Raw genomic sequence first — 72,089 nt, forward strand, 5'->3', positions numbered from 1 at the left:
GATGATAAACAAATTACTATTAGTTTTAGTGTCCCGCCATTTCTGCATACAAAAGACGCCTATAAATGTACAGCACACGAAAAGTTATAAGAGACTTTGTAGTGCAGAGATCCATTATGTACTCTTTTTTTTATTGTTGATGAGTGATGATGGAAATCGTAATAATTACTACCTTGTAGTAGGCCTTGTACATGAAGCATTCCCTCACATGCATACAGATGTTAAAGCAAGCTTTAAGCCCTCTCTAAATTCCATCGTGGCTTGCTTTCGTTACAACTCAAAAGGGAGCACAATAAGACGGGGACGAGAAAGGAAGAAACAAGCACTCACTACCAACTAGTTTATTCAGAAAAAAAGTCTTCCCTTCCTTTCGTCCCTGCCTTAATGTACTCTTTTCTTTCATTGCAGCCACGAAGCACCTTGCCCAGCAAAGAATTTTATAATGCTTTCTTTGACTGTACTAGACACTCTCAGTAGATAAGCCCCAGTCTTGCCTAGCAACTAGGTTATGCAGGGTGCTGCAGAACAGGTTCAGCTAGACTTGGTATCCTCCCCTCTTTCCTCAGTAGGGACCGTGCCCCTTGTGCTTCAACTGCTCTCAGTGCACTTACTGATTTATTATTTATGTTCCCTTTGAGCCTTAAATTGATATTATTTTAAAGGAAAAAGCAGACAATAGCAGCAGCAGCCTCCCCCGCCCCTCCACTCTCTATTTCTCTCCATGGGAATATTTTAGGTTCCTCCTGATGGCTAAAATAGTTTTGAATGCAATAGTCTGCATTTTTATGGTGTCCATCTGTAACCTGATACATCATCAGGGTGTCTACCAACCTGAAATTCTCAGGGAAATCGTCAAAAAGTTGGCTTCATCAGGGAAAATGACCACTGAGAGTGGAACGGCGATACGAAACAAAGCTTGATGGTTGCACATTGGCACAACTATGCTGAATAATGTTTCTGAATTATGATCCTTTGACCCAGAAGTGGTCAGGAAGTTTTTATCAAAATAGCCAAGGGAAATTCTAGAAAAGTCGAGAAATTTGAAATCAGTAATTTGGTAGACACCCTGATGCACTAGTTCCACTGTACGAAATGCTTCACAATCAAGTGAAAATTGGGGAAAGCGAAATATAGAAAGGCAGCAATGGGCGTCTGCCTCACTTGCCTTCACTCTGTTGCATGGACTTTCCATCTATGACACTGCGGGCACTTAACATGTCCTCGACAATTTTACTTTGCTCACCTACAACTTCGTCTGACTTCCAGAACTTATTTCTTATCATTGGCTTCTTTTTTCCCAGGACCCACCCAGTAAAGACTTTCGGGAACCCGGCGTTACTTTTCACTGGAAAGCACCCATGGACATCTGGCAGCATGTGCGTTGTCTGCGAGGACCTATCAATCGACATCCTGGACTTTTCAGCAGGAATCTCTCGGGTATTAGCCATGTACTGAGCATAGAAAGGTCAGTATGTGGGGGGAATCGACGAAGCACACTTTTTGTGCTTGAGCACTCTCATCGGTAGAAAAATACAAAGATTTCGCTAAGAGCTGTGAAAGTTGTGACAGCACTTGGAGCACATTCCTAGAACAGGGAAAAAGAATTACCAATATTGGTTACTCTTTTAATGTTTTCCCTATGTATTTGGTGAATATTCCAGCTATAATACAAAGGTTTGTGTGTTCCAATGTGTATCTAAACTTCTGTTAGATTTTTTTTCTTGTGCATCTGTTGATATGAGGATTCAAACCATAGAAGAAGAAACTGCAAAAATAAAAACAAAGCTTTGAAAAAACAGCAAGTAGGCAAACAAAGCTTTTAGGAAACTTCTAATTTTTTTTTAAATTCTAATTTAATCCTCAGCATCAAGCAGGCAAAGCAAGCCTTCACAAAACTTGTCATTGTAATTTATTTTCGTTCTTGTCTAATAGTTATACCAGTTTTGTGTATTAGTATTATTTCTTATGATGTTATTTGTTTAGTGTTTGTGATAAAACCCCTGTAATAAGCCGAAGCAGGCTTTTGAACCAATGTGTATCACATTAATTTCTAATAAAGTAATTGTTTTAAATACTTGTGGCTTGGTTTGCAGTGCCTGCATGGTAGGACTCATGAAGTTGCATTTCCACAAATGGCAGTGATATGAGCTGAGAGAAAACAGCTATCTTTATTGTTAAATTTGAAGATTCCTGCAATTTATTGCCACCCACCTGCCCACTCAAAGCAGGCATAAAGCAACAGAACATGCTCTTTTCACACCAGCTCTTGCCAATAGTATAGACATGTGACAAAAAAGATATACAACCTATTGTAAATGATAAGTATAACCAAACTAATAGAAAGTTAAGCTGCCGATTAAAAAAAAACTTTTACTTTTTTTTGTTGTGTGCAAATTCCAATGTAACAAAACAATGCTGTCCTGAAAGCTTCTGTTGTGTTTCATGATAAATATTAGAGCAGCATTCAGTTCAGCATCGTTAAGACCGTCATCATTCATTTTTTCATGTTTCATTACAGGAAATTGTAATATATCAGTTCTGCATTTCGACGTTTACACTTGCAGACAATTGATGTTACCGCTTCCTTTAGGTTGAATCAAAGTTTCCATTTCAACTTTTATACTTTCCCACAGTTGATGTCACTACCCTTGTTTTAGAGTAATTCAAGTTGAACCTCGCAGGCGGCAAGAAGTCTCCTAGCGATCACAATGCCTCCCTTTGTTCGACAAACTGATACTTGACTAGGGCTGCTATACTCCAGACAAAGTGAGAGTCAGCACTGACTACCTTTCGGAGAGTCGCTCATACACTCCCATGACTCTTTTGCGATAGGAGTCGGGGGACTCTTCATAAAAGGAGGGTCCTCACAACTCTTGTTACAGAGTCACGGGGATTACCAGGAAGGAGTCGTGTGACTCTTTTTCTCCGTTGGATAAGAGTCGTTAAAGAGTCGCAGTTGACTACGTCACCTGGAGTCGCCCATACACTACCGTGACTCTAGTGTGATAAGAGTCGCAGGACTCTTCTTTAAACAAGAGTCAAGTGACTCTACAAACTGGAGTCGTGGAGGAGTCAAATCTGTAGCGCGCAAAGGAGTCGTGGCGACTCTCTTTAAAAAAAGAGTCGAGCGACTCTACAGACTGGAGTCGATTCTGCGGCGTGCCAATACCCCCCAAAGAGAGTCATAGCGACTCTTTTTTTTTTAAGAGTGCAGCAGCTCGGCATCGCGACCACAGTGATCGCGACTTCGCGCCGAGGAAGCGCGCCACAAAAGCGCGCCAAGTGAGGCAGTAAAATCACTGTCGATCGGAATGTCTTAAACCATTCAAAGGGTGCGTAACTAAACAAGTTTTAGAAGTCCAGAGTGCAGTCATTTTTTTATTTTAGTAAAGTACTAAATATCATTTAACACTTTATAGTTGCTCTGTTGAACTCGGAATTTTCCTTGGCGACGACACTCCGCCCGAGCACCCCTAGGCCAGCCTTGAGCCAGAGCGGAGCGTCGTCTGCTGCAATGTTTTCTAAGCCAGAAATGGCGGCGCGTCGGCTGTGGCCAGTCGGAACGCGCGCGGCACGATCAGTCCATGGCGGTACTTGTAGAATCCATTATATCCAGTGCTTTAGTTTGGCTGGCGCTCCCATGTCCCGCAAAAGTTTTCGGCCGAGTGTGCGTATTATCTATGAGATAAGTTTGTTTATAAGATACGATATTGCCGAAAGCTTTTCAAGCCAAGGAAGTAAGAATGATGCGCCACATAAACAGGAAATATACGAAAATGCCAGTGTTCCAAGTCTAAATGGCGCCAGTCACAAGTGTGCAACCCAGCCTTGACTCGAAGAGTTCGTTGTGCAAAAATTAGCGAACGGCCCTGACGCTCTTCTTCCCCAGGATCGTATCCCGCATGTCGACACAAACCTACCTCAACAGCTACCGCCATCTATAGGCGACGGCGGCAAGCACACAACCAGTATGGTATCCGCCGTCGCTCGTAGATGGCGCCAACCTTTCCAGTTATAATAGAAGAATGGATAGTTGGGCGCGTTGGTGGGAATTCATTGTAGGAAACAGCGCGAAAAACAGATGTCGACGAAGAAGAAGCACACAGTGTATCGAGTACAGCTCCGCTGGTCTTCCTTCTTCACGAGAGTGGAAAGGCTGAAGGTTTTTTTTAGCCATGCTCGAATTATTGACGAACATGAATGCGCGGATTGGGTGTCGGACGAGGTTCCAAATTTTGCGGTTCGGATGCGGGTACAATGTATGCTGATGCGGATCGGACGTGGATGCAATAATGTAAGAACATTGCGAATGCGGTTGGGGTGCGGATAAAAGAGTTCGTGAATGTGGATCGGATGCGGGTGATCAAACAAACTGTTATCCGGGCTTGGCTCTACCCTTTTAGAAGCTTGGCACTTGAAACAACATTTCCTCCTCACGTGTTCAAAGGAATACATGAAATGAATGTGAAGCAATAAAATAAAGTATATAGAGATCTGTTTTTATCCACAGCGTGCTGAGCTTGTACGATATTTGAAAACTCATAATTTTTCATAGTTTATTTCTCAATATATAAATTATACTTTGTTTGCAAGACAATGTCACGGGCTGTATGTGGCATCGATTTGGATCTGTCGTACTCTAAAATATCTACTTAGAAAAAAAATAAAGATTGGGGCTGTAATGGCATGTTTGGGAATGTTCACAAACTTTTTGCCTGTAAATACTAAACATTCTTTTATATTTTGTATGGCTATATTATACATAGATTGCTCTAAGAAGTATCGACGATCTGTCGCTAAAAGTTCCGAGGTCGATCGGGAATTAAACATAAGAGTCGACAAACCTCCGTCTTTCTTTCCTTTAGAATTTACTTGCCTCGCGGTCTTTCGTATGGGTTCAATGTTTACGAATAAACCCGAAAAAATAAAAAATAAACTTTCCTGTACATTTTCCGTCGATTCGTATTCATCAGAAAGCTCAAAATTGCGACGTCTCAATAACAAAAAAAAAGAAAAAAAGGCGATGTTTTACAAATAAACTTTATATGATCACTGGCCCTGAGGAGATATCATATAAGCTTCCTCTGAAATATGTAAAGCTAGTCAAAAAACGGGTTTGTTCTCTAAGGTACCATGTCCCATTGTCCTATAGAAAAATTGGTGATGGTTCCCAGACTTAATTTTGTTTTTTTTAATTTTTTTCAATTATAAGAACGCATTTAAATATACTCCGAATTTTAAAAAAAATGGGAATCTGATAAAAATAAACTCTGATAAACCCAGGGGCTCGTGCCCCCCCCCCCCCCCTAATGACATCCGGGAAGGGGGGGGCAGAGGCTCCACCCCCCAGGCCATGATCCTTACCGAAACGCTATTTACGTGCCATGTAACGAGCTTCTAGTAGTCGCATGTAAACAAATTAACGCACACATCGCCGAACATATGGCGATATACACACGCTGGAAAATGTACCCCCTAAAATAAACTACTGATAATTTCCGGTGTGAAAACAAATTGCGCAAAAAAGCACCCCCCCCCCCCGGAGAACTTTTCAGCCTGCCCCCCCCCCCCCCCCTGGGAAAATGGAAAGTGTACGCCGCTGGGAGAGAGTAATTATTGAATCTTGAAGCCCCGCGTTGTCCTTATATTCGATGCGGTGACGAGTGAGATCAGTTTTTAAAGGGGTCCTGCAATCATATTTAAGCGTCTACCTTTTTTTCGGTTTCCACGTCTCTTGGTGTTCGGGCAAGCCAGCGGGCACGGAGACAGTAATTAAATATCAGTGCGTCATATTTTAACGGAACGAGGCTAAAACCGCCTCCACCTACGGGGGCGACACGCGGTGCCGAAAGAGCGCAATGTGTGACGACATCGTGACGTTTTAAGTCCTGGCCTCTCTAGTAGTCGTAGCCGCTAAAAGCTTTTTAGTCAAAATACAAAATATAAGCGACGAGAGCCGTTTCAATTATTTATAAAAGTAGTTTTTGTTCAGTATTTATATAAGAAAAAAAACAAATGCAGTTTATAAGGTACGGAAACACGAAATTACCCGTCGACATACCACCACGAAGCGGTGGAAAAGGCGGCGCATACTAGAAACGTGTAGTGGGATCAGGCACCAACAAACGGCGAGCGTAGAAAGGTCCCGGATGTACGCGCCGGCGCTACAGTCGAGGATCCGACGGGTTCCGAGCGTTCCGAAGGCCTTCGGCGAGCAGCTTTGGCTTGCGGTTTGGCCCTTTGGAGGTATGGCAGCGCGAAGTGTCTCCCGTTCTGAACTGATCTTTACTTTCTTGTTTGCTGCCGTTTGTGGCCAACGAAGTGTCATGCCGAATTAGTGTTTAATCGCGCAGCAAATGCATTGCGAGTCGCCCTGGTTCCCGCTTCATACAGCCTATCCAGAACATGCTTTAGTGGCGCCCTCTCGAGCCGTAGACACGGAGTGCGGCATCCTTTGAGCGCTCGCTGAGCTCACTTCCCCTCCTCTAGTTCCCGGCCACTCACGCAACCAAGGACGTCATGAAGGAGGTTATTTTTTTGCTTGTTTTTGTAATTTTAATTTGCCTATAACTAGGGTTCCGCGTTTTCGGTTTCTATTTTTTTTCAAAATTCGGCGTACTTTTTTCGGTGTTTATTTTAAAATTCAATTTTCGGCTTTTTTCGGCTTATATTTATGCCCACAAAATTTTATCGGCGTTTTCCAGTGTATATACAATAAACACCAACGGTCACCGGATCAGATGATTCTTCTAGCTCTGATATGTTTGATCATTCAAAGAATAAAGGCACAGATACATTGAAAAAGAAATGGACACTTTATTTGGCAAATGTGTGCAAGTGTAGAAGAAACAAGAAGAAAACAGAAGTACAGACAAGTCAGATATAAAGCCTATTTCCCCAAAAAAATGGAACTTTACCGTCTGTACGTCAGGATTACGTGATCTTATTTTAGTACACACGCATGTACATTCCCAAGTTCTCCTCGTTGATCCGCACTCCTTCCTCCCTGTTAATATAACCCTGAGCTTCGAGAATGCCCTCACAACGCTAACACTGTACACTGGCAGGCTGAGGATATGAAGAGCTGCCTGAGCCAAAATTGGCCCATCAACCAATTGTGACCACCAAAAGATACACGGTGCGACGTATTGAAGCACAACATAACATGCAGAGCTTGAATCAAGTCAGTCTTCTTTACAACGAGTTAAAAAACACGCTTGTATATGGGGAGTCAGGGGGCATTTCAGACTTCACGTTCGGATCGATGATGTGGCACATTCAAACCAAAACATGTATTCCATAAATTCGGGCACATTTCGATAGACACTGTCGTTCCATTTTTTCGCCACAGCTCAGCGGTACGACTACAAGGTCAAAGTGAGATTTTCCGGTTAAAACGTAATTTTAGAAAATGAATGCGACGTATTTTTATCGGTTTCAATCGAAAATGTTGAGCCTAAAAACTGACCTTTTTCGGTTAAAACCGAATTTCCGAAAATGGATTCGGCGTACTTTTATCTGTTTTTATTGGTTGAAACCGAAAACGCCGAACCCTAACTATAACCTCTAAAATAAAGCGAAATTCGAGAAAAGAAAAGTTTCATTAAGTTAGTACGTTCAGTACGCTAAGGTTCGGTGCAAATTAAAAACCACTAAAAAAGTCCTTGCAGGGCTCCTTTAACACTCTCACTGCGAAGTGCACTGCTGAGCACTCCGCAGAGCAGGGAGCCTGCTCTGCGAATACATCTTGATCGAACGACGTTTTGTGGATGTTTGGGTGTAGTTACCGAAAACCGGACTGAGCGCTTTCTCCGCTTCGCCGATTGCAGAACGGACTGCCGTTTGCGCCTTTAGCGTGATCGCGTAGCTGCCCGCGCGACATGTTTGCTCTATTTCGACCCGTGTCTATGCAGTTCTAACAGTCTACTCAAGAAATAATTTAAAACAATGTACTTACTCTACGAAGAAAGGTTATCCATGTGGCGTCTATTTCTGTTCTATGTAAAAGTGAAGAGTATATTCAATCGACAAGAACGAACATCAGCTGGCGACGAGCAACTACTTATGACACCGGCCAACTTTACAGCCAGCTTGCACGAAAAAAACATTCCTCGGACACCATAAGCGTCTTCAACGCGGCGACGAGGGGACTGGAAACAAGCTGATCACCAAAATTGGGCCAGGAAACGTTCACTTGGCAAAACTTTCAGCCTTTCTACTTTGGTGAAGAAGGAAGAGCAGCGGAGCAGTAGCTTCTGTTCTCGGCGGTGGCTTTTCCAGGCGAGCGATCTGCTCCTCTTTCTCAAGGGAATATGAAGTGCTCGACGCAGTGGAACGTTAGGCGATAGCGGCCTCGCGGCGGTTACGAAACCATTCGCGCTGCTGCGCACTTCGCCGCTCATTCCGTTCCCGCGTTTAGTAGACCGTAGGGAGTTTTAGTAGACCGTGTTTCCCCCTCCTCTACGAAGAAACCGCCACTGCTCCTGCGCGCCGATGGCCTTGGCTGTAGAGTTCCGGGTAGCAGAGGGGCTTAGCGGAGGGGGAAACACGGTCTACTAAAACTCGCTCGTGTTTCCCCCTCCACTAAACCCCTCCGCTACCCGGAACTCTACAGCCAAGACCATCGGCGCGCAGGCGCAGTGGCGGTTTCTTCGACGGCGGCAACCATTTTCGTGTCGACATTTCTTTGCAGCGGTTGTAAAAAAAGGGTGGCTAAGGGTAAGAGGGATAAGGGGAGAGGGAGGAGGGCGCTTATAGTTCCGCTTTTGTAGAGAAGGGAAGCTCGACGAAGTGTTTGCTTTTGTTATCTTTAAGCGCGCTCAAACAATTTAAAAAAAGAGAGAACTGCCCTTGGTTTACTGCAATATTAGGACGTTCAATTTTGTTCAGTAGCTCCCGTTTTGGGCTGTCTCTACCTATCGAGGAAGGCACCCACTAAAACTGCCTAATGCTAGAACTATAAAACCACACACACACACATGCACATTTATATATTGAACATTTCATGAATTCTTAAAACAGTCGGTAGTGTAGCGCGCGACAACACACGCTCGGAGTTGGTAATAACGTAATCTCGCAAGGGTACGCCGCTGGCGCTGCCGAGTTTAGCCGTCCTAGTGTTGCCTCATTTGCCCACGTTGGCGCTGATTATCAACCGATGGTGGCGCTCTCTGGATGACGACTGCCCCGACTTCGTTGCTGCGCGTCGCGACGTGCTCCGAGTTTCGTTTCGCTTGGCAACTTGCGACCTTTTTTACCTTTTCGGCGAGGATCCAACGATTGATCATTCCTCTACAGAGTTGTCTTGTGTGACTGAAGTGATGTGTGCCCATTTTACCTCGGTCCTTAGGGGAGATATCTGCAATGACTGTACCGTTTATTTTTGGGAATTTTTCTTATCATTCCTAAAAAAAGTTGCTTTCAGAAGATCACACAACCTAATTAGACGTTTCACCTGTAATGGTCTTGAATCACTTAAGCACTTTTCAGAATAAAAAAAAAGATGCACAAGGTTTATAAATGTTTATAAATTAATTTCTTTCGCAGTTCCACACATCAGACTGAACCCTGTAAGAACCCTAAAAACACAGTACGCATGCATGCATTCAAATGAGGACATGAACGAGGAAAATATTGATGGTTTAGAAGCCTGGCAATTCGACCGAACTAAATGGCTCTACGTGACCACTTCATTAAAAGGGAAGAAAATGTTAAAAGCTTGCAATTACGAAGCCCGGTTCTTCGGCAGGAACTTCAAGGTTTCCTTGCAGCTGACTCTTCTTCGCCCAGCTCACGTGACAGAAGCTCTTTATTAGCTGTACGGTCTACACATCTTTAAAAGAAAGCCTCTCGAAGGTACCATCTAGAAAGCTTGTGCGTAGCGTATGGCTCGTGTTTTCCTCGCTTTCTCTGGCGACGCACACGCCCGTGCCGGCCTGTGGAGCAGCACACGCTGGGCTGTTGCTTGGATCGCCTTCATGTGCGCTCTGCTTAGGGTGATGACAACTGACCATTTTGCTCCTGACACTTTTGTTCCTCTTCTGCTCCCGAGCAAGCGCGTCTCCGGTCGCCACGAGCGCTGGGAATTGAGTGCTACGGCGGTAGTTTGTAAGCGGCTATTTGTATTTTTCTCGTGAGCGCGCGTGCTGGCGGCATCGGGTACTACAATCTTTCTATTCGTAGTTCTTGGCTTCCAATAAACGTTTTCTACCTACCTAAAATGTCATCAGTCATCACCCTAAGTAAAGTGCACGCGAAAAAAAGAATCCAGACAGACGATGCGCTACAGAAAGAGGTCCTGCAGTGGCTCCAGCAGCGGCCCAGTTCTTTCTACGCCAAAGGCATCAGGGGGCTGCCGAAACGATGCATGCGGTGCCTGGGCACTCACGGGAAATATTTTGTAAAGCTGACTTAGTTGGATGCGTGTCGAATTTTCCATTTCCTCTGTAGGAATAAAAGATCTGCTTAATGAGAAGCCAGAATTTTTTTTACGTGCTAGAGGTCTTCAAGTAAAGCTTTCTGAAACGCAAATTTTATGTCTATGATTACAAAGACAAATAATCATGGACACACAAAATCTTTGTACACAAAATGTTTATTTGTTCCGTAGTCATCACCAGAAGTAATTCTTACCATGTAAAAAAAAATAATGATTAAACTGTAAGGTTCAACGAAGGACCCAGTTGAGCCAACAGACCAGTGCTAGCGCACAATAGGCTAATAGTAAAGTGGCCCAATTTTTTAATGATATCAAGCGAGCGTCGACCGCGGGACGGCCAGTGCCGCGGAAAAATGCGGCGTCACGGGAGAGATTAATTGCGTACGCATAAAGCCCTTTCCGGTGGGAGCGTCGTCTGCTAGGCTATTCCGGTGACCGCTCACAGCCCCTGCTCCGTATCAGGGCGCTTGCAATGTCGAAGTGCATCGCCGATACGCCCCTGCTCTTGAAATGCATTCAAAATCCTACTGACGTTAGCCTGTGTAATCCCGACTCTTGTTTCTATATCCCTTTGCGTCATGCCGCCCATCGACATTCTCACAACACGTTCCCGTGTTTTTATGGGCCCTTGAGGAGGCATAAAAATGTATGCGCGCGCCCACTGGTCAAAGAAAACTGACTACCGGGCTACACAGGCTAGATGACGACAGCAACAACGCAGTTAATAATACAAAGGATCAAGCCCAAGCGGAGACCCTGTCTATACTCCGTTTCACTTTGTGTTGTACCGCAGCCGACGCTACGAGCCATCTTGTCCAGTCCATCGCTAAAAGTAAGTCACGTGGCCTTCCCGTTGAGTACAACTGCACGGGGAAGCACGATGTGACGTGTCGGGGTCAAAGCACTGGATTGGTTTTGATGCCTCGTATAGCATTGTCTGCGGTATATAGTTTAATGCATCGTTGCATTGTCGCGTCACCGTGTTTTTAATTTTTGTTAGCAAACATAAAATCAACAAAAAGAAAGCAAATTAAACTTGCGATGACACGCGGTTTTTGCCACGGCCACGCCTGAGCACTATCACGAAAGCAAGCGCTGTTCGTGTTCAGATCTTTGCTTAAAGGCGGTTAGCTATGCCGGCAGATAATGAACAGGGGCTGTGTGCGGTCCACGGAATAGCCTAGCAGACGACGGTCGCAACAGAGAGAGCTCTGTGCGCACACACTTCATCTCTCCCGTGACGCCGCATTTTTCTGCGGTACAGCGCTGGCCGTCCCGGCGATCGACGCTCACTTGATATTATTTAAAAATTGGGCCACTGTACATGCACCTCCCTTTTAAAGGGAAGATGGGGTACTTCTGCATTAGAGAAAAAAAAACACTTGTATGGCGTTCGTTTGGCCTTTAGAATAACATATATCACGATTATGTTTCATTGCGACGCGCCGGAGAGCCATAAGAGCAAAAAGAGCAATTTCAAGATAGGGCTGAAGCCCCGCCTCTCTCGCCCGCCTTGGGCAGCCAAAAAATCCGTCGATGACGTCCCGTACAGCGACTGCGTTTCGCGTTTTCTCGCGTGTAACTATACTTGCGCAGCAAATGGTTTGGATATGAGAGTTCACAGGGTAAAAATACATTAGAATTCACTTCTTACTCATTTTTTTTTTCAAAAACCTACATAGCTTCCCTTTAATGATACAAACTCCCTTTTAGAGACAGTCAGATGAAACAACCTCGGTTTCAGTGAAGATAATAAGCACGCTGCATCTCCTATGCCTTGAGAAAAGTCATAGCAGTCAAGCACGGTCACACATGTAATGCAGCCAAAATCTATCAAAAATTATATCTGGCTTAATGGTTACATATCTCACGTGCGCACTAAATAAACACGAATCCAGTCCTCAGCGCGGTTACTTCGCTAACGCTTGCAGTTCTAAGCTCGCAGTGCTGTCTAGATCCGAGCGAGCTCAAGGCAAAACGATAACTTGCTAACAATGTAGCGCTGCGCATCGAAACTTACTACCGAACTCGCTGAAACACCACCACCACCACCACCACCACCACCACTCCGATCTACTCTGATCGCGCCACTCTGTGGATGTCCCCCGAACTATTAAGTGAGAAAAAAACTCATAAATTGAATGAAATATTCAATTTATATGAATAAACTGCCGTGGATCCTTCAAAGCATGCAAAGTAAGCCAAAAGCACGACAGTCCCCCATTCAAAATCCGCGAGAAACCCCTCTCCGTCAGTTTAGCCAGTCGCCCACCGGGAGGAAAGTTCGCGGTGCTCCACATAGATGGCGCCACAGAAAGAAAAAAAGATAGGGATAAAACCGAGGGAGGACGCAATCTGATCGCTTCGCTTATTTGGCTCTTGTTTCCCCACTTGCCTATCTTACACCCTGGTTGTAAGTCACCTCGTAGTAGAGGTGTGCCACGAAATTGAGAAGTTTCAAAATACCAAAATATTTGTTTCGGAATTTTTAAACTATAGCAGATTGAACCTTTCCTATGCGCAGTTTGTTTATCACATATCTAGAGCGGTGTTCCGTGTTCGGGAGACTCCTGCCATTACGAAGCTTTCCCGCAAAGGACAGGACTGCTTTCGAAAGCTGAACATAATCTAATAAATTCTGAAATAAAATATTAAAAAATTGACTAAGCCGATTTTAAAAGGCACGACTTGAGACAAATCACAACCACCAATGCACGCGACTTACCACAGTATCGCGATTTACAATACCATAGCGATTTTTCTTGTAAACTTTTACCACAAGGTTAACGAGAATGTGCAAGCACAGTCCCTCTCTCGAAGGTTGCTTCTTCCCAAGCACGCGGGTGTGCTGCAGCGAAGCGAGATTGTAATGTTTACCGTCGTGGGCGAACTTCCTCCGCACAATTCGAAGCCCAACTGACAAGTTTCGTCAATGTTTTATGCAATGATCGAACCGGATAGTACGGTATTTGAAGCAATATTGAGCTCATCAAGATTTGAACAGGCCTACCACAACATGAAAGGAAGGGGTCTGACAAGGGGTCTAACAAGGTCCTGAACGAGTCATTGGTATTACAATCAGAAAGAAATAAGATTTCTCACATTTTGAAGAATTATGTTAAATAAGCCTCAGCGGGCGTCTGCTTTCTGCTGTAGACGAGAAATTTAGCCAGTGAAGTACCGCTGCCAGCCTGGGATCTTCAATGGGCAACATACTGTGGTGATACACGACCACACGCCGGTGCCAAGCTGATCCAAATAGAAACTGGCAGGGGAGTGGATCGGACCCATGGTCCCCAGGTTCCATAGTGCAAGTTTTGGCCCACATGCTCCGAGCTACATCACGTTTTTGGCGAAATGCAACACAGTGTACGGGGGTAACCACTTGGCAGAGACCTTCGTCCGACAGTTGAGAACCAATTTAACGCAGCAAGCACATGGACAATCCTGAGGCAGAGCAGGTTGGCCGCAAAAAGTGACAAAGACAATGTACGAATGAACAAACATTTAATTGCGAATCTGTGCAGTAAAAGTGAAGAACGACAGTTCCGAGACTGCCGAATAATTTGCGAGGGTCATATACCAGCACGAGACTTATGAAAAAGGCACCCCGAAAAAGTAACACTTTGAACAAAAGCGGGGTCAATGTAGGACGGGGACACGTGAAGGCTGGGCGTTGAGGCACTTTTTTGTTTTTGAGGAGCGCCAACACGTCTTGCGAGACTAAAAATATTGAATACTCTGGGAAACTGATAATATATGAAACTTCATGTAGCGGGTTCATGCACGGTTAAATAGGACTCAACTGCACGCTAGGGTGAGGCATGGCAGTGGACACTGGCACCATAGGTTTAGCTTTCTATTAAAAAATGCTACCCACAGAAAAAATACCAGGAAGCACATTTTGACACGAACGAGTTTGGAAGTAGTGAACACTTTCACTGGGATCCAAGACAAAGGAAAAAATCGCTTGCAGAGGCTACACAACTAAACAAAGACAAACCCAATACAAGAGATGAGCTCTTACTCTACACCTTCGAAGCATGCACTGCAATGATGGATTGCAGTGCATGCTACGAGAAATCCCAGCCAATACAGCACTGGATTTTCTCCGATGGCTCGTAGCAGCTGCTGTGGTCCAGCTCAAGTTGGAAAGGAGAAAAACTGCACATTCCATGTCAAACAGAGAAACTGAATGGGGCTCTACGTCCAACAGTCGAAAAAGGTTTCTGTTGAAGGACTTCGATAGTTACGTTGTATTAAGTAGCTTGTAGAAAAATCTAGCGGGCAAAACATCGAGCAGTTCACACAGAGTGTAACCAGAAACTTTGGCAAAAAAAATTAGGATCTAAACTCACTGCCATGATTGCGGAGGAGGTGAAATGGTATTTGTGTCGGCAGTGCAATTACCTTGGCAATTATTAACATCAACGACTGCGTACAAGTGTGCACACCCGAGAACACTGCAACTGAGAAAATCGCGAGTGGAGGGAAATGATTGAGAAGATCCATATTCCCCTGACAAAGAAAATCTAGAGACTAACCCCAAACAACACGTTAGCCTTGCCTGCGATGTTTTTGATTAACATACATCATTCAACAACCAGTGCAACCACTAAACTGTCCAAACGCAGAAGTTTCAACTGGGCAGCTTACAAACTAAGCATAAATATGGTGCTTCGATGTAACACACAATAAATTCAAACAAAATTGTGAAAAAAGGTAATCTTTTTTTTTTGTTTGCGAGGTCAAACGAACAGACATTTCCCAAGACAACAATCAAAGTCAAGACATCCATAATCAAGTGCTCCAAAACACTGCCCACATTCCAATAAACTGCAGGACAAAGTCGCGTGTGCCGTAGAACAAATTAACCCCCGTGTCGCCCACGTAAAAAAAGCAACCTGCTTTTTTGGTAAAAAGCACTTCACAGGTACAGTTGGCAAACTAAGAAATATGGTTCACAAGGTACTTATGTTGATCTTGGTACGACCTGCGCTTACAATTGCAACACACCGGAGTCGACTTGCCAAAAAACTGGCCAAAAATTCTTAGCGAAACCAGAGCTTCAGAAACTGCTGCCAGAGCTGCTGAATGATGTCCTCCCAAAACCTATCGCAGTGATGTTGCAGCTACACCCTTTTTCTAAAGCGATTAAGGTTTAAAAACTGGAGGTTTTACCTCAAACACAGGAAAAAAGTTTGGAAAAATCATAGCAAACACCACGCAAGGTTTGCTGCAAGTAATGTGGTTCCCCTGTCCACTAAACTAAACGAACGAGCACTACACTACGAAGAAGACAGCACTTTAATATAACATGACGTAGGTTACATGCGTCATGAAACGACAGCAACAAAAGCACGCACACAAAGGGGTTAGAATATGAAGTTAGCAGGTTACAGAAATGCTTTAGACAGGTGATGTGGGGACACGTTAAGCTATTTTTTTTTCTTTCTTTCTTTCTAGAGATAAAACAACGGCAGTCAAATACAGATGGGTAAGAGAGAATTACAGAGAAAGGAAAAAGAAGTATAACCAATAAAATAAATGGCACTAAGGTTCCGCCACTCTGATGACTTTTTCATTTTTTTTCTTTCTTCTTTACATCACGCAGCAGCAGTTGGGGTCGTTGGAATCCTGCAAAGGCCGCAAAAAGCAAACGTCAATGTGTGAAAAGAAAACTCACGTAACCTATTTTTACGACAGACTGCCCTGACTAGAGTTCCTCGGTATTCCTGGGATGGTGGCAGTATATAACCGGAAGCAAAGCGCCGGCAGAACATGGGCCAAAGTAACACCTACCGACAAGAAATGCATGCTCTCATGCATTATAGAGCAATCAAAAAGTTTAAAACATGTTGCTATGCACTATGTCCAACATCGCTGCACCAACACCAACGCGATAGCCACTCGCAGCCCAAGAAATGCAGAATATGGCTTATTCAAAGCTTTCGCAAAAGCAAAATCTTGAAGACGAAAAAAAGAAGCATCTGCTCTAGGTAATGCAGCTAACCCTCGTTTGACAATGAGGCTCAGGTATGACAGGCCCTAGAAAGTTCGTGAATTTCACGGCGTGCAACGAGCCTTCGCAACACCAATGCGTTTTCAGAACAAGGACAACCCTAACCGACCGATCTCTCCAAGTGTTCGGCACATGCGCGACGCCGTCAGAACTTTAGTTGGCGGGAGGCAGACGGCGGTGCAGGGGAGGGCTCGCGCCGTCTCGACGCTGCGCACGGGCAGAGTTCCGGAGAAGCTGTCGTCTGTGCTGACAAAGTTCACTCGATGCAGTGAAGTCGTACTGTCCGGCCAGATCGGTCTATTACAGTAAAAGCTCGTTAATCCGAATTTCGAGGGGGCTGCTGAAACAGTCCGAACGATACAAACTTTCAATTAATAAAAGTCAACGAAGAGAAAAGAGCCCCGTCCGGCGTTCGGGAGACTAGAATGCTCTCAACCGCCAGAGGCGTGTAAGTCCGCTGCTGCGGAGACCGAAATGCCTGTTTAGACAGCACGAACCAAAATAATCAAGGCCTGCCAACAGCCTCCTTGGATTAAGTCCACGCAAAGTTATCGCGCCCGGATAGCGCCCGCTCGGCAACTAGACCCGAGCAATAGCTCGCTGCAACGTCGAAATACTAGAACACGGGCTTTGAACACTATAGGTGGTGTTGCTTTATTCCTCCAAAACTGGGCGTATCAAACATTCTAAACTTGATGAACCCCTATTGGTTCTGGCATTAAAGGGGCGCTAAACCACTTTCTACGGTAGTCTAGGTGCCAATTCAATCTACAAGCAGTAACCTTACTTAAAAATAAATTACATTTATGTGTAGCAGATTAAAAAAAATTAAGATAGGTATCAAAGGCCAATTATCTCAGAACTATCACACGCCAGAGGGCACAGTCGGAAAAAAATAAGCTCCTCTCCGACGGTGGCCTCTGGTGTTCGTAATAGTTCCAGGGTAATCAACCTTTAATACCGATCTCATTAGAGGAATCGCCACGCATGGATGTGATGTTTGGTTTCTTAGCACGCTTAGAGCCCATAGATTGAGGTAGTGGTCATAGACTATCGCGGAACATGATTTAGTGCCCCTGGAATGCGATGAAGCAGTAAACAAGCCTACAATGTAAACAATACATATATAAGCGAGCGTTCACCTCATTGTCACGCGTCAATTAGTTGCTTGGTTCTGCCAAAACAAGTCTTAAAATGGAGAACAACTATCTGGCGCGCTTTCGCGTGCTGTACCAACAAAGGGTATCGTCACGCCCCTGCGGAGAATTGAGGATTAATTTCGATCACTGGGAGAAGCTTTCAAAAAGGAACCACCCCGACCGGAATTCAAACTTGCTGGGGCACTCTCGGCCAACCCTCCCGGAACCCAGTTTTAATATATATATGCTGTTAGAAAAAGTTTCCAATTGTTTTAATTAATTTTTCTTTCCTGCATAAATTAAGAAGCCATGCCCCATTGAAGAAACCGAAGGAAAGAAGAGGTACTCACGTGCTATTGGAAAAAGGGCTCACGCCCCGTCGAATATCCTCCCGCGCCAGACGACCTTTCCGAGAGGCGCCTGAACTGACGCCGCCGATTTTCCCGAAAGGCCACCTGGGGGCGCAACGACAGTGAGCATCAACTCGTCAGCCGTAACATGCCGCAGAAGCGCTAGAGTTCCGGTTACACTGCTAATTCATGATAAAAAATAGACTTTGCAAACAATGCACTGCCTCGTCACGTGGGTCATAGAAAAATCATCTGCAGAAACGTTCGAAGCATGCATATGTGTTAAAGGTGCTTCGAATGTGCCCGAGGCCTGCCTGCAGGTAATTTTCAAAATGTGTGCAGCGGAGTGTGTCATTCGTATCGTGCGCGAGCAACGGGACTGCGGCCGAGAGCTTCAATGCGGCCGAGAGCTTCAATGCGGCCGAGAGCTTCAATGCGGCCGAGAGCTTCAATGCGGCCGAGAGCTTCAATGCGGCCGAGAGCTTCAATGCGGCCGAGAGCTTCAATGCGGCCGAGAGCTTCAATGCGGCCGAGAGCTTCAATGCGGCCTAGAGCTTCAATGCGGCCTAGAGCTTCAATTATGGCCGAGAGCTTCAATTACGGCCGAGAGCTTCAATTACGGCCGAGAGCTTCAATTACGGCCGAGAGCTTCAATTACGGCCGAGAGCTTCAATTACGGCCGAGAGCTTCAATTACGGCCGAGAGCTTCAATTACGGCCGAGAGCTTCAATTACGGCCGAGAGCTTCAATTACGGCCGAGAGCTTCAATTACGGCCGAGAGCTTCAATGCGGCCGAGAGCTTCAATGCTTCCGAGAGCTTCAATGCTTCCGAGAGCTTCAATGCTTCCGAGAGCTTCAATGCTTCCGAGAGCTTCAATGCGGCCGAGAGCTTCAACATGACAACCTAAGAAATTCGAGGGTCATTTCCATAGGGTTACCGCAGCAAAGAAGCCGCTCCGCAAGGTGACCGCCGTATGTGTACGACCGTGAGTACACCTACGAAAGCTCATCCCCTAAATGCAGAATCGCGTGCACAGGTGCTAACATCGAGGTTTTTTTTAGAACCATAGCAGTTTTATTTGCAGCGTTTCACTTTGCTGGAACATAAACTAGGTTTGTACTGCAAGTGCTGGGAAGTATTTAATACAGGGTGTCTAGCAAATTATTTTGAAATTCCTTGACTGTTTCAGGTTTTCCCAGACAAATTTAGGAGAAATTTCCTGACCGCTGTAGAGGCGATTAAATATATAGGAACATTACAACACAAGGTATTGAGCATTGAGCAGTGTGAGGATCATTTTGCATGGGCTTAATCCAACCTTCATATTAAAAAATATTTGGGTTCGTCCTGCCTGGAATAAATGAGCCCTTTCTTGTCGCGGACATCGTCAGTGAAGAGCCCACTTCCAGAAACACGATGAAAACACGATGCTCAACCACACACGCCTTGTTACTAACAGAATGGCAGCACGGCCGCCAAACGGACACTTTTGGATACCTCCGGCTTGGATTATATTGGGGTCTGTGGCTTTCCAATTTGTTACTAAATCGAGTAACTCCAACTGGATTTAGCCTAGTGTCGTGCCCTCAAAATAATCCAACCCAATCCAAGGCTTCGACTGGGTTTGACGGCTGTTCCAATAGGCATCGGGTAGCACATTCTACATCGTGTGAGCAGAGACCATGCTCCGCTCTAAGCAAACTTTATTGCCCACTTTTCTGCACCCAAGTCTTCAAGTCTGCTCAGGGCACTCAATGGCGTTTCCGGCTCGTTTTCCTTGACTGGGCTCGATTTTTTTACAGTATTCCTAACAATTCCCCGAGTTGTCCTGGTAATTAAAATTTCCCTAACGATTCCCGGTTTTCCCAGTCGCTAGACTACATGTGAATATAACTTTACTGTGCAATGCCTGAAATTGTACAAAGAAATTTTTGGGGGGAACAAATTTTTATTAAAACTAAAGTGGCATGACTCTCGATCAATAATGCTACATGCACAATACACCATAGCATGTATGATGTATGATGCAACGACACGATGGTTAGGATTTATGGATGTGTACATTGAATCCATCGGATGGATGGATAAATGAACAGATAGGCTGAACCAAGGAATCTGGCAGCAGCTTGCGCCACCTGGTATATGAAATAGCCAAGGTTGTCGACAGAGTTCACTTTCTGCTAAATTTAGCGCCACCGCGATTTTTTGCAGAGCGTAGCATAGTTAGTCAGTTTCACGCTTTTGGTGCCGCTAGGCGCAGGAAATTTGAATGTATCAAAATGGCACAATTGGTGCAGCTGTCCCGCCCCTGCAAATAGAGCCCAGGGACAACTAGAAAGTTTTAAAGCACTATATGGAGATAGACAGAATCAAAGCAAGTATCAGCCCCTCAGAAGAGCAACCAGACACGGCAATAGAAGTGTCGAGAAGAGCTCATTGTAAAAGCCACTTCTGAACTACATGCCGACTGAAGAAAGACACAGCATGAACACGTGCAAACGGTTATTATTGGTGTCGAATCAAAGATAAATCAAGCAGTGTTCACCAAAAAAGGACACAATACCACAATTCAAAGGGAAAAACAAAGCTTGTACCCTTTAATTTCACACATCGATGATATCTTACATGCAAGTGTCTTATGAATAACTATTTTCCCTTCTGGTACCGTGAAACCCTTTATTTTCGCGGCCCCGAATTTTCGAAAATTGAACTGCGGGGTCATATTCGCGACCATTAAATTTCGCGATTTCTTAAGGCTGGAATTTACCTATAGAAACCACTAAACTAAAATCACTAAAACCAATTTTACAATTCACGTATTTCGCAAAAATTAGAGGCTCCAAAACATTAAGGGTTTAAAAGTATATGAATGAAAAGGCAAAAAGGATCTTAACAGGTTTTCACACCAAATCAAAGTGCGGGCAATACATAGGCTTTTCAAAGGAAGCTCTAGATGACTTGATTTAATTTTAACTTTACTGGACCGTTTTCGAACAGATGGAGGCCTCTCAAAGGTGGTAACTGAACGAGCAACTTCACAAGAAAATTACACCTATAGTGCAGCCCATCTACAATGGCAAAACACTAACCCGAAGGCGCTCACCTCCTCCCCATCAGCGCTGAGCAAGGCTGTGCGCATCGGTTCAACGTGGGGCCACTGCTGGTTGCGCATGACCAGGTCCGACGGAGGGCTGTGTGCTGCACCGGCGTCGGAGCTCCATACCTGCACAGCATTCCAACTTCGGATGAGTAGTGGTCATCTCACCGCAAAGGAGGTATACTAACGCAAGAATGTGGGCAAGCTGGTTGAAAGAGAAGCTAAAAACAGTTCTTTAAGAAAAGAAAAACAAAAAAAATGAATGTTTTAATGTAGGCATTTTAAAAATTATGTCCAAGTTTTCTTTCGGTCTTATTACTAGGAGTGTCAAAATCGCTAATTAAAATTTCGACGTAGCCCTGCCCGTCGTTGCATGCCGAGAGCAGGAGAGCGTGAAGGCGGATAGAAAAAAATTCAAGAAGAACGCGCTGATCCACAGTAGAGTCGCAGCGACAGCCACGAAACGACATGGCGAAGTTGTCGGGCACCGGCGTCGCGTTCACACACCGTTGGGTGCGTGAACAAAAGCGTACAAAACGAAATAGGCATACGATTATTTTGTTTTGAAAAACGCTCGTATCCTTTTTGTTCCGGATAGCGTAAAATCGCTTTCCCCTGCACGAGCTCTTGGCATTGACATTGCTACAACGGTCTTCTGTTATCGTCTATTTTTTTTTCTTTTCCAGAGAGCGCGTGCGGTGGGTGCTACAAAAGCCTCCGGTATAGAGCGGGTTGTTGATGCTGTGGCATCAACAACTCCGCACGGAGCGAACCCGGGTTTGATGCCCGTGGGCGGCGAGCAATCTTTTTTGAAGATTTTGCAACACTGGTGACGGACGTCCTACATTGTCAAAAACAACGGACGTTATTTCAAGTGGTGGCAAGTAACAGTTCTCGCTGCGAGACTAACAAAAGGGACGTCATCGGTCAAACGACTCTGCTCGGCACTGTGCGGGGAGGACGACTATAACGTCGCAATGTCTTCGACGGATAACAGGTGGCGGCAAGGCTCGCCGCATGCCCTTCGGCAATCGCTGCACACACATTTCAAAATATACGAGGTTTACGTTTACTTCAGTCCAAAAGCGCGATGACTGAATTCATGGGACAAAAAGCTATAGTAGAAGACCGCTCCAAACTGTTTTTTAAGGCGCTTCAGCTTTTTTCAGAAGGGCATAATAAATCCTGGTGCGAGGGAAAGGACGGACAAAGGACACACTAAACTCCCAAGTTTTTTTGTTTGTCCTTCGTCCGGTCTTCCTTGGCCAGTCTTCCCCTCGCTCTGGGATTTACGGTGTCTGCCTAGTCTGTTTACTAGGACGAAAAAAATGTTATGGTAGGGTTTCTATTGATACTTCAATTTCCACTACCAGCACTATGGGCTTATGATACAAAGCAAAGTAGCAATTTGCTATAGGAATAGCTACACATACCAAACAGATTTTACTTTTATCGACCCAGGCCAATGTAAAGCAGGCGCACGCATAAAGAATTGGTCAAGCTCAAAGCCAATAGCGGTTTTGGCAGAATAATTTCAAACCGATTATTGGATAGTTTCTTCGAGCCTTTTACTAGTGATGGACCGAATCTGCTCAACTTCAGATTCGGAAAAGTTCGGCAAAGATTCGGCAAAACTTCGGAAAATGTCTGCGCACGCGCGAGAACGCGACGGAGCCTTGGATTGCAAATGGACGCTGTGCAGTCGTGCGGTTACCATCGTGCAGCGTAGTACAACCAGCGGTTACGCCGCGGTGTGGGGTAGGCAACACGGTAACTGCGTTTGTGATCGAGCGTGGTCCTCTTCAATATTTTCTGCCTCAAGAATAGAAGATCGACCAGTAATTTACGCAGTCCACTGCGCAAGTGACGAATGATGCCATGTATTCTGAAACAGACACATTGTCCCACAATTACTTTAAACCACTCCTCGCGATTATAACAATTCTTTTTTCGGCTCAAACAACAAAATATTGCTTCTTCAATTAGTGTTATCTCGCAATTTTCATGTGTCTGCATAAAACTAAACACGGAACTGCAATGCTCGACATTGCACATCTTACATTCACTCTCCCCATCTTCCGAAACGTTCGTGTATTCTTAAACACCAGAAACCGGTATTTTAAAGGTTAAAAACGAGACGTTGTGAATATGGGACGCACACTTTCATGCAAAGCCGACTCCAAGTGACTCAGCAACCGTTGCATTCGTTTTCCCGCACAAAACGGTGGCTCCCAGAGAAAGCAAGAACGCAGCGTTATTGCTTTCATTTTAGCAATGTGCACACACACGCCGGCCTGCGCTGATGATACCTTAAAACCGAAACTCGTAGAGTGATTCGTGACTGCGCCACGCTCGCTTCTACCCAACCTCCCTGTCACGCCACTCCTGCAATGAGTCACTAAAATTGCCAGTAAACACACAAATACAACATATAATGCATATAAGCCCAGTTATTACTAAACAAGATGACATTCTAGAAGATAATTGTATCGGTGTCGTTTTTAGGTTAAGAAAAAAACACTTTTTTTGCCAAGAAAAACTAAATATCAACGCTAAGCCTAATAACAATGTATCGAATCGAAAATTCGGCACCAAACTTTCGATTCGGCAAAAGTTTGGCCCATCACTACCTTTTACTACCGTTTTACCATGCTTAAACGAAAATTCAGCTGAACTCGTGAAGGTTGTGCCCAACCTTCACTTGTCCCCTTCTAAGCTTTGTTAGTTTTAATGTAACTATATCCGTGAACCATGGCCTCAGAAAGTCCAATGCCGACATGGGGGTGGCAAAAGAAAACGACAGATTTGACGCAAAATTAAGCCCAAAGAGACGCCCAGCCATCCTCACCGAGCGAATTTATAAATCAGCTCGATAGACACAAATATTCTTTTTTTATTCTCAATCCTCCACAAAAATAAATAAATAAATAAACACGATTAATAAAAGCAGATTGTCAGGACTGTAATGCCTGCGATCCCCGCCGAACATCCGCGTACAGCGGAAAACCAATGCCCGCGAGCTTCGCAGGTACTGCTTTTCCGCAGCACACGGGTGCTTGGCAAGGAGTGCCCTCAACGGGGCCAGGCCCACTCCCGATGAACGAATGGCACGAATTAAGCGAAAGCTCCACTTGAATTAAGCAGCTTAAAAATGCATCAAAACATAGCGGGAAAAGCAAAATATTTATATTTGTCCGAAATAAAAGTGAGTACGAAAATTTCTAGGTTGAATTATCGCGAGACCACTGTATGCACCGTTTCACTGCGAGTCCTACCACAGCCGACGCGACGATTCGACGAAGACAATCGAGCAAAGCCAAAACCGTGCCGTTACACCGCTCGTCTTTGTGGATACGCCATCACCAACTTAACCAATCGCAAACATAAAAAAAAGTGGGACCTCGTTGCATCCACTGCACGCGATTGGTGTAGCCGACGATGGCAGATGCGCAAAGGCAACAAGTGCAGGGACGACGCGCTTCGGGCGCTGCTCAACCGACACTGAAGGACGGTAGCGCAGCCTGTGGTCGGACTTAAAGAAAAACTGAGTCTTCGAAAAATGTCGCCCATAAAAAAGCAAGCCAGGGGGTATTTACGCCAGTCCCTCTATGAAAGACTAAGTTTGAACTGACGAAAGCCTCGTTCTACTTTTATGAAACAAATGGAACCAGTGCCTTCGACGAAGAAAAACAATTCAAGAACTGCAACGAACCGTGATGGTGGTTCCCGGTTGGATTACGTGGGTCCGGTGGAACCGGAAGGTGAACTCATCGTTGCCGGACCTCCGGTCAATCCGCCAGCCAGCCAATGGAATCTCCTGAAAAAAAAAAATATATATATATATATATCTCGAAGGCGCACCTGCAAGGATCAGCTAACGCGCGGTTGGACCGTCGCTTACGGGGAGTGGAGCCTGTTCCTTGGAGTCTCGAGCCCGAAAAGGAGAGCATCCCAAATATTTCTCGCAAACCGAGTGGCCAGCTGAGCTGGCAATCTTGTACCGCAATTCGAAAAGCAAAGTCGAGCACCAAATTGTTCTCCGGAAACTTGCACAGGTTTTTATTTCACTTAGAGATGTTAAAATGCTGTGGAATGTACCCCGTTTTCGCAGTTAACCGAGAGTGAAGCGTCTGTTTTATTTCCACCACCCATACCAGGCTGCTCCAATTTGTCGAGATTCGAGAAAAAACTTTGCCTTGGTGAAGCTAACTGCGAATGTGTTCAATCGTTGCAGACGTCTGCGAGCAACGCAAACGAAAATAGAAATGGAATTTCAAACACTGAAAGTAAACGACAACACAATCTACAGATAACAATGCCCGTGCTTCTTAGGAGAGGGGCAGGGAAACAGTAGCATAGAGAATGAAAGTACTGCAGCTTGTGCAGCGAAAATTCGTGCCGCAGAGCTCAAGGATCACGTGCTCAATTCACTCTTGTCCGTTCTAATGTGAATGAGCACCATACCGGCGTGCAGCCTTGTGTCACTACTGCGTGATGCACGTTAAAAAACCCCAGGCTGGTGGCCGTACTGCACTGGCTAAATTTCCTGTCTACGGAGCGACTACTTCCCACTGTATAGACATACGAACACGACGATTACTTTAGCTTGGGAAAGAATGCAGAAGAAATCAACTATGTGTTAAACTTTGTTTTACCTGAAGTCCTAATGTCGCTATGCCACGAGCCAATAGGGTATATCAAGCGGCTTCAAGTACATAGCGCGACGATATTCGAGCGCCTATTTTATTGTCGAAATGTCAACCACGTTTGTGCTAGACCAGAGACACCAATTTTTTGCTCTTAAAGCACCAACATATTATTGAAGAAAAATTAAACCGAATGTCGTCACGTCACTCTGAATTAAAAGCAGCGCCGCTCCGCGAAAGTACTGAGGCAAGCTACAAGCGCACAAATCCTGTCAAACTTTGCTGAACCGGATTTTCCTTTACTCTCGCACCTATGCAACTCCTGCGGGGGCAACTAAAAGGATCAGGTTTGTAACGAGCCTCTCTGCGTTAGTGATGTCGCGTTTTTCTTGACGGTGTGTTTGCGAGTTTCGCCACTTGTGGTGGCAACGGATCACAACCTGACCGTTTCAGTTGCCCCGCTCTCCACAGGCGTTGAATAGGCACGGGAGAACAAGGAAACCCGGATCGGTCCTGTTTGACAGGGCTCGCGTCATCGTGCGAGCCCCGTCGTTTTGGCCCTATGTTTTGGCGTCTCTTCGAGCAAACAATTGGCGCCTCCGCGGTGTCGCCATCAAATGTGCTGTGACCTCACACTTCCGAGTATATCCGCTTGAGTTTGTTTCAGCCTTTGGTTCTGTTCCGACTTCCGACAAGACAGTGTTAGGCTCTGTGCAATTCAAACGTGATTTCCCTTTCATGTCACAGGCTTCCAAGCATTGGCCTTACAGCTCCTAGATAACAAGGCTGCAGTTATGAATTCTAAACGCCGCCTAAAGAGGCAACACGGGGCATTGACTGATCAAGTGCCATATCAGCGTCTGACGAAGACTTGTCTTTAATCGACTAGAACTTGACCGTCGGCTAAACGCCGTCGCAGCACTTGGGTCCACCCTATGCCCCCGCGTTTGCCCTTCAGAAGACGTCGAAAATTCGGCACCACGGCCTTACCCAGGAGACGTCTATAGGCTTTAGATGGCAGAAGTGGGCGACGTTTACCAACCTTCGTGCCCTTGTTCTTTACGATGACGTATTTTCCGACTGGGCAGTGGTCCGAGATCTCCAGGTCCCCCTTGGCGGATGCGGAGACCTGGACGTCGAAGTTTGACTGCTCCTCCCGGTGGGAGAAGGTCAGCCTGCGCTTGGCGCCTCGGAGCAGCGGACTGGTGTACATCTCAGCCCCGCTGGTAGATGCGCCTGAGAGGGACAAAATATCGTTCGCATCTCGCACGGTGAATCGCGTGTGTGCGGCACGGTTAACGCGTCGCTCGCCTCCATTGCCCGCCCTTGACTGCGCTACACGACGAGCGAGTCTGACAAAATCCGTCCCTTCGCACGAAAGGGGAGGGGCATAAAAGCGAGGAGTCTCATTGCGCACAAGAAAGGAGGCGCAAAAAAAATGAAAGGCAGCGTCCTTTGTATGGAGTTTGGTTTTGCGCCGTTAATGCGCGCTGAGCAATGTCGTCAGAACCACCACGACAATGCTGCTTTTTCGCAGTTTACTTTTTACGGACGCTAGTGGTCTTTGCGTTTTACAGTTCACGTTGCGTTCCCAAATATGTGCCCCCTACACTAGCAGTTTTGACGGCATCACTTTTGATTCTAAGAAAAAAAAAAAAGGAAAACCGGCGATCGCACGTGTGCGCCTACAATCCCGTGCCGGGATCCTACGTGAAAAGAGCAGACAACGTAATGTGCAAGCCTTGTCTTCTGGGTGGTGGTGGTGCGGTGCCTGGAAAGAGTCTCCGCAAGGGCGATTAAAAAGTGGGAAAAGAAATAGGGCGATAGGTGAGGCGAGTTTCTTTCGCTGCGACGAGTCGGAGTTGCTCCCAAAGGGTCGCCAACATCATTTTTACGCATTGCGTAAAGAGAACCACGACGGGCGAGGTTTCCCTGCTCATTTTGAAGTTCTTTCTGTGTAACAAAGCGACACCAGCAACGTGGCCTTATCGGGACCACCACATTCCAAAGTGGCCGAAATGCATGGAACCCTTTCCTCTAGATCATTTTTAAGAGTTAATATAATTTTCCACGGGGAAACGTCGCATGCATTTGGGCCGGTTTGGAATGGCTGTTCCCCAAGGGCCCAGATCACTGGCAACGCTTTCAGACAAAGAAGCAAAAAAGCATCAGTTGCAAGGTCTGCACCTACTGCAGGTTTGTTTCGTACTTGCACAAAGAAAAACACAGACCTATGACATTCTATACAACAAAAATTTTACAAGCGCCCTAACGATTGTACTAGCAAAAGCCCGGCCAACCTATTGTCTGCTCTCATTTTCCGCCCTTCTGTAGCTTTTTTTTCTCATTTCACTCGGGATTACTTACTCCACCGCTTACGCAATTCGCCGCGTTCTGCTCCCATCGCGAACCCCCACCCCGAGATTCTCACATAAACTCTACGGACTCACTGGGCGTAATGTGCAGCCGGGACTCTTCGCCCTCCAGGAGCTTGCGGTACGCGGCAGTCTCGAGGTCCAGAGCCACCTTGATGTCCAGCAGGTTCTGGTACTCCCGCAGCTGGTCCTCGATCTCCGCCCGCAACCGGGAGACCTCTTCCTCCTTGGCCATCAGGGCCCGGCCGTGCCACTCCCGCTCCTGGTCCAGCAGACGCTCCAGGTCTCGCACACGGGCCGTCAGGGACAGGTTCTGCGGCGGAAGACTCAAGTCACGGTCTCTTCCCAATCTTCCTACCAGGAGTCGTCCTGCGATTCCTGCCCTGGCCTGGGGAGCTTCTCGGTCACAACAGCGTGCAAAGACCACGACATCATGAAATGGTCATTCACTCTCTCCACCTTAACGTGATGGTCAAGCCGATCCACTTCTCCAGACTCCAGACGCTCGAAATGCCGAGAACAAACGAGTGGAAACAAGGCGACTACCAACTAAATTGCATCTCACACCGTCGATACTGCATTAAAAAAATTATTTCCGCAAAAAATTTTTTTTTCACAGGCATGTTATAATTTTACTTAAAGGAGCTCTGCAACAGTTTCAATGCTTTGCTTAAATCATTTGGGACTTCGTGTCTTGACCTATCTGAAGTAAAGAAAAACCGATTTTGCCTGCATGTCCCAGTTTTTATTTTAAAAATGGACAAAGATTCAGGTTTTCGGCACCTCTCAACTCCTTCACCATCTTCCTAGTCACGTGCGCTGTGACGTCAATGGGGTTTACGCGGGGTTCCGGTGAAGCTTCCTCTTTAGAGCCATCAATGGGCAGCGATAACTCATTCGCTCGCGACCGCGTGACCACGTGCTAGCGGGCGCAGCCAGCGCAACGCGAGCAATATGGTGAAAGGATGAAGGTTTCATCCGGGTCCGGCTATCCACTTCCGGTTCTGTCCCCCTCCGGCTTCTGGCGGCTGTTCGCGGTAGCAGATAGAGCTGACGGTTTTGTGGACCTAGGATAGATGGCGCCACTAAAACTTCGTATAACAAAAGATTTGTCGATGATACCAGGTTTTTGACACATTTATATTCATGTTGAAACAACAAGATTTATAAAAAAAAGTGACTTTTTATCGAGCAGGTATTCGCACAACTTGCCATCTTTCTAAAAGACACCCCATTCACGTCATGCAACCTGTTTCCTATGGCCACCGCTCGCGGCTGCAGGTCGCGGGATATTTTAATTTTTACCTCTCGATTACGCGGCGGAATCGCAACATTTCGAAGGAAGGAGGTGTGTTTTCCGTTCTTTGTGACAAGATGAACAATGTGAAAAGCAAAAGATGCCAATTTTTTCAACGTTAAAATCTTTGCATACCTTCTTAGAAATAAAACAACAAAAAACTTTATTTTCAGTTGCTCTTTAAGGTAATTAAATTAAATTTTAACAAAGCATCTCGGCCAGTTGTACACGAGTTCAACTTAAACCAATGAGGTTGGTACTACAAGTGTTGGAAAGAATTGCATTAAACTTTAGTGCGAAATATATCTCAAATCGCTCAGAGAAAGAAATTTATTTTAGAAAAAATGTAATTAAAACCGGAGGGGCAAGACTCGGCAACAAATTTTAGATGCTACATTGTATGCGTACAATATAACTGTACATATACAGTCGGGGACAAAAGTCCCCAGGACGCGCGAGCTGCGACTGTAACGCATCGCTCTGCCATCCGCCGGCGGGTCGCCTGGTTTCGAGATCACACAAAAGCGCATGCGCGTCCTGTGCCTGCAAGCGTGTGTGTTTTGCCGCTTTTCTGCGTCGCGGCGCCTAACTCGGAATCGGGCGCGTGGTACCGCCTCGGAGATAGCGCTCACCGCGCTTACTGACATGGCAACTATGAAGCAGGGCGTCACGGCTGCTCAACTGAGCGATAAGCCCAGCTGGTTATAAAGCAAGATGCGCTGACACGGCGAAATGCAGCACAATGCCGCAGGCGATATCTCCAGTTTTGGAATGTGTAGCAGACGCTCGTCAGCCGCAAGCGCTATCTCCGAAGCGGCACCACGCGCCCGATTCCGAGTTCGGCGCCGCGCCGCAGAAAAGCGGAAAAACACACATGCTTGCAAACTCAGTAGGACGCGCATGCGCTTTTGTGTGATCTGGAAACCAGGCGGTCCGGCGGCAGATGGCAGAGCAATGCGTTTCAGTCGCAGCTCGCGCGTCCTGGGGATTTTTGTCCCCGACTGTACAATGTATGACGCAGCAGTACGATGGCTAGGATGTATGATACACCGAATCCATCGGATGGATGGATTGACAGATATGGCTGAACCAAGGAATCGGGTGGCGGCTTGCAGCACCTGGCAACGAAATAGCCAAGGATGTCGACTGAGGTTTCGCCATCCGCTAAACGTAGCGTCGCCGTAATCTTCGGAGCAGCGCGGCACAATCACGGCCGATTTCTGGCTTTTGGCACCGCCAGGCGCAGGAAATTGTGATTGTATCCAAATGGCGCGGCTGTGCCGCCCCTGGCAAGCTTCCGTGAACTGAAGAACTGAAAATCGACTGCTGCGACACCGCCACGACCGTGGAGGGCGACGAAACTTCTACGAGTCATTGCGTGGAAATTAAGGTCATTTGTTAGGACGTTGTTAAAACACCGGTTGGAGACTTGGTCGAGGCACCGCACCTGAACTGTCTTTGAGTACCGAAAATGTTGGGCATCAACTCTAGACTTAGTAACAAGCTGAAACGACTGAGAAGAAAGGGACAGGACGGTGGGCTTACTGACAACTGTCAGTTTAATAGAGCATGTAGGGAAAAACAAGGTGGAAGTGAAAAAGGAGAAGAGAAAGATAGAAATAAACTCTCAGCTGCCACTAAGAGAGAATATTTAGTTGTAATGACATGGATGCCGAGAGCACCATATCCCATGTCGGCACCCAGAGGAGAAGAAGAAAATGCGCGCTACAGTCCATGCCAGGCGTCATGAGCAGTTTATTCACTGTGCGGCTAGAAAGTCTATCCTGAAGGCAACAGTGAATAAATGCTCATGACGCCTGGCATGGACTGTAGCGCGCCGACATGGGATATGCTACTCTCATTATCCATGCCATTACAACTTTTTTTAAAATATATTCTTTAAAAAAAATGTTTATTTCGATTTTTAAAGCTAAATATTTTGTCTTAATAGCAGCTCAGAGTTTATTTCTAACTTTCTATTGTTTTTCACTTCCACCTTGTCTTTCTCAACACGCTCTATAATATCGACAGTTGTAAGTGAGCACTCTGTCCTGTCCCCTTCCCTTAGTCATTTGCGCTTGTTAACTCAAAGTCTAGATGTTCAGCCAACTAGTCTCCCCCCCCCCATTGATCTTGATCAATTGGGGGGGGGGGGGGGGGGCTAGTTGGACCTGGTTCCCATGTATGCGCACTGTCGACACTCGACCATTTTGGACGAGCATAACCCGTCACCCCGGAGTTGTCCCGCAAACTGTTAAGGACGAGTGCAGCTCATCTGAGGCCAGATTCATAAAAAACCTCTTACCTACGACAACTTAGCTACGAAGTTCGTAAAGTTACGATCATCGTAAGATGAGGCGAGAACTGTACTCACAAACGCATTCTTAAGTGAGAGGAGGAAAGTTACGACCTCTTACGGAGAAGCGATGACTTCCGGTGCTGTTGCTATGGCAACGGCGTCTTCGGCAAAACGAACAACCAATTAGAGAGCTAGGCACAGTTCGGAGCACTTGGATTGTTAATAACAAACACAGGCTAACCACTCGTTGATAGACATCTCTGTGTATGTCCTGTCCTGTTTGTGTGTAAATGTGTAGTGTTCAAGCTGATTCTCATAAACACGGGCGACCTTTCCACCACCGCTTGTCTGGGGTTCGTGTCCGTGCAGTGGTATATCGACGCTAACACGATTTAAACGCTTCGTTGACTGCTACAAACTCGATCGCTACAAAGTGAACACAACTGTCATCGTTGGTAAAAGCCCCGTGCCAGTCGTTTGCAAAGAGACGTAGAAGAAAACAAACCGCCGCGGCGTTTCTCGCGGCCTTGGAATTGCAGGAGCGAGCCGACGTTAAAAAAATACGTTTGAACTACGAGAGTGTCAGCAATACGTTTGATCGAAGTGCCGGATTCAGATTGCGTTTCGGTAAGCGCTTCGGAACCGATCTTCTACGATTGCAACTCGATACTGACATGACAGTCGGAAAAGAAAGGTTGGACCGGCATCGCGTAGCTCCCACAAACGGATATACAGCTCGACAGTTAAAAATGGCATACTAATAAGGAAGTGTACAAACCGTGTTGCGAAGGTAATCCATACGGCGTTTATTTGAGCTCTATAAAACACAAAACAAGGAGATAGAATCGAGGAGTCCCTTTTCGACGACAGCGTTCGTCACCGCTGCCTCGGAAAACAAGGTGATCGAGATGATGAGGGGAATCGGTTGACCTCTGAAATTTAGTTAAGCTATCAAACGGCAGTGTCCACAAGGGCCGCGCGGGCATATTCCATTCAGCAAGCCAGCCGGTCGTGGGCAGACGGTCTTGGCCAAGGACCGTCTGAGCAATGCTGCGCCGGAACGGGTCGGAGTGCCTGCTAGGCCTATATATTCTGCCGAGCTCGCTTGGTCGGTGGGATCGTCGCCTTTGTTGCCTTTTCCGGGTGTCTGTGGATCCCGCGTTCATGTTCGTCGTGGTCGGTTTCAAGTACTTCTTCATTTTTTTCTTGCTGCTTGAAGTCGGGACGCGCAAGAAGAGCAGGCAGAAAAAGAAATGTCCGTTGGGTCGTTGCGAACGAGCAACTGAGTGACGTTGTCGGCCATGTTAATTTGATCATAGAAAGGGCGTAAGACAGCTTCGGAGCTGTCGTAGAATTTTGTCGTAACCTGCGCAAAAGTTACGACAATTTCGTTTCGAGAATACGGATTTTCTCTCAAATTTGTAGTACGCATTTTTTTCGTCGTAAGTTCGCTTTGAGAATCCGGCCTCTGCTTCATCCGCTGATGAAGCTCTCCGCATCTCTACATCGTTGAGTGCAGTACACCTCAGAGCTACAACTATGCAGAGTTTCCAACACAGAATTTGTTTCTGTGTTAGAAACTCTACATGGCTCTAACTCTGAGGTGTAGCGCGCTCAATAAACTCGACGAAAAAAATTCTTGAGCAACTGCTGCGGAGGACTCGCACGCCATTTCCCCGAAAAATTTATGTGAAGAAATTTTCGACTCCCAACATATATTTCTCCTCCAAATTCAGCAGAGAAACTGAGGTCGCACGATTGTCGTGATTTGACCCGACGTCCATCTTCCCGCCAAACATAGTGTGGAAAGTGATGCCGTGTCGTGCCAATTACCTAACTCAATTTAAAGAAGAATTCAATGCAAAGCGATTTCGATTTCTTTGTGCTAGAAGTTTGCGCTGGATGCAATCTGTGACCCCAGGTCTGTTTGCACAATAGAGCCTGCGAAATCTATTCTTAACACCCTAACCCCAACGAATTCTGCACAAAAAGGAAGACGTCCCTGACCTGCGACTCGAGCTCCGAGATCTTGGAGTTGAGTCCCTCGATGCGCGACTTGTACGCTCGCATCTCCTCCATCTTGCTGGAGCTATCGCTGGAGCTCTGCTCGAGCAGTCTCTGCAGGTCACGCATCTTGTTCTCGTAGATGTTCTGCGTTTTCTCCCGGTCGAGCTGCATCTGCGACTCGTACAGTTCTCGCTGTTTCACCAGCGTGTCCGCCAGGCGCAGCTCGTAGCCCTCCCTCAGCCGCCCGTCGATCTCCGTGGTCTCCGTCTGCTTGGCCACGCGCACCTCCTGGAGCTCCTGCATTGAGCAATGGCACCCACGCCAGGGCAAGGAAAGGTTTAGGGGGGGGGGGGGGCGGGGGGGGGGGGGGGGCATGGATGTCGTTTCCTTGAAGGTGTCCTCTGGCATTTTCGTCGTAGTGCCAGATTTGCCTGGAAATTCGTTAAACACGCCAAAAAAGATCACTGAAAAAGTAACCCAAATATTGTGCCAAAATAAAAAAAAAATTCCGCTATTGAACTTACAATTGTCATCCTCACCTTGTCTTTCAAAGCGAGTCTACTGGCCACAATGAAGAGGTGACCTCAGGGGAAGGCAGGGGTTTGCTCTTTGGGCTGTAGACTATTCCCAACAGATTAGTTTCATGGTGTCAAAGGAATGCTTTGGAAGTTGGCTCCAGTCCTTGTCCAGCAGCACAGAACGAACGCTGGGCACAGTCAATTCCTAGACTGCCCGCTCAACCTGCAAGCCTGCCTTTCCCCTAATGTCACGGCATTGAAAAGCGAGGGTATATTTGAATCTTGGTTTTGGAGTCATTTTTATTTGCCGATTTCACAATAGCTATTAGGGGCGAAGCTCCTTGGGGTCTAGCCTTCTCCGTCCGTCCGTCCGGCCGGCGTCTGTGCTCACATAAAAAGAAAACAATGTTTGCGCAGTCGACAGGATTTGAGTCCGTGTGGGGAGACCCCAATGGATTTCTAGTCCATCGCATTAACCACTCGGCCACGACTGCGGGACAAGTAGGGGGCTCTGAGATGTGGTAGTAACACAAGAGCTGGGGTTTGTCATGGATGAAACGTTGCATGTAGCAGCTCAACGTCTATACAGGAGGGCGCTGCTGTCAGATGCGTATATAATCGCGTTAAACTTTGCATGCATTGGCTCAACGTTTATAGACGAGAGGGCGCTGCGGTGAAATGCTCAAATGCGTATATAACTACGTTCCATACCATATATTCTCTTTCTGACATGGACCGTTGACTTAAGCGGTGGAGATCCGTTCCCACGGCTTCTAGCGGATCCAAGCTGATCTGCTAGAAGAATCACTGGCCCCGCATTTCACCGACCACAAAGCAGTAACAATGAAGTCGAAACGCAACCCGCAACTCAACACTAACTATGAGCAATAAAAAAATATTAGTATCATCAGCGCACAGCAGAGCTTTATCCCAATCAATATCATTCACCACGTGGAGATGCGGTCATTTTTTTTTTAATTTCGCGACACTGAATGGCATACCGGAAAGGGTAGAGGCCAGCGATTGCAAAAATAGTTACTTAGGGTAGCTAAAAAAAAAAATTGCCGGAGTACGTTTTTGAAGGGACACTAAACATAGGCAATTTTCTTTTCTACCTGGTTTGGACGGACATGTCTCAAAAAAGATTGTAAAAGAAAATTGTTTTTGTTAATATTTATGTTGATACGAATTTTGACTCACGGGCAAAACCGAAATTGTACCACGGTACGATGATAGTGTTTTCACTGAACTAGTATGCGCTCCGTGATCCAGCAAACTGAGCCCATAAAAGCTGGGTACGAATGAACGGCCGATGGAACGCATTGTTCTATCGCCCGTTTAATTAAGGCATTCTTCGATTAATTTGTGAACCACTCTGGCCGATACATCAAATAGCAAAAAATTCCTTGTGGACGTTCACCCAAAATAGAGACAACTTCTGGAAAGATGGGGTGGGCTATCTTGGGGATGCCACAGCAATTTTATCAAATTAGCGACGAACACCAGGACTAAAAAACATGCTACACGGAAAGCGTCACCACGAATCACGGATGTGGCAAGTTTGCGTTTCACGATGCAATGAAAACGCGAGGATTCGCTACAAACTTTCTGTCACGGGAAAGGATACCGTAGATCAGTGGTTCTCAACCACTGGTGTTTCGCGGACCCCTTGTGGATCGGCGGATATGATGGAGGACCCCATTCGCGGTGAGGGGAAGGAAAAGTTATTGATTAATTATGATAGTGATTTAATAAATGGATGTAACTAAGGGCTAGTGTGAAGTGGATTTCTCTTATTGACGTATACACGAGAAAACTCACCCAAGAAATGGAAGCTTTATTCTTAATCTGAAAAAAGACAACTTTTATCGCCAGGAGGCAGGGCTTCGCGGACCCCAAAGGGTCCGCGGACCCCCATTTGAGAACCACTGCCGTAGATTGTGGATGCAGCAAATTTGAGTTTCATACTGCAATGACCGTGCAGTAGTCTGCTCCAGACTTGCCAGTCACGGAAACCGGTGTCGTGATGAACACTTGTCTTTGTGTTTATCTCTGCATATTGCAGACAAAAAACGAAGAAACGCACTACAAATGCGCTTGCCACGCGTACCAATCCCACGGATCGCGCAGTTGATGAGATTCTTGTCAACGGAAATCGCATCGACCGCGCGATCCGCGTGCGGTCGTTGGAGTTTTTCCACTATGAATATTTAGCTAGAAAAATCGAATGGGCTACCCGTCGGAAGGAGGGTATGTTCACAGGATTTTATGGCATCACATCACTAACATTAGAAAGCAGAACGCTTTTGAAAACACAGTCTTTTGCATACTTTGCCCACTGAATTCACACAGTTGCCGATCAGACTGAAGTTTCTAAATTCACATGCAAAGAAATTTCAAGATCTTTTGCGGGTCCTCCTTCCACATGCTCCCCATTGTCCGGAAATTCTAGAAAGGTCCTAGGGAACCACGCTTACTCTGCGACGTTTCATTCTGATGCTCACCTTCTCGTAGAGGGACTTCCGGAAATCCAGGTCTTTGGAGAGAGTCTTGGCCCTGTTCCGCAGCTCGACGTTCCGCAGAATCTCCGCCTCCAGCTCTTTGCGGAGCTTCTCAAGCTCCTTCGCCATCGCGTCCCGCTCTGCCTCCGCATCCTAAAAAGTGGACCAACAAAACAAAATTAAAGGGCTTTGCATCCGTTCTGGACCGTGGGCCGGGATATGGCACAGACTGTGGTCACCAATCAAGACGAGTGCTGCTGTTGCCACCTGGTCAGCAACTGTACTCTTTCATTTAAAAGTTGCAGTTAGACTTGGCCTTTCTTGAAATGTACAATATCTATGTCTGCACAACCCGGAGTCTAGAAAACTGAAAATTTTTCTACACAGAGCTTTGTAATTTGCAAAGAAGATTCCAGAAAGAGGAATATATACATCCATGCACATACTCTCACATAGCTTACGCTTGAAAACTAAGACCATAAAAAAGATAGCTTGGTTTAGATGCTTTGTTCAAGGCAACGAGCGTGCAATAGCACTAATACACAGTTCCTACCTCAATGAGCAGCCCCACTCTTACACAGTAGAGGTGATAGTGAAGTGGGGATGTTACTACACTACTTACTGCTCTACTCCCTGTTGAGGGAGGGGGATGTTACCAGAGTAATCACTCCTTCCACTCATTGAGGAGGGGTACGGTGTTACACCATTTACTTCCTCCACTCCACACTACTGCATCAAATCAACAGCTGCACTCTGCCCAGACATTTTCTACCACAACGATGCTACCGTGTGACCAATGCCAACACGAGCGACTAAGGTCCGTGCAGGGTTTCCACGCAAGGCTCTCGCTCCAAAATGTTAACTCAAACCAAGGCCAGTCCAGAAGTTTGGTAGACGTAGCGCCAGTTACCTCCCACCACAACGAAAAGTAAGCCGTCAGAAAACTCAGCAAGCCGACCACGCAGACAAACGACGGTTAACGTAAAAACAAGCGTTTGGCCGCTTTCCTTACCTTGAGTTGTGGAAGGGCCTGATTCAGACGTCCCTGGAGGTCGACGTTTTGAGATTGGAGCGACGTGACCTGTTGCTGAGCTGCGGACCACTCGCGTTCTCGTTTGGCGAGTCTGACGGGGTTAAAAAGTTGCAAGCAAATGCACGTCATTGAACGATGTTAGGCAAAAGGCTGCTTTGCACATTTCTGTGTGAAGGCCCGTTCACACACTTGCGCTTGAGTCCGACAAGACCGGTTTTCAAGCCTTTTCCGACGGCTCACGATCGGCTGCATTGCTGCGCATCCGGTCGTAAGCCGTTTCAAGAGGCTTAATTAAAACTCGGCCTTGTCTCAGTCGGTCCAAGTCAAGCGCAAGTGTGTGAACGGGCCTTGAGTGGCAATCAACTGCGTATAACTAGACTGAAGGCTTGAAAGTGTTTGCGTGACCAGACCTACTCCGACATCGAGAAGTGGCTGCTCGCAGGATTGTCGGCATTTTCTCAAACACACGGTTAAAGATGGCTCTGGATAGCGGGCATCACTTCCAAAAAGTATTAATCTGAAATAGGTCATCTTATGCGATAAAAACCGATGGATAGGTGACCACAGTACACAACTCAAAGCAAGTCCAATAAGCACTCAATCGTGTTTGTCTCAGTTTCGCTTCAGATAAATAGGGCTCATTTTAAAAAGAAAAAAAACTGAAAGTGTATTATGTAATCCAATAAAATGCAAGTCATCAGCGAGCCCCGACTGCAAGAAGTGCGTCTACAGTTACACCTGCCGTTACACTTCAATTATAAAGAAAGTTGTCAGGGTGTCTAGCAAATTATATTTTGAAATTCCCCGACTTCTCCAGATTTTCCCTGACAATTTCAGGTGAAATTCCCTGACCAATGTAGAGGCGGGTAAATATAAAAGATAATTACAACACAAGGCATTGAGCATTGAACACTGAGGATCATTTTGCATGGGCTTCACCCAACTTGCATATTCCGAAATATTTGGGCTCGTAAAGTCCAGATTAAACGAGCACTTTCTTGCCGCCGACATCGTCAGTGAAGGGGCCACTTCCGGAAACACGATGAAAGCACGACGCTTAACCACACACATAAATAACCGAACGGCAGCATGACGGCATAGCCGCCAGATGCACACTTTTCCATACTTTCGGCTTAGATTGAATTGGAGTCCGCGGCTTTCCCTTTTGTTACTAAATCTAGTAGCTCTAACTGGATCTAGCCTAGATTCGTGCCCTCAGTTCAATCCAAGCCTTGGACTCAATTTGTCAGCTGTTCCCTTTGCATCGGGTAGCACTCTACAGGGGGTGAGCAGAGCCCGCGCTCCGCTCCAAGCAGAATCCATTGCCTCTTTTTCTTCCCCCAAGTCCTCAAGTCTATGCTCAAGACACTCGATGGCATTTCCGGCACATTTTCTCTGACTGGGCTCGCGTTTTTACAATATCCCTGACGATTCCCCGATTTTTCCTAGTAACTAAAATTTCCCCGACAATTCCCGGTCACTAGACACCCTGAAGTTGTCCAATGAAAGCTGTAGCAATAACCAGTGCAAGCACACCAAGGAAGATGAGGTAAATATACGAGAGGATAAAAACGTTGGGAGGGGGCTGTCCAATATCCCTCATAATTGTTTTTTTTTTATTTTGGGTAATAATTCACTATTGTAATGTTGTGCACGACAAAACTTTTTGGGTGAAATCACAATGTTAATTGGAGAGCCTAGTACGAGTACACTTATATGCTTCATTACAAACAGAACTGGAACACTACAAATGAATTCTGAAAGACCATTGAAACATCAGCCGTTTACTGCATTTGCCACATCTGTCTTTGTTAGGGGCAGATGCAAAGGCAAGGAATCAACAACCCCGTTTGTAAGCTGGTAGAGCGCAGGTGTTCGAAACGTCAGAGCTAGAGTAAAACAAAGGTCAGAAACTCAATAAAAAAAGGACAAATAATTATTGTTGGAACCTCCCAAAACTGGTTTCCATAGATCGAGCAACAGGTTTTGAATTTGTTTTACTTGGTTACGAAAGAGGCTGGCAGACTCGTAGGCCGAGCAGACGATCGAAGACACCAGAACCACTTCACGGCCAGTGTAGTAATAACCTTACCCACGCAGATAACTTATCGCTAACTGCTAACAAAAGGAATGCCTTGTGATATATAGCACAAAGAGAAGTGCCGATGCGGACCTTACACAAGTCCAGATAATAGCTTCTTTTAGTACTCTTCTGTATGCAGTATGCAATGTGTCATGTACAGTCGGGAGCAAAAGTTTGCGGGGCACCGGAGCGCGTGCCGAAATGCATCGCCGCGCCGTCCGACGGCGCGCCGCCGCATTAAGGAGACGTGCTTTGCGCATGCGCGTCTTTCGTGCTCGCAATCATGTCTCTTTCGCTCGTTTCTTTTCGACGCACTCCTGATACCAGGGGTCGGCACCAGGGGCGCGAGTTAGCGGTTCGCTGGTTGTCATGCTGTGTGTCTGCTTCAGCCGCCTCAGCCACCGCGCTTTGTCATGGAAGTCGCGTAGGGGGAAGAGGGGGAGGGGGGTAACCAGGCGCTCAGTCACCCAGCGCGGCTGCTGAGGCAGCTGAAGAGGACGCGAGGCATGACAGCCAGCGAAACATCAACTTGCGCCCCTGGCGCCGACTCAGGTTATCAGGAGTGAGTCGGACAGAAACGAGCGAAAGAGACATGACTGCGATCACGAAGGGCGCGCATGCGCAAAGCGCGGCTTTTTAATGCGGCGGAGCACCGTCTCACGGCGCGGCAATGCATTTCGGCACGCGCTCCCGTGCGCCGCAAACTTTTTCTCCGGACTGTACTATGAGTTTTCCGACAAGTGGGAATTCCACCCACTTCACACGGACATTGCTCCGGAGAAGTTCATCTCAAAACTTCTAGCCAGTCTAGCCATTTCGCAAGCCTGGCTGCTACGTAAGGATGGAAATAAATAAAAATGTAGAAATAAACCTAGAGCTACCACTCTTATGTTCCTTGCGCGCATTGCGAAACGTAGACAAACACACAAGAAAAGAAAACGGAACGTGCTACGCTGAAAAGAGGCGTGGCGGAAATGACACTGACGCCATATCCGGTCGAACCACCGCCACCTATCAGTCAAGGTCGGCAAAACCGTCATTCAACAGCCGGCCGACTGAATCATCAATGAAACCTGCACTTTTAAGTGGAGCTGTTACGCTTCCATTCATTCCGTTTGTAACTGACACTACCCGAGGTGTGTGGGCTACAACGGATTCTTTCCAAGGTAAAAGCTGTCAGGTCACCACAGCATTTGTACTCGGCTCAAAAGCGGCTTCGAAGAAGCAATTACACAGAACCCGCGATGAACCAAAAAAAAAAAAGAAAAGGGGGAGGGGGGCGGGGGGAGAACCCGGCAAGTTGTGACAAATCGTTTATGCCCCGCTCTTCTTTTTTTCTCTAGTTGCTTTAAAGTTTTATCATGTCTAGCTTTAAATAGCTAGCTTATCATGACTCTGCCTCCAAGGCTCACGAAGCCGGTTAAAGATTTGGCGGTCACACAAACCGCCCCGCTTCGAAAAGACAGCTCGAGCGACGGACGCCTAGAAGCCAGACAACGAAAGACCGCGAGCCACAGCCGCTCGCCGAAGTCGCAGGGTTTAGAAATTGCCTCAAGAAAAAGAAATATGGGCTGGCTACTTACTTCGTTCGCAGGGTCTCGGCCTCTGTCTGCCACTTCTTGGCGTCGAGCTGCAGTTTGGCCTTCTCGTTTGCGGTCAGGTCGACGGTGCGGCGTGCGTCGGCAAGCTTACGCTCGTACAGGATTTTAACGCTGGCGACTTCCCGTGTTTGGGTCTCCTGGATCGTCATCTGTTTGGTCAGCTTGCTGTTTTCGGACTCTAGGTGACGAACGCGGTCGATGTACGCAGCCAGCCGGTCGTTCAAGTGGGCCAGCTCGTTCTTCTCCTGAATTCTCGCAACCCTGGACGCCGAGAGCGGCGAGCTCGAGCGTTCCCGGCTCCCGCCGGCGTTGGTGTCCGACGAGCGAGATGTCCGAGGCGAACCCGGGTTCGCCGGGCTGTCCGCGCGGTCTTGCTGCGAAACGTACTGGGACGACGTCGTCGTCGTCGTCGTGGTCGTCACGACTTGTTTGTGGACGCTCCGCGACGTCATTTCGGAGTTTGTGCGGACGTGCGAGATACCAACTGTTCCTGCAGACTTCGTCAGTCGAAGTGCTGTCCCCCGCAATGTGTTCGCCGATGCCTCGGGTAATAGAAATCGAGATGTCGGAGTGCCGCCGAAAAGGGCCACGTGACCTGTTGCGCCAATCAATGGGTTAGTTTGGTATCCGTGTATGCTCCATTTGCTGATTGGCTCTCAATTTTTAGCAGATCATTCTAGGGGTGTGCGGACCGAATCGAATAGCGCTGCGATTCGAACGAGACATGCATCGCATCTGGTATACCAAATAACGCAGTGTCATTCGCAGCTTCAACATGCTGCATGTTAACAGAAACGGTTCTCCTGGTTCTTTTGTCTTGCGCTGTGAAAGCTACGAATGATGCAGCGCTATTCGATTTTATACCAGCGTCTTGCACCGCCACCGCCGCCGCTGACGTGGTGTATCGGTGAGGCAGATTTAAAAATGACCTACTAACCTCAGATCAGAACGCAATTATGCACGTAACTTACGGCTCGAGTTTCAATGCAGCAATGGGCCTTTTCGGCAAATGTTGGGTGCCATTTATCGGCAAGCAGGAGAAACGTTTTTGGTGGCCTGCCTTGCTTCCGCTTCTGCCCGCTCTAAGCTATGTTTGCTGTCTGAACGCGGGCGCTAGACGCGCTCAGCGTTTGTTTTTCCTCTACCCAACGCGATCGACGAGTACACTTTATTTTTTTAAATTAATGTGTTTATTACGGACGACTTCGTACTTTTGTAGATTTTTTTCCGACTGACTTAACAACTCGTGCTCGCGCTCGGGAACAAAACAGAAACAAAAGCGTAGGCACATAGCCAGGATATTGTTTTGGCGGGGGGAGGGGGAAGGGGGGGGGGGCGGAGGTCTTTCCTTTTTTTTCGCACTGCAGATATAAAAACTGTAATGGAACACTACATTAACGTTTTTATAGAGTAGAAACCGATGCTTACTTAAATATGAATCAATTTTTTGTAATCGATATTTATTGAAAACCTGGTAACAGCAGTGCAAGAGGACGTCGTCAATAATCTGGCTGTTGTGACAAAATTGGACACCGCGTAAAACATTATGTCTCGGTATAAACCTAAGCTGATCAGTACTTTGTAGGGAAACCCTTTGCATCGATCACCGGTTGGCACCCACGGTGCATTCGGAATTCAGGAAATTGTCAATGTTGACACAAGGGGTCGGTTGTTCAGCCGTTTTTTAGCCACCAGGGGTTGAAACCCGACCCCTGGTGGCTAAAAAGGTTGCATTATGGTGTACCATATCAAAACAAAATATAATTGGCTATTCATTAGACGTCGAGCAATACTTCTGTAAAAGAAACAAAATATCATATCTTTTTGTTCACTACTGTGTATGGGGAGTAAGATAAGATTGACAAGTGCAACTATAGTAACATTGTGAACGAAGAGGGGTGAGAGCATAGGCGTAGACTACGGGGGGCATCGGGGCTCGTGCCCCCCCCCCCCCTTCCTGTTGACATCCTGGGGGAGGGGGGCACAACCCCCCCATTTTCCCCCGGGTTATGATCCCTACCGAGACGCTGTTTACGTGCCATATAACGAGCTTCTAGTAGTGGCATGTAAACAAAATAACGCACACAGTGACGGACATACGGCGATATACATACGCTCTAAATTTTACCCCTAAAAATAAACTACTGATAGTTGCCGGTGTAAAAAAAATTGCGCGGAAAACCATCCCCTCCCCCCCCCCCCCCTTCCCGGAGAACTTTTCAGCCTCCCCCCCCCCCCCCCCGGAAAAATGGAAAATCTACGCCGCTGGGAGAGAGTGATTTTTGAATCTTGGAGAACGGCGGTGTCTTTAGATTTTATGCGATGACGAGTGAGATCAGTTTTTTAAGGGGGCCCTGCAATCATATTTACGCGTCTACCTTTTTTGCGGTTTCCACGTCGCTTGGGGTTGGGGCAAGCCAGCGGGCGCGGTGAAAGTAACTAAATATCAGTGCGTCATATTTTAACAGGACGACGCGGAAACCTCCTCCACCTACGGGGCGACCTGCGGTGCCGAAAGCGCGCATTATGTGACGACATCGTGATGTTTTAAGTCCTGGCCTTTCTACTGGTCGGAGCCGTTAGAAACTTTTTAGTCAAAATACAAAATATAAGTGGCGAGAGCCGTTTCGATTATTTATGAAAGTAGTTTCTGTTCATGTTCAGTATTTTAGATAAGAAAAAAAAAATGCAGTTTATAAAGTATGGAAACAAGAAATGACCCGTTGACATATCCGCCACCAAGCGGTGGAAAAGCGGCGCATACTAGGAAGGTGTAGTGGGATCAGGCACCGACGAACGGCGAGCGTAGAAAGGTCCCGGATGTGCGCGGCGGCGCTGCAGTCAAAGATTCAACCGGTTCCGAGCGTTCCGAGTTCCGAAGGCCTTCGGCGACCAGCTTTGGCTTGCGGTTTGGCCCTTTGGAGGTATGGCAGCGCGAAGTGGCTCCCGTTCTGAACTGATCCTTACCCCTTGTTTGCTCAGACTTGGACGTAGTTCAATTACTCTACTCAAACTACTGTAGTTTAAGTACTTTTCCGAGTAACTTGGTAACTTTCAATTACAACTTTATTTGGGTAATTAGTGGCTTAACTTAACTACATTTTTTAGGTAACTTGGACTCAAATTACTGACTACTTTCAAAATCTAGTGCTTATTTTGCTCACCACAAAACGTTTGACCGCAGAAATAAATAAGACGCCTGCAGATGAAGTGACGAGCAAAGGGCCTCCCCACATCCCGTTCCCACAGGCGTCCTTGGGCCAAGGTGGCGACAAGTAGCCAAAACATAACACTGGCGCGCACGAACGCAGGAACAGCCTTGGTCGGGTATTGACCTAATCCGGTAATGCACGTAAGCGCCGCGCCTCCAACTGCAACCGTGAAAGTCGGGGACACTCCGAAGGTTGTTGTTGTTTTCATGTTGTCTGCCTTTAGTGAGCTCTGACTCAAGCGGTTTGGGGTTCCACGGGTAGGGGCCACTGGAATGACCTCGCAGCTTGGAGCCTGTTACCATGGTCGCCTCGTCGACAGCGCATACTCCCTTGCCAAAGCCGGACTCCCCTGCCCACAAACGCAGACACGGATAATCCGTTCATGGGAGCGCCTTCCCGCTTCAAGCTACAACTGTACGAGCGACGATGCTTGTTCACTTATCCTTCGCGTCCTTCCGACCTTCTACGCCGGAAAAAACCTCCTCTTTGTTGAAAACGATTTTCTTGTCAGGCGTATCAGGCTACCACAAAAATACAAAAAGAAACTTCGAAAGTAACTTCAAAGTAACTCACTACTTTTTACAGTAGTTAGTAGTTTACTCAATTACTATTACAAATGCGTAATTTCTACTCTACTCAAATTACGTTTGGCGTCCCTACTCAGTAACTTAACTTAACTAGCTTTTTTGAGTAATTTGTACATGTCTGTGTTTGCTGTCGTTTGTGGCCAACAAAGTGTCATGCCGAATTAGTGTTTAATTCCGCAGCAAATGCAATGCGAGCCGCCCTGGCTTCCCGCTTCATACAGCCTATCCAGAACATGCTTCAGTGGCGCCCTCTCGAGCCGTCGACACAGAGTGCGGAAGCCTTTGAGCACTCGCTGAGCTCGCTACCCCTCCTCTAGTTCATGGCCACTCACGCAACCAAGAACGTCATAAAGGTGGTCGTTTTTTTTTTTTTTGCTTGTTTTTGTCATTTTAATTTGCCTATAACTTTTAAAATAAAGCGAAATTCGAGAAAAGAAAAGTTTCATTAAGTTACTACGTTCAGTGCGCTAAGGTTCGGTGCAAATGAAAAACCACTAAAAAAGTCCTTGCAAGGCTCCTTTAACACTCTCACTGCGAAGTGCGCTGCTGCGCACTTCGCAGAGCAGGGAGCTTCCTCTGCGAACATATCTTGATCGAACGACGTTTTCTGAATGTTTGGGAGCAGTTACCGAAAACCGGACTGAGCGCTTTCTCCGCTTCGCCGATTGCAGAACGGACTGCCGTTTACGCCTTTAGCATGATCGCGTAGCTGCCCGCGCGACACGTTTGCTCTATTTCGACCCGTGTCTTTGCGGTTCTAACAGTCTTCTCAAGAAATAATTTTAAAAAAATGTACTTACCCTACGAGAAAAGGTTATCCATGTGGCGTCTATTTCTGTTCTATGTAAAAGTGAAGAACATATTCAATCGACAAAAACGAGCATCAGCTGGCGACGAGCAACTGCGTACGACACCGGTCAAAGTACAGGCAGCTTGCATGAAAAAAAACATTCCTCGGACACCATAATCGTCTTCAACACGGCGACGAGGGGACTGGAAACAAGCTGATCACCAAAATTAGGTCAGGGGAGGGAAGAGAGGAGGTCCCTGCAAAAAGGAAGATTTCGGGGGGGGGGGGTGGGGAGGGGGGGAGCCATTGGGCCCCCCCCCCCCCCCCCCCCCCGGGCTGCCTGCCTGCAAAAACATCAGGAACCAAATGGTCCGATGTCATCACCCTAAGCAAAGCGCACATGAAGGCGTTCCAAGCAACAGCCCAGCGTGTGCTGCTCCACAGCCGGGCAGGCGCGTGTGCGTCGCCAAAGAAAGCGAGGAAAACAAGCGCCATACGCTACGCACAAGCCTTCTAGATGGTACCTTCCAGAGGCTATCTTTTCAAGATATGTAGACCGTACAGCTAATAAAGAGCTTCTGTCAGGTGGGCGAAGAAGAGTCAGCTACAAGGCAACCCCGAAGTTCCTGCCGAAGAACCGGGCTTCGTACTTGCAAGCTTTTAACATTTTCTTCCCTTTTAATGAAGTGGTAACGGTCGGGCCATTTATTCCATCGAATTGCCAGGCTTTTTAACCTTCAATATTTTTCTCCTTCATGGCCACATTTGTTTGCATGCATGCCCACTGTGTTTCTAGGGTTCTTACAGTGTTCACAGTCTTGCGTGTGGAACTGCGAAAGAAAGTTATTTATAAACTTCGTGCATCTTTCTTTTTTCGATTCTGAAAAGTGTGTAATATGATTTAAGACTATTACGGGTAAAACGTCTAATTAGGTTGTGAGATCTTCTGACAGCAGTTTCTTTTTAGGAATGATAAGAAAAATTCACAAAGATAAACGTTACAGCCATTGCAGGTATGTTTCCTGAGGACCAAGGTAAAATGAGCACACGTCACTTCAGTCACTCAAAACAGCTCTCTAGAGGAACGATTATTTATCTTGAGTCTGCTTCCTGGTTTTTTTAATGGGATCATAATGACTGCAAGTATGTCAGCTTGCTCCTTGCTTGATCGTTTGATCTTCGTCGAAAAGGTAAAAAAGGTCGCAAGTCGCGATGCGAAACTAAACTCGGAGTACGCCACGACGCGCAGCAACGAAGTCGGGGCAATCGCCATCCAGAGAGCGTCACCGTGGCCAAATGAGGTAACACTGGGACGGCTAAAATCGGTAGTGCCGCCGGCGTACCTTTGCGAGATTACGTTATTACCAACTCCGAGCGTGTGTGGTCGCGCGCTACACTACCGACTGTTTTAAGAATTTATCATATGTTCAATATATAAATGTGCATGCGTGTGTGGTTTTGTCGTTCTAGCATTAGACAGTTTTAGTAAGTGCCTTCCTCGATAGGTAGAGACAGCTCAAAACGGGAGATGCTGAACAAAATTGAACGTCCTGATATTACGATAAACCAAAGGCAGTTCTCTCTTTTTTTATATAGATTGTTTGCGCGCGCTTTAAAGGGGCACTGACACATCAAAATCGTAATTTATTTTATTATCCGAAACCATTGAAAATGATGCCGGGACATTACCCTCAAAATTCGAAACTTGGGAATTCAGCATTTGTGAATTAAAAAAAACAATTTCCAAATGCCGAATTTGAAGTTCCCGCGCGATCCGCGCCAGTGCAGTGAGTCAAATTTTGCGGTGTCCTGCGACTCGACTTTCTTTCGGACCTCCGCACCACGCTGTGAAGCAAAGCGCCGTTGCTACCGCGACCCGAAGAGAGGGGGAGGTGAGCAGGCGGGATAGAAGGGAGCCGGCGCGGGGAAAAACCGGTTTCTTCCCCGACTCGGCGATAAGCCTCTGCTTGAGCTCCGCCAAGTTTTCCGAGGGAGAACACAAATCCAGGAAGCGACATCACACCGAAATCTGATTTTTGGTATTTCAAAAAGAAAGGCCGTATTGCGTTCGTCATTGCATTAAAAAACATGTTTTACGATTGCCGTTATTAAATGTTATCGAAATGTCGCCTACATAGCTTCTAAATTTCCTGATTTTTGACGTCACCGATCAAAGGAAGCAAGGAGGTGAGCGCGGGAAATATAAACGCCAAAAATAAAAGGCGCGCGCATTCGCGGGGAAATTTTTTTTCGCGATGCGGTATTTTTTGCGTGTCTATGACTACAATTTGCATCGTTTATACAATAAAAAAGAATGCGACCTTCGGGGTGGCTTTAAGATAACAAAAGCAAAAACTTCGTGGAGCTTCCCTCCCCTACAAAAGCGGAACTAAAAGCGTCCCTTCCCTCTTCCCCTTACCCACCCTTTTTTACAGCCCCCGCAAAGAAAAGTCGACCAGTGTTGCGGATTTGCCACTCCGGAGTTGAAATGATTCTGGAATCATTCCAAATTTTCGCGACCCCGGAATGGAATGGGAATGGAACTGCGGCAACGTTGAGGGAAATGGAATGGGAAGGGAATTATATGCCTTTTGCCCGGAATGGAAGGGGAATGGAATGAACCCGGTTCTTCTATTCATATATTTTCAGTGTTTACGGTCAGCGAAATTGAGCCAGTCAGCGAGCCAGTTGCTCAGAAATAAAATGAACTGGCGGGAAAGAGCTAACCCGCGAGGAGCGCTAAGAGACTTATACGCAAAAAGAATGCAATACAGAAAAAAAAAAGCGTCAAAGCCAAAAGCAGAGGGTGGAGGGGGGAGGGGGGCGGGGGGGCGTGGCGGTGGCGCCTTTCGCGCAGGCGATGGTCTTTACAGGCGCCGTTCACACTGTTGCAACCGAGTACGACCGAGAGAGACCGGAGCGGTTTTTAAGCCTCTTGCGACCTCTTAGGACCAGCCCCGCTGCAGCGCATCCGGTCCTAAGAGGTCGCAAGAGGCTTAAAAACCGGTCTGGTCTCTCTCGGTCGTACTCGGTTGCAAGAGAGTGAACGGACCTTTAATGCCCGTTCACACTCTTGCGACTGACTACGACCGAGAGAGACCACATCGGTTTATTTTTTTTTTTTTTTATTTATTTGGTACCTACATCGCTTGATGGGCATTACACTAGGGGGGGACGAAAGAAATTTACAAAAGCAAACGAAACAGCAGAACAGCAACGTCAAATAACAAGGCAAGCAGGAGAAACATATATACTGCAACAATATAAGAAAATGAATAACAGCAAAATAACCATGTCAAACAGGAGAAACATGCCAATATATACTGCAATAATATGAAACAAAAAATGATTAACAGCGTGCAGAAGTCACACATCGAACCGACTACAATAATATAATTTCATCAAAAAATGATTGTACAGTAGGAAGCTCTACAAGTGAGTCGGGCAGCACATACCAGTCATTAACTGTCCGCGGAAAAAAGGAATATTTTAGAACGTCGGTCCGTGCGCGAAATTCTCGGATCTTTTTTTGATTACTAGTTCTAAGGGAAACGTAATGAGGTTCCAATAGGTATCTCGACTTATCTATACCGACGCTACCGTGATAAGGATTATACATGAACTTGAGACGGAGGCACTTTCGTCTTAGTTGTAAAGGTTTCCATCCGAGTTGAAGCTTTAATTGAGAGACACCGTCATAAAAAGTTTAGTTATTTAGCACATATCTAGCGGCGTGGTTTTGAATTCTTTCAATATGATTTATACATGTTGGCGTGTGTGGGTCCCAAAGAATACAAGCATAGTCCAGGATTGGGAGGACATAATATAAGAAGAGAGTTTCTTTCAAATGAGCCGACACTTTTCTGAAATTGCGACGCAAAAAAGGGAGCATGCCGCTGGCCTTAGAACATAAGAACTTCACATGATTATTCCATCTTTAATCAACGGTTAGGCGTACCCCGAGATAAACTGCCTCAGTGCTAAGCTGCAAAGGAAGATTGTTTAGTTCAAAAACGGCAGAGACAGTTTTACGTTTTCTAGTGAATCGAACGTGGACGCATTTGGATACATTAAGGAACATTTTCCACTTGTCCCACCACTCTGTGATCTTATTTAAATCACCCTGTAGGGCCTGGACGTCGGTGTCATCGGTCACTTCTCAGTATAAAACGCAATCGTCAGCATACAACCTTATATTCGGTGAAATTCCGTGCGTGATATGATTAATGAAAATTAGAAAAAGGAGGGGGCCCTAAAACAGAGCCTTGTGGTAAACTTGACATTACATCTACATATGATGAATGAAATCCATTCATGATGACGCGCTGTTTCCCAGCATTAAGATAATCTGCTATCCATTGCAAAACTTTTACATCGATGTTTAGACTATGTAATTTATGAAGCAAGAGCGAGTGATTAACCACGTCAAAAGCTTTCCTGAAATCTAGAAAATTTCAATCAGTTTGGCAGCATCTATCAAATGCACAAGCAAGGTCATGATAAAATTCTAGGAGCTGAGTGTTACATGATAACCCTTTGCGGAAACCGTGTTGTGCCGAGGAAAAGAAATTGTTGATATTTAAATGACTAATAAGATTAGAATGGATTATATGTTCCATTATCTTACAACATTCACTCGTTAGGGAAATCGGCCTATAGTTTTCGACTCTATTTTTTGTACCGTTCTTGTGTATTGGGACCACATTACCAAACTTTCAATCATCAGGTAGACGTCCACTCTCTAGCGACTTCGTAAATATTAGTAATACGTATGATGCTATAATGTTGGCGCAAGACTTCAATACGATATTTTGAATTCATCCGGCTTAGGTGCTTTTCCGAGTTGTCTAGGACGCATTTTGAGATATTAAAATTTATTTTCTTAATTATTAATGAATATGTAAAGATAAACAAAGATAATTATTTCCAAGTTCTTAAAGACGAAAAATCAAGGCACCGGCATAGTCTATACATAAGAGAATATTCTGTGAAAAACGATTGCTTTAAATTTAGTTTTTTCCCAAGAGCCGTCAGGGAATGGAATAGACTGTCGAATGAAACGGTGACATAATCATCCATTACGAACTTAATTCCTTCACTGCATTGAAAACGTTTTGATATGTGCGAGTAACTGAATGAGTATCGTGTGTGTCGTCTTGATTACGTGCCAGCACGGGAAGTTATCTATGAAGTGTCAGCATTTTTTTATGAAACCAAGCGAAATGCGAGAACTGTGTGTATTTACATATTGTATCTCTTTGGTTTTTATCGTTTGTACCTTCTACTCTTGTAATGGCCTTGTGATAGGGCTAGCAGTATCAATAAATAAATAAATATTGCCTAGTAATTTCCTTATGCCATTGTGATCGAACGCGAGTTCGTTCATTTTACCGCTAATCATTATCAACCGTCGGCGGTAGTGATGAAGGTGCGAAAGTTGAAAACACAGATTTGAAGTATTTATTGAAAGCGGCTGCCTTGACGCTATCGTCTGTCACTAGATTACCATCAACCAAAAGAGAGAGGACACCAGCCACATCCTTTCGTTGCGATTTTACATACTTCCAAAGTTCTTTGGGACAGTCCTTAAGTTTGCTATCAAGGGAGAGAAAATATTCTGACTCAGCTTTTTTTATTTTTACGTTGAGATCTTTTTGAAGATTTTAAGCTGGCCCAATATCAGTGAATCGTCACTTTTTTTATACCGTGCGAAAACACGTTTATTTTTATTTATTGAACGTCTGATTTCTGAATTCATCCATGGCTTATCTTGTTTGCGCTTTGCGCTGACCATCTTTGTTGGAGCATAAATTTCTACCAATTCTTGTATTTTATTTTTAAAGATGTTCCATAAGGTATTCACATCACATGACATACTCTACACCTCGAAATCAGACAAAAACTTCATAAGGTCAAAACCTAAACTACCATATTGTTGAACATGTACGCCTTTTTGGGTGGGTTCCTATATCTAGGCACATTCAAACATTTCATAGTCGCTACTTCTGCCTCATGATCACTTATTCCGGGGACTACTGAAGCGGAGGTGATCGATGGAAACCTATTACAAAGAAGAATATCCAAAACACTTGCACGACTGACGCCAAGTCCTGTGGGGCATTTGACATCGGGTGCTTCCGTGCGCACCACGCGATCGTACATAGGGCATGAACTTTCTGTAAAGCAGTCTCCTTTGGGAAACTTGGCAGTCCACTGTGATAAGTGCTCGTATGACCCTTTGATGGCTAAAACACAGATCCCGGGCAAGTAGGAACAGAAAACAGAGGGGAAGTTTTTGAGGCGTTCAATATCAGTGTAAAGACAGATGACAGTTGCATCAGTGCATCGTCACTTCTTTTATTAAATAAAGAATTCAGATTCATTTGGCTTCAGGTATAATAAAGTGTGTATCAGTGGCATGGCCAGGAAAGTTTTAGCAGGGGATGTTTTTCTTTGCTTAAGCTGTTTGAAAGACACAAAAAAGAGAGGAAAAGAAACTGTCCAAACACAATTTTGTTTACTATTTTCCTGTTTCCTAGACGACAAAAATCCAAACAATTTTGCCACATCTCGTTCTTACAATATTTAAAAAAACGGAAATTTATTGTTCAACGACGAAAGAACGCAGTCATAAAATATTATAATTGGCTTTGAACAAAAACGTCCAGACGGGGTCACGAAAAATTACGGTGTGTGCACTTCAATGCGGAACATTCGGGTATCCAACGACTGAAAACTACGGAAAAGTGACAGAGAATAGCGAAGTTTAAAATACAATTAAACACAAAAACTACAACGCGCACTGGGGCAATGAGCTAGTGAAGCGTCACGCTCATTGTTCCAGCGCGGATCACATTTTTCAGAAATTATCGTTGTATAGTCATGTTTTAGGTTATTTCCGTTCTTCGTTGTCGTTTTACCAGAAAGTGAAAGAGAAAAATACCAGTTTCTATTATTTTTTGTGGTTTAAATATTTAGTGGAAGCCGCCGTCGGTCGATAGAAAGAAGCGAGAGTACCCTTTCGGTGCTGATTTGCATATTCCGGTGAATGTTCAAAAGCGCAGCCCCTATACTGCGCTCCCGACTAAGCTCAGACTAGAAGCTCTGCTTTTAGCGCGAGCTTTCTGCCCTTGCAAAAACAAGTGTGATCGCGCAGGCACGCGCAACCAAAGCACTGCCGAAGCCAGCGAGCTCGCGTTAAAGGTGGAGCGTCTGGTCTCAGCTTAGAACGGAGTAGCAAGCGCCCCTGGGACGTTAAGCACTCAGGTGCTTCAACGTCCCAGTCTTCGGAGTCTCGAAAACAAACGTTCCGCTTCAGCGCTGCTAACGGACATGGTGGCCACGATTTGCAGCAAGCGGGTTACATTACACTCTAAAAAAAAAAAGGTGTCAAAGGAGAGTAACTGCCCTAAGTTACCCTACTTTAACCCTCTCTTCATCAAAGTTACTCTTTCGCGACCGCTTCTTTCGATGATACTCTCCCTTAACCCTCACTCGAACTCTAGAGTAACTGTAGCTAGAGTTAGTTTCTCCTCGCGATATCACGGGCTGTCAACAGATGGCGCCGCTATGGGGTCGGCGCATTTTCGACGCTGCTCGGCGCAGATTTTTGTTGTTGTCGTGTTTTTCTTTTTTCGGGGAAGGTTTTTTTTTTTCCCCCAGCCGCTTCTTTTTTTTGGGGGGGGGGGGGGGGGGGGGCGGGGGGGGGGGGGAAGATGGGCAAGGATATTTTAATAAGTGAATTGATACAGCCTACCTTTATATTAAATTTGGCAACGCGCAATTCAAATGTTTTTTCTGCTAATTAAAAAAAAAGTGCAGAATCTACAGGTGGTTTTTTGCTGCTCCTTTGTGCATATGCGTCGCCAGCGATATGAGCTCATAGGGACCACCAAATGAGGCCGCCGATGTCCGCGTCTATGCATCGCCCTCCCGTCGCGGCCAAACGCATGGGACTTTCGCTTTAGATTATTATGTTGACTTATGATCTTGATAGAAAAGCTTCGTACCCTAACTACGGGTTTATGGACTGCACTTCGTGTCAGGAGAAGAACATTTTTTGCCTCCAACATGGTGACAAGGCACTGATAGTAGACGACAATGTTGGTTTTGACCTACAGTTTAGCCGGAAGTGACGCCAGCTGCAACAAACCTATAGGGTCTATTCACTTGCTGAGTCATCACCCACAAACATGGCCGCCGAGCGATAAAGCGGAACTTTTATTCGTGAGTTTGGTGAAAAATAAAAGAAGGCAAAGCAAACTCGCCTATCGGCAAACCGCTATGGCCTTCGGCGGCCATGCTTGTGTGTAGTGACTCGACATTAAAAGGCGGTCTGAGGTCATGTGAATAGACTCTATACTTAGAAGCGCCAGAAAAAACAAACAACCGAACTGAAAGAAGTAGTAGTGCAAACTCAGAGCGGCTACCGGCAGCCCAATTTTATTTGGGAAACGCAAACATATTTGCACACCAGCGGCGTAGCCAGGGTACGGGGTGTTGAAGGGTCGGAACACCGCCGAAGTTTCATTGTTACCTTTACCCCTTCCGCTTTTCCAATGTCAGTATTTTTTTGTGTGGGTGTTTCGTTTCGACAATTCACTACGGCGAGGGGCGGTGCATGCCCACAACATACCGAAGCCAAACGAAAAAGACGACGCTGTCCGTGGACTGCGTGAAAAACACATCTCCGGCTCCGGCTCTTCGAACAGCCCTCTCCAAACTCGGCCACGTTTGTAACCGAAGCCTTTCTTCAGGCTCGCAGGTGCGAATGGCTTAGCTCCCGACGTCATAAAAGCCGCGAAATCCTGACCTCGAAAGACGCTGGTCTCGCTTCGGGGGATGCAGGCAGCTTAACTAAAGTTCCCCTACCCTTTGAGTGTCAAGGGCTCGACGACAATTTCAGGGCGGCACAACAAAATTCCAAAATAGCAATGATTTGACTTTACGAACCCTACAATGCGGAGAAAACCGGACGACAAAATAACAAACAGCTTAGCGCTTTTTTTTTTTTTTGCTCCGTCTTTTTTTTTTTTTTTTTTTTTTTTTTAGGGTTCACTCGCTTGCGCTTATTTAGCTTCAATATGGCACAAAAATGAAAAAAAAAACACACACACACACAAACATTGCCATCGTTAAAAAAAGAAAAGAAGCAACAGAGAAAAGCGACAGCATATGCACTGTTGAAGCATATTTGTAATGCTCATAATCACTTGGTTTCATAGCGTATCTAGTTGACTTCTTTAATCGCCGAAGTGGGTAATGTTTACATGCTTGCGTTCAGCACGTGAGTCGTGGAACTTTTTTCAAAAATGAGTTCAAAAGCCAAGCCGTTCTTGACGTTCTTTTTTTTTTCTTTTTTTTAAGAATGATTATTGACCTACAACTTCAAGCGTGTCATCACCGTCTCCAACAGCTAGAGTCGGCACATTCACGTCAGGCAGCATCGCCCGCCCTAGGCGAGAGCGATGTTGTGGCCAACGACGTCGGTCTCTATGTCGCAAGCCTCGACTTCGATCAAATCGGCGGCCTGTGTGGAGCATTCGTTTTGTTAAATACACTTCCTGGGGAAGTACTGGTTTTGACAGAGATGTGGAGGGACCGCACCGCGTAGCGCGTCTCGGCGGTACAGGCAACTTGCATTTGCCTAGAGGCTTTGTATCCTAATGTAACCCGCCTGCTTAGCTTAACCCGCCTGCTTAGCGCAATAGCTTCCACCATGTTAATTATAAACACCGTCGAACTTGTTGTCCGTAAGGTAATGACGTCATGAGAGGAAACCATAGGAGGGCGCCACCAAAACATCTCGCCTCTAATAGGGGCTGCGCTTTTGAACGTTCACCGAAATATGCAAATCAGCACCGAAAGGGTACTCTCAGGCCTGGTTCACACTTGCGAATCGGCGGGCGAATCTGCAAGAATTCGGCCGCCGGGCGTAGCGTCCCCTGTGCATTGCCGCGGCCAATTCCGCTTCGGCGGCAGCGGATTAGCTGTAAGTGTGAACCAGGCCTCACTTCTTCCAATCGACAGGCGGCGGCTTCCACTAAATGTTTAGACCCCACAAAATGATAGAAACTGGTATTTTTCTCAGACTTTCTCGTAAAACAACAACGAAGAACGGAAATAGCCTAAAACACGACTATACAACAATATTTTCTGAAAAAATGTGATCCGCGCAGGAGCAATGAGCGTGACGCTTCACTATTCACTTCACTCATAGCCCCTCTGCGCATTGCAGTTCTTGTGTTTAATCGTATTCTAAACTTCGCTATTCTCTGGCAATTTTTTCATAGTTTTCAGTCATTGGATACTCGAGTATTCCGCATTGAAGTGCACGCACCGTAATTTTTTGTGAGCCTGTTTAGACTTTTTTGCTCGAAGTCAATTATAATATTTTCTGACTGCGTTCTTTCGTCGTTTAACATTAAATTCTCCTTTTTTTAAATACTGGACGAACGAGATGGCGGAAAAGAAGGTTGGACTTTTGTCGTCTAAGAAACAGGAAAATAGCAAACAAAATTGTGTTTGGGCAGTTTCTTTTCCCGGTCTCTTCTTTTCTTTGTGTCTTTCAAACAGCTTAAGCAAAGAAAAACACCCATGAAAAAAATTCCCTGGCTACGCCACTGATACACACTTTATTATACCTCAAGCCAAATGAATCTAAATTTCTTATTTGATGAAATGAGCGACGACGCACTGATGCAACTGCCATCTTCCTTTACACTGATTTTGAACACCTCGAATTTTTTCCACTCCGTTTTCTGTTCCTACTTGCCCGGAATCTGTGTTTTATCCAGCAAAGGGTCGTACGAACATTTATCACAGTGGACTGCCAAGTTCCCTAAAGAAGACCGCTTTACAGAAAGTTCATGCCCTATGTGCGATCGGGTGGTGCACGAAAGCACCCGATATCAAATGCCCCACGACTGACACCCGCCCTTTTGCCCTGCCTTCAAAGGGCTAGTTTTATCAGAAGCCCATGACGCGAATTCCCAGATCATGTGGCCTGGTCCTCACTGTGACGGCGGAGCATTCTGCTTTTAATTAAGAGACAGCTAGTGTGCACGCGAGCGCGTGGAAAGTAATCATGCCGTCATTTGTAGACCCTCAAGATATTAGGTTATGACATGAAACAACGGCGGGTTAAGCGTGTACAAGGATTCTGCACGTGGAACTATAATACTACACCCGTACGATCGCCCACATGTCGTTGATATTTTAGACTACCGATGTGGCGCATTCCTTATGTTTGTGTGCATGTCTCTTTGAGCGCATGCTCTCCTGTTTTGTGTCAACTGCCAACGTCCACGAGTTTGGCATACAAAACACCACAGACATTACGAAGATGCGCCACTCTCTCAATGACAGAAAGGAAGTGCAACTCAAGCTGTTGGATGTATCTGCAGGCAGCTTATGATGGCACGGTCAGGTTTCCAAAAAGCTTGCCCGGGATTTGGTACGCTTTAAGCATTGTAAAATACTGATGAGGACTGTACAGGGTGTCATGCTCATTCTTCAGCAATTCTGAACATGAACAACCGGCGCAGTCTTCTCAGCCAAAAAGTTTTATCAAAAACCCCGCGACATAGCATGTTGCAGATTCATCAATGATGTGCGAGTCGTCATGTGCCGCCAGTTCCGCAATGTTGTCTAGCGGAGGAAAGTTGTCAGGTGGTACACAGAAGCGATTCACTTTGAAGCGAAAATGGCGACAACTCCTGAAGGAGCCCAGACCCGTCGTCTTCAATATTTCCCTTTTCTGAAAGCTTGAAAAGCTTCTGAATCCCAATGTGCTTCAGCCCAAAAGTGAACTGAGACACATTGGGATTTGTATTGCAGCTTTGCTTCTGCGTAATACGCCCAAACATGTTTTCAAGCGGATCTTGCTGAAGGCGCCGGGTCAGCAGAAACTGAAAGTCATAGTTATGAGAAACATCTTCCCAGAGCAACAAAATGGCTTTAATAGTGACTAGCCAGCATATGATGGTTTGTGGCTGGCGTCTCCCCTCAAACCTTCACGCTGCAATCCAAGGAAGCTGCTTCTCAAGGAACTCAACTAACTCGAAATTTCCCTTCCGTATTCCATGTCGCAACTTTTGCTCTTTTTTGTTTTTGTTTTTTTTGCTCCTTGAACTGTTTAAACAGTCAAAAACCTTGTCCATCCGATCGCAAAAGTATGCCGTAGACATGGCTGCCTCTGGAAGTTCTTTTGCGTACACAAAAGACAACAGTGTGACGCATACCGAGGCGCTCAGAACCTCTGTGGCCCGTTTGACTTTCATGTTATTAAAAGGCTTTTGGTAAATGTGCCGGTCAGTCAGCTTTGGTGCCAATCGCAGCCGCATCTCATGTGTTGAATGGTATAACTGTACTATGTACGACCAATCCACCACTTCATTTTCGATGTGAAGCCTGGCTTGCACATTGTTGCGAGTTGTTTTTATCAGGTGTGCAACGTCGAAAATGAAGTAGACACGTTCATTTTTCACAGTAAGGTATGGCTGATTGACCGGCACACCCAACTGATTTGCCAAACTGACGTTCGAGGCCCCTTGGTCGCATATGACCCCCTTTACAGTAATTCTGATGTCCTTTAGCTGTTCGATCAGGGGTGTCAGCAAGTTACGAAGTACGGTCGATGGCGTCGATGTATGCCCAATAGTGTAGGCGACAGGCTGAACCCACCTTAGAAATACCAGAGAGTAGGACAACCAAGGCTCGGTCTGCGATTGTGGAAGTGCGTTCGATGCCATCGTCCGTAAATCCTTGAACGACATCCTGAGAGACATCATGGGCCAAGCTTTTTCTTAGGACCATCTCATCAAAGACGAGGGTACAGACTCGGTCCCGTTCATTCCACGACTGCGTCTTGGGCGAGATAGACGACATTATTCCTGGAATAATTCCGGGTGTCATTATGATATTACACAGCCACCTTCTCAGGGAGCGCCGAGAAGGCAGAGTGAAATGTGCGGACAAAAATCGGTACGCTTGCAGCCGACAAAAGTTTAAGTGCAAGGCAATCTTCTTGAGCCACAGCGGAAATCTTTTTCCCCTTCGACCTCAGTTTCACATGACTTGACACCAGCTACAATAGCTCCTCAGTGACATGAGGGCGAATCATGGCGAGGGCTTCCGTAGATGCCTGAGGCGCCTTCTGCTCTTGCTTCCGCAGTCTTGTGATGACCTTCCTGTAGCGCGAGACCTTGGCTTGAAGACGCTTTATGACGTCCTTAGGTCTCACTGCTGACTTGCGGAAACTGGGCGTGGAAGGGTGTGAAATGGCTAGAACCAAGAAACAGAATATTAGCCAGCTGACAAACAATATATGCGGCCATAGAGTTGAGCTTGTACACTCAACTCTCCATTATATTTATGTAATGTGAAAAATCAACACCACCTTATATTTGTGAGTCTTTTAGGTCATTAATGCCTGTTAACTAAAGATATACAGGAGCAATACCAACTTTCCATTTGCACAGAAGAATCTTACTCATGAAAAGAGGCATCCACATAACCAAAGAAAATTGGACACTTACAAGCCTCGGCAGAGCTGGCAGAGGAGAATGGTGTCACTGGGCTGAGGTCTGAAGGCCGTACGAGGCACTGCACGAGATCTGCAAGAAGTTATCAGAAACAAGTTGTTGCTTCAAACCGAGTCTCACCATGAGCTGCCCTGGACAAGGCGACCGGCTGGCTGTCCGAAGGCGTGCTGTGCGAAATGCTGGCCTTCACGAGGTCTGCAAAAATTTGGCTATTAGAAACAAGATGAAGTCAGCTGCAATTAACAAAATGTTGGACACGACAGCAGCAGTTTTGGGGGTGTAACACAGCAGTCGTTCTGGACATTGAAACAAGACATTTCTAGACTATGGGAAGGTTCGGATCTATGGAAGCTCCAAATCAATGATACTGAGACTAAGTGAACACACGATATTGTGATGCAGATGCGCAAATATGACACGATCGCCTAAACGTGACGACTGATGCTAGATTGAAATAAGAGTAATGTCAGAGCTTACGAAGCAGTAAAAGTAGAGTTACATTTAAGCCAAGTTTTTCTACTTATATATTTTGCATACATCGGGAAGTGAATAAAGCATTACCACGACATATCACAGACTGCCAGTGTTCCAGTGGACGAACACTGGGCACTGCTGTTTTTGTGAGCCTCGTTCGTCCAGGGTCCATGAAGTCGTGTACAGTGAAGTGGTCGCTGCACACGTAGTAGCTTGCATATAGGCGCGCCCCGGTTTGTCTATGAGGTCATGTCTTTTGGCGTACTCGACCCACGCCTTAGACCTGGGACATGTAGTACAGGTATATAAGTGCCTGAAGATGGACTTGGACATTGAAGTGCCAGAGGCGGTTAATACATAGGCCATCGCTGTTTAAGAGGAATGCCTCTGTCCCTTCATCACAGATATATCATTTTATTTGTTCCTTCGAAGCTATAGGATGTCACAAAAAGAACAGAAAATTGTCAATGACAACTGTTTTTGTTCATGATATATTCAGTGAAGTGTTACGTCTGTGCTGATGTGAATGCAAACACACAGTAGTGTCCTATACATTAGTTTCTCATAAGTACAGGCTATGTGCGAGATTACGAAGTACAGTTTTAAGAAAAATGAAATACATAACAATTCTACGGCTGGTAAGTGACTGTGTTACTTAACCACCTTAGTGTAGTTTGAGCGAAACTTGGTACTGCGAGTAGTCCAGAGGTCTGGTCCTTCGTCTCGCCTGCACTGTTTTAATCATCACTATGCAAAAGAACTCGCCCCTACAGCTTTGAAACTAGTTTTGAAGAAACAAACTTTCCGTTCTTTCGGTTTGACAGCTGAACAGTGATCCAGCAAGTTTCTAAAACAAAAACAGATGAAAACAATGGCTACCTGCTGTCCCGTGGAACCCGGGAAAACTTTGTTCCCGGTTTCTTGTACGTTCTTCCGTTGTTACCGCACCACGCTACGCAGCAGTAGTTGCGAAGGCATGGTACTAATTTCTCCGCTTCGATATCTCCCGGCCTTTCCGCTCGGCCCTCAAAGAATGTGCGCATCCCGCGTCCGGGTGGACTGAAGAGGCATGATTCCTGGAGGCGGAGTCCCAAATGGAGCCCGAGGTACGGAACCCCTCCAGTGGGGTCAGGAGGTGTCCTCCGGCTCGGAAGAAAAGGTCACCCTCACCAAAGCCCAGTTCCAGAAATTACTGAGAGCGCTTAGAGCCAATGGTGACCCACTTTCAAGCTGGGCAGCTGCATCATTCAGCAATCACTAACTGGTTACAGGGACGTCGACATCATTCAGATACATTGAGATTCAGATACATTGATACAAATGGCGCTGCGCTTGTTCCTGTGTCTTCGATATCTACTGCTCGGCATCGCACTCCTCGCAGCCCGGCGAGCGTACCTTCCCGGCGATAACCGGTATGAACAACGCTAACCCACTGGACCCATCCGCCTTCCGCTGGGCCGGTTAGGCCTAGGCGTGTCCGCTCGTTCACCCAGCAATGGCTCCTCTCCTCGCGGCCAGGCTCACTCCCAATTATACGCCCCACATTGACGCCTTCGCTAACTGCCCTGCTCCTCATCGCTGGGGAAATATCGCCTAACCCCGAACCTGCGATCGGCAACACTGCCGTGGTACTGAACGCTCCCCGACATGAGTCTACTCGTGCTCCCCTGCCTCCTCGGCCGTGGAAACCTTCCCTGCACCTCGACGTCTGGTACTCGAACGTGCGCTCCATCAAGAACAGGCTTCGCGAATTGAGTGCACTCGTCGAGTCTACGCCCTACACCGTATTCGCTCTTACCGAGACTGCTATGTTGCGCTTTTTGCACTCCCAGGGCCCGTTTTCTCGAACGCGAACCGTAGGTTAAAGTTAACTATTGTCCCTAGAAGGGGGAATTTTAGGTCACATGACTCTTGTAAAGCCCGAAGCGGTTTCTGCCTTTGCCTCGGCCCTATATAGACAATCCAAACAATCGCTTTCTGCGCCTTGTCTTGTCTTTGACTACCGGGCTGCGGAATGCATTTTGAACATGCGCAGTAGCTTTCTTCAGCGAAATATCGGATGCTGCCCGTGCGTCCACACCTTAGTAACTTTGCGTTTTTCGCCCGCTCAATAAAGCGCCTTTCACAGACTTGCAACCAAGTAGGACGGAGAGGCATGAGCGGTTTTTAAGCCTCTTCCAACGGCGGAGGACCCGCTCCGCAACAGCACATTTGGTCGTGCAACGTCGCAAGAGGCTTAAGGTCTGTTCACACGATGCATCTTTTAGGCGCGCAACCGTTTCGTGACACTCAAGTTTCGCGAAATGTGCTCGTTCACACGTACCTCTTCACGTGCAACAACGATGGCGTTTAGACTCGCGAACATAGTTTCGGTGTTGACCATAATGTGGCGCTCCGAATCAGATCGCTATTTATCTGGGGACCTGCTTTGCACATTTTATGCAGTCAATTCACTTTATTTTTTTTTTCTTCTCACATATTGAACTCCTTGGAGCGATCTCGCATGCGCGCAAAGCCGATTGAGGCGGCAACCTGTACGTGCAGGACATGTGCCGGCGCCGAGCCCGTACGCAACCAATTCATTGCCAAAGCTCCTATCAATGCACATGGTATTCATAGAAAGGCTACGTGCCCAATCTGGTTACTTCTCGGCGTCCATGTCTGCCCCGATTTTACTGTCCCAACTGTTTCAGAGAGCGTACATGGTTTCACGTTCGCTTGTAAACAAAGCAAACTTGGTTTCAGTTTACTCGATGGTCTCTTATCCAGCGGTATCGTCGGGACAACAACGCTACGAGCACTATTCTAATCTCGCTAACTCCCGCTAATTGTCTTCGTCCATCGCTGGATTTTTTTCCGATATGCTACTCATTTTTCCTTCAGTGGTGCTTGACGTGCTTGCGGAAGCGCCGGCAGTACCATCGTTCGTGGTTTCGGTTTTTTCGGATTTGGCTCGTCTACAACACCGGCAGTGAAGTGGTATTCTCAAACGGCTCGCTCCACCCTCAAAGGCCACGTGAGAGCGTTTCTGAGTGGCCATTGGCGGCGCCCTCAGAGTGATTGACGGGACTCGGCAAAGTTTCAGCAAAAGCTCGCTCCAGAAGCGGGGTGTGCGCGCAACTTTTTTTAGGTGCGCGCGTCCTTTGCGGACTCGTTCAGACGGCGCAACTATTTCGCGAAACTACATTTCGCAACACTAGATGCGCGAGAAAAATGCATCGTGTGAACGGGCCTTTAGAAACCGGTGTTGTCTCTTTCCGTCCTACTCGGTTGCAAGTGTGTGAACGGCGCTTCAACAAGATGCTGGTTGGCGGTACCCGGTACCGGTAAACGAACAATCGACCCGCGACGAGTGAGAGGGAAATTTGTGCGGACGGTTCGTGCGCCGCGTGACGTCCGCTCCCGGACGTGCTGCAGGTCGACGACCGCCTCCTGGAGTCCCTCACCAGGTGGCTGCCCCGCCTGAGGGGCACAACCACAACGGCGAGCTCTTGGTGCAATCGTACGAGTCCGGCCCACCTTCCCTCGTTGAGAACGAACTGCATGCCGTCGGCGGTGGACGTCCGTCCTCTACCGGACTTGCGGCTGAGTCAGGCTTTCATCGCCTTGGCCATTGAACTGCGCTCGAGGAGCCAGAGAAGAGGAGGAAGAGAGGAGGGTAAACAAGAGAGGATGTGCCACAGTAGGAGGTGGATGCAAAGGGTTTTGTAGGGGTACTCAGAATTCTCTGCGTCTGAGAGTGTTCCATCATTATCGCGGAAAACTTTAATAACTCTAGTTACCGCTGTTTTCGAGCGTCGCGTACGGCGGCAGGTCTCCCGCTCTGAAACCCCTTCAGTGTAAAGTCTTGCAATCAACCTTCTTTCCTTGATTGGAACTCTGGGTGGCATTTTCTCAAAACAGAAATCCTTAGCAAGGCGAGTTGCTTTATATACGTTTTATCGGATGTTGGTATCCAAGAAAACGGCCCGGGTTTACGAAAAAATAAAGGAATACAATCGCAGTCGTTGTCAAACATTGAAGAAAGTGCGTCATTATCAATTTGAGGGCACAACCAGAAAGAATATGGATAAGACCAAAATAAAAATAAATCGCTACTCTACCCGTAGCCGAAATTCCAGGGAAATGTTATCTGGAAAGTGTACCGCGCCGCGAAGTGGGTTCAAGCGAGCTCCGCTGCCCGTCGCGCCGTCTAAAACAGACTCGCTGCATAGCGGTTGCAAAGCGGCGCCTTGTGCCGGACGGAAGCCAGGGGACAGGACGAGCCTCCTAGTCTGAAAGGCCGCGCATGCGCAATGCGCGGGTCTCGCCACGAGGCAGCGGGCCACGAGACGGCAATGCACTTTGGCTGAAAGCACTGGATAAATTTTATATTTTTACAAATGTCGCCAATGTGTTGCATGATGGGATGACCCTCCATTTTTGGCTCAGAAATGTGGGGCCGTGGGCGGTGGGCCTACAGCTGCAAGTCGTTCTGAAGACAATAAGCACTGGATATTCACGGTATGTTAAGGTGAGTACCTGTGATTACACTTGTTATGTGGCCGCGGAGCTATGCTTTGCCAAGTGTTACAAAATAGAAGCATTGCCTAGTAGCGTACCGCGGCCGCTTGCTGCTCGCGGTCTGGTCTTCTGTGCCGAATAAAAAACGTCGACAGCCAGCGTACTTGCACGGACAGTTTACTACCTAAACGGGACTCGAACGGTTCTCGGTGCCCTGAATGCTCTGAAAATACGGCGGCCGTGGGAATATCCAGTGCTTCGTCAGACGACCTCGCTATCGAACCGCTTCGTCGGAGCCTCACCACCTCTGCGTAAACACATGAACGGTCAGCGGTCGAACGTGAGGTGTTCCCTAGATAAACAACGCCAAGTTTAGTTCGCGCTTGACATAGGAACATGCAGGACACTATTGAGGAGTTTCAGCGAATATAGGGGGCGCTCCGATCGATCCAACATGGCGGACAACTGGGGGATAGATTTGCGACGCCCGTAGACCGGTAGCGTATAAATAAAACAAAGCGTGTCGTTCTCTGTTTGTTGCCGTGTGCGAGACGATCATCATTTCAACCAAGACCTACCGTGATTCTACAGATGCAGTGTTCAAGCCAGTCGAAAGCAAGAAATTATTGCCATAGTCAAGATATCTGTGCAAGTGTTCGACGTGAGCTCTCACGCTGGTGCAGCTGTCATCATGTTGAACCGAATGTACGCGGGTCCAAAGAAAGGTACATATCAACAATGTTCGCGCGTTGAAACTGTGACGCGTACCTTATCTAAAACTAAACTTATCGGTCTGCGGCTACAAACATTTTCGTTGACGTTGCTTAGATAATGTAACCATTCAGGCCTCGCATTAAAAGGTGTTGGGAACTCTTCGGTTGTTCTAGTTAATTGTGCTAAAAAGCGGTTGGATGGAAAGTATGACAACTACAGCATACGAGGGACGATTGAGGTCTTCATCCTGCTTCCTATGTATCGAAACATCGGTATCCTTGGTGTTATATTGCGACCAGCTGGTCGCCGATCGTCCTGTTTTTACGCATAATGTAAACAAGCCCCGGAAGCGCCAATCTCATTTGGATGTGCTTGTGCACACCTACAAGCCTCGTTTTGGCTCTTGTGGAAAGCTTTATTGTAATAGATATAGTCTCATCGGTCATTCGAGTTGTATGTGCCACGGTGATATCTGCTGTGTGTGATCTGCTGACAAACAAGTCTGTATTAAATGCGAGGAGGAGAACGAAGGTAAAGCTTTTTTAACTGTTTTCTTTTTACAGAACAGGGCTTGCAAAGCTTTAAAACAAGAGCAACCTAAGCTGATATTTGAGTGTGCTCAAGAATAAATTGCAAAAGGTGCTTATATTAAGTGGTAGATGTATGCAGTTAGTTTTCTGTTTGCTTCTGCATTGTAAATTGGAAGATATGTATCAGCAGAAGACATGCGTCCTTTTCAAAATGTCTTTTATTAGGGCAAATAGGGTTTCATACACAACCGAAGAGTTCGCAACACCATTTAATTCGAGGCCTGAATGGTTACATGATCTAAGCAACGTCAACGAAAATATTTGTAGCCGCAGACCGATAAATTTAGGTTTAGATAAGTATGCGTCATAGTTTCAGCCTCAAACACGCAACATTGTTGATATGTACCTTTCTTGATGACAACTGCTCCAACGTGAGAGAGCCCACGTCGTTGAACACTTCCACACATATCTTGACTATGGTTTGGCAAGATTTCATGCTTGAAGTGAAGATCATCTCGCTACGACTAGCTACGACCACCCACCGCAGCGATGCAGACATCGAAGGGGCGCAACGCAGTCAGTCGCCGTCACCGGACGCTGCTCGTTTGGCATTCACGGCTTTCCGCTCAGGTGCTTCGTTTGTACTTGGCACCGAGTGTTATTTTCTCTGGCTGGATATGGGCCTCAAGAGTTCTTCAGGCTCAATAGCGTTCACCGAAGAATTTCTGAAGAAAATGCTACCCAGGAAGAAAAGCACGAAGACGCAACGCACCAGCTTGGCGGACTATGCACTGGGCGCGGAAATCGGGCCCTGCGAATTACAGTGCAGTCCACTTATAACGATATTGAGAAAACCGCAAAATCCAATCGTTATAGCCGATTATCGTTATATCTGGATCAAATCAAATCTAAAAAAATAGCGATCAAATCTAAAAAATTTGATCGCTATAAGCGATATATCGTTATATCTGGTATCGTTATAAGTGGATTACACTGTATACACCAAATGCAAACTATCTAAACAAAACAAAAACATTTTTAGGCTCAAATTGGCTTCTGCGGACTATACGCCTGGACACTGGTGCCTGTTATTATGCATTGTATATTCACTGCTGTTTGTTGTGGCTTGAGAGTGCCTTCCTGTAATGGTGCAGAGGTGTCCTTGAACCTTGAAATAAAGATACTTAAGCACATCTAGATGCAATGTCCCTTGAAGCCAGATGGTCAGGGAAAAGGTGTGCCATTACCTAATCTGCCAACAGCACACCAATGGTCACGATCAAAACTCACCGAGTCAATGGGCAGTTTTCCACCAAAATATTTATTGCCGTGTTACCTCCAATTTGGTCCATTAAAAGTCTTGAGCCTGTAGCCTATAGCAATCCATTCTGGATCTGCAAAGCTTATGCTGTAGACATGCATCATCACATGAGCATGTTTCTTATCAATCTTAAACGTAAAACGCTAGTTATGCAACGACATTCCCATATCATCACATTTTTAGCAAATTGAATGGTCCCACCTGTCATACTGTTAGCTTTGGAAGTAAACCAATTCACAATACCACCAGTAACATACATCGTGCCAAGCATTAGTGCCGCACGTGGCACAAAAATGTCCGAACTAGGGAAGCAAACTTAATCGATCGTGTTGATTAAAGCACTCAAGTACAGGCGAAATTATCAATCAAAGAAGGTCACTCGAAAGGGAAGTTTCCTCGCTGAACGAATGACTTTTTATTGGGCGTTCCGCAATGTAAGTCCGAAGACATTCACTCCGTGATCGGTACAGAAGCATTTTGAATCGGTCGTGCGTGCTAAAAACAACAACAAAAACAAAGGTGGATTAGAAACGCGATAGATTCGCCTTTGCACGGAGTACTTACACTCAAAATCGTGTCAACATAAAGCGACTATGGCCCACCTTGCTAGCAGCAATCTTAAAATTTATCCGTGTAGTCGTCGCACCCGTGCACCAACCGAAAGCGTTGCTGCAAGCCCCTCCGCCGTCAACTTTGAGACGCTGTTGAGTCAGAAGAACTGCTCTATGAGGTCCATATTCAGCCACTGAGCACATACACAAGCACAGGGAATAATACTCGGTTCCAAGTACAAGCGAAGAACCCGGGGCGGAAAGCCCTGAATGCCAAGCGACCGGCGTCGGGCGACGGCAACTGACTGCGTAGTACACAGGTTGCGCTCCTTCGACGCCTGCATCGCTGCGGCGGGTGGTCGTAGCTAGTCGTAGCAGTTCGTGTCATCTCTGTTGCTCGTACCGGAACACTAGAACCGCGTAATATTCTTGCTGCCGAAGTTTATAAGCCTACGTTCGCGGCCAACGCATTCACACAACGCCAACGCCCAGCGAACCTATCTCCCTCGTTCTCTTTCGGCGACCGGCCGCCAGGGCGGTGACACCGTCGCTGAAACTCCTCAATCTATTTATGAAGAAAAGTAAGAAAACGGCTTGCTCGTACGAGGGGAGGCAGATCAGCTGATCTGCCTCCCATAGTATGCACAAGCAGTTTTCTGGTCGCTTTGCCGCCCCACAACACGTTAGGTACGAAGACGGGATATTAATGTAACCCTTCAGAGTAATAAAACGTGACAATCTACCAGTTTTAAAGCGTTCGCGCCGTTTATCTGACAGAGGCCGTACTTGGTGTTCGTTTGCAGGTAGCTGGGTCGTGCGTTCGTCGCTAACTAGGCGCCTTAGAGACACATTCTCAAGATACGGTGAGGAATAAATATATAACGCAGTTGTGAGGGCTGGTAGCTCGTTGAAGAAAATTTAAGCGCCGATCGTGCGTGCGTGTTCGGCGCATCGTGGAAGCGACGAAGCCCTGCCTTTTTTGGTTGGGTTGTCAGGTGAAGCTGCAAAGTTTTTCTGGCATACATTTAAGGCAGTGTCGATTCTGCCGGCAGCTGGTAGAGTAATGTTTCCACAATACTACCGGCAGTCGCTTCCCATTGGCTGCTGATACCATGTGACGAATTCGGGTGGTGTACTCGTTACTCTCTCGGCAGAATGATTTCCCTGAAGTTCTAATGGCAGCTGCTGGTAGAATCGTTATCCTGAATTAAGTGGAAACTAGAAATTTATCTCTCTTCTCCTGGCACCCAAAAAAAAAAATTGCAACGGGATTTAAGAAATATATATTTCTCCTCAGGACGGCTATCGCACAAAAAATGATTGATAGACATCTGGATCGGGTGGTTTGAATGCAGTGCTTGTAATCTGTCGGGCTGCGAATTTTGCGAGGCCCTCGCCAATGAAAACCACCACACCATTGTTTTTGAAACTGCGGCTGGTCAATATCAACATCAACATTCTCAAATGAACAAAACAACACGCGCTCTAAAAAAGCCGTAGAGCATGCAACCTGCGGAAACCACAAATATGTCATGCAAAAAACAACAAGCCAATGGGAGGCGACTGCTGGTAGATTTGCGGAAAAATTATTCTGCCGGCTTCCAACAGAATATACACTGCCTACTTTTAAACAGTCGGACAGCATCTTGACAGATAACATGTGAGCCAGACAGCTTGCCCTCGTATTTACAAATAACCGACTACTACCGTTGTATGTCTAAACACTGCTTCGAGCTAGCAAACAGATTGCAGGACCACTTCAGCAGCTCTAGAAAGATATTCGTGAGTAAAGTTCAAGCTAAGGACTTTTGGAAGTATGAAAGGGACGCCGCTCTAGCTTCACGGGTACTACAACACTCTCACTGTAATTCGGCCAAGCATATACATACAGACGAGGTGCTTAGAACAACATACGCTGCCAGCTGTAAAATGATAGCAGAATGCATTATTCAATTAAGATCAGCAGTGCTAAACCATGGGGACGCTACTTTGCGTATTATTTCAAGCTCACATTATGCCCATGTGCAGAACGCAGGATACAAATCAGTAATTGTCAGTCTGCATGTTTCAATTTATTTCCAACAACGTAGTCAATAGTCTAGCAGTATAAACTATTTTATACATAGAGGGTGCAAAACGTCCCAAGTACACTCAAACATTAAAAAAAAATATCAAAGTATAAAACACTGATGCAGCTTCAGAGCTAGTGTGGCAGTATATAATAATTGCAAGCAGAAACACATGAAAGCCATGAAAGCAAGCAGAGACACATGAAAACCATGAAAGCACAGAAATTCCAGTATCTAACTTCACTTATACTCTGACTCAAGGTGTTTGGTCCAGATAGCAGTTCTCTGTAAACGGCACATTCATGCTAGAAAATCTCAACAGTAACATACATAGTCTGGGCAATAAAAGCAGGCTCGCTGACTAGGAGAGTATCACAGAAATTTTGTATATTGGTAACGAAACAACACCGATCCTCTTTATGTAAAACAGGAACCTTTCCGACTAGTAATATCACTGGGCACATCACACGCAACAGAGTGTTGTAGATTCCAACTTTAACCGCCACAGATGTAAAAAAAAAAGACGCTGGTGATTGGCTCGAGTCTAGGCATAAGCTTTGGCTACAACAGCTTTTCTGTAAAAAAAAAAAAAAACAATCAAACAACCGTACACTGACGAATGGCGTAAGTCTTGGCGTTTTCCGGAGAGTCTCGGTGGGCACACCGAAGCTGTAAAGGGTTAAACTCTCACTACGGCAGCCCTCATGGCCACGCTTCTGCTGCCGCATTTCATCTGCCTTAGAGCCTCTTTTTTCCACTCTTCATTATTCTGCTTCAATGTGACCCAAAGACGGAGGAGCACAAATGCTTCGACTAGCTTCTGTGCAAGGTTGTGGCATTTTGGCAGCGGGAGCTGCTTCGTGAGTGCTGCAGTGCTCTGATGTACATCGTCGAGGGTCTTTTTCGATGCAATGATGAGATCTTCGTGCTTGCGGAACTCTCCTTCTGCAACAAGCAGTAGCACGAAGACGTCGGGGGATGGCATTACCAATTCTTGATTGCTGCCGTCTCTTACGTAGCACTTCAACTGGCACAGCCTGGCATTTTGAGAGGCAGCAGAACCATTCACTGCGGCTAAACACTGCTCGCATAGCTTTGCTTTTTTCATAACTGCACGAACGGTGTACCCAGCCAGGTAAAAGAGCGACTGCTGCTCGTCGTCACTGATGGTCTTGTACTGGTCCCAGTTGGGCATCTCATCTTCCTCCTCTGAAGGTGCTTTTGCGGGCTGTGAGGCCACAAACCGTGCTAGGTACGCCGAATCATCAAGGTCGTAGCTCCCAGAGCGACTTGGCCTGAAGAACTGTCACATGGCGATGAGGCGAAGGGCCATCTTGAAGTCTCTTGCTCGTGGCACAGGGTTCTTAGCTTTGATGGTTGAGAAGAGATTCTCCAGAGCATCCTGCGTGAAACGGCTCAGAAACAAATACTTGAAGGGCTTGTCTTGCAGAAACAAGTCTTGCATTTTCAGTGCCGTGGTCGTTGTTAGGACAAGCCCAGACTGCACAGGCTTCCAAGTTTTGCGAGTGCTGTTGATCGCAACGTGCTGGAAAAGGGAGATCATTTCTTGCAGGAACTCAATGTCATCGTCGTGTACTTCTTCTCCCTGACCATTCATTACTGCGTCGTCTTTGAAGTCATCAGTTTTAACCATCTGAAGACCTGAAATCGAGAAACAAATAGTTCTTACATAAGAAGGCATAGTGTTTAATCATGTAATCGAGATTTCGGTTAGATGTCACAAGATTCCCCGGTGGTCGCACTTAATCCTCAGTCCAATGCTGTAATGTGCCACATGCCCTCGTTGGTTCGGCGTGTGGACCCCCGAATTTTCTTTTACCATTTAATAGGGATGGTTGTATTAAATACTGTGAACAACTTTATTTTTGCGAGCTCAATATTTCGCAAAACTCTCGGAGTGCCGGTTTTAAAGAACTTTCGCGGGCACGAATTTTTGCAATTTAGGGTAGTATGCTACGTATTCATTACCATGCAGTGAATTATTCGCAGGACCAATTTTTCGCAATTGTTTTCAAATCACAAAATTCGCAAAATTTAGATTTTCGCGAAAATTAAGTCTACAGTATCTCAATGTTGAAGTGAAGATCCATGCCTAACCTGAGATTTCAGACGCACTTGCTCGTTCCAGCTGTCCAACGGTTTTAGACAAGTACTTGTTACAGAGTTCGACCGATAAGTGTGCATTTAACCACATTGCACATAAGAAATCTGCAGTGCCAAATGAGTAGGAGCCAGGTTGTTTCTTAGAACTGTTCCAACAAGTTTTTCTGTGCTACCTTTGCTGTGCTCATTAATTTGCCATAGTTACCGAGACGGAATTATTTGTTGAGAATCCATGGACTTGGCCGTCAAATGCAGTACTTACC

The 72,089-nt window shown here is 46.3% G+C and overlaps 1 protein-coding gene across 1 annotated transcript; it reads right to left on the reverse strand.

Annotated features, from left to right (window-relative positions):
• Window positions 1-15,936: 15,936 nt before the first annotated feature.
• Window positions 15,937-41,924, reverse strand: LOC120846567 (lamin Dm0-like). Its single transcript, XM_040218387.2, has 10 exons — window positions 41,390-41,924; window positions 37,703-37,814; window positions 36,694-36,843; window positions 33,672-33,968; window positions 28,144-28,381; window positions 26,736-26,929; window positions 24,760-24,864; window positions 21,054-21,173; window positions 17,950-18,054; window positions 15,937-16,075 (listed from the first exon to the last, which is right to left on the reverse strand). The coding sequence occupies exons 1-9, from the start codon at window positions 41,857-41,859 to the stop codon at window positions 17,953-17,955; spliced, it is 1,788 nt and encodes a 595-aa protein (XP_040074321.2). The 5' UTR covers window positions 41,860-41,924; the 3' UTR covers window positions 15,937-16,075; window positions 17,950-17,952.
• Between the last annotated feature and the right edge of the window lie 30,165 nt (window positions 41,925-72,089).

The sequence above is a fragment of the Ixodes scapularis genome, unplaced genomic scaffold (genome assembly GCF_016920785.2).
Source record: "Ixodes scapularis isolate PalLabHiFi unplaced genomic scaffold, ASM1692078v2 ptg000137l_1___fragment_3__unscaffolded, whole genome shotgun sequence".
Lineage (NCBI taxonomy): Eukaryota > Metazoa > Arthropoda > Arachnida > Ixodida > Ixodidae > Ixodes > Ixodes scapularis.

Bases quoted from the DNA above. Each gene is read 5' to 3' on its own strand.
- LOC120846567 (XM_040218387.2), bottom strand. From the start codon at position 41,859: ATGACGTCGCGGAGCGTCCACAAACAAGTCGTGACGACCACGACGACG. The intron at 33,969-36,693 runs GTGAGCATCAGA...TGCTCAATGCAG, and splicing joins GGAAGTCCCTCTACGAGAAG to GAGCTCCAGGAGGTGCGCGT. The intron at 21,174-24,759 runs GTTCGTTGCAGT...AATGCTGTGCAG, and splicing joins AACCGGGAACCACCATCACG to GTATGGAGCTCCGACGCCGG.